Below are 69,023 nucleotides of genomic sequence, written 5' to 3' on the forward strand. Positions count from 1 at the left end.
GAAGTGGGTCGCCATGACCTTCTCCAGGGGATCTTCCCACTCCAGGGATCGCCGAGTCTTTACCTTCTGAGCCACTAGGGAAGCCCCTTGGAGCTGTGAGCTGCCACTTAAGAAGCTGGGTCATCCCCCTGGACAGAGAGGCTATCTTTCTGTCCACCTTGGATATCCCGTCCAGTCCGGCCTTCCGCTCCCTGATTACAGCTGCACAGAGGCCCCTACCCCGTGGCCGAGTGAGAATGGGCCAGCTGAACCCTGTCAAGCCACACAACGTTGAGAGATCAAAACACTGCTCTAAAGTTACTGCATTTGGGGGTAGCTTGTTTACAAAGCTCTCGGTGGTAGGAATACCCTAAAAGAGTCACCCAGTCTTATTTGCTGGCTACTTCGGGGCAAAAGAAAACCCCTCCTCAACACCCAGACTCCAAGCCCACGGTCCCTCCCTGACGATTCCACCCAATGGGCTCCCTTGGTAACCAGCCCTGGTAACGGGGCTGAGTTTCTGGGAGGCACTGCTCTTTCTAGGGTTGGTAGGAAACCTTTATATTAAAATCAACCAATATTTATAAAGCAGCTAGGAGGTTCGCGGCACTCTAAGGAGCTCAGAGAGACATACGATACTTCTTATTTGAAGAGCATTAAATAGTTTAGCGAGCAAGCTACCTTATTGAACCTCATTTCACCCGTGACGACCATGAAAGGAGTGGGGCCGGCATGATTTGTTTTGTTATTGAACAGGAAAGCACACACAAGGCCACACAAATAGGAGCGGCAGAGCCAGGGCTGGGAGCCAGGGCACCTGACCGCCCGTCCCCAGCCCTCCTTTGCACAGCACGTTATTGTCCTTGAACCATCCAGCTAGCAGTCTGGGGTGGGTCAGGCCCTTCCCAAGTCAAAAGAACAAAACACTGGAGAAGAGAAAGTGACCACAAGATCTGTGTTCATGTTATGATTACAGGCCCTGAAGTCACTTTCCTGGGTTCTGCCCTTGGACTTCCCAGGTGGTGCTGGTGGTAAAGAACCCACCTGCCAAATGCAGGAAGATCCCCTGGGGAAGGGAATGGCAACCCACTCCAGTATTCTTGCCTGGAGAATCCCATGGACAGAGGAGCCTGGAGGGTTACAGTCCATGGGGTCCTAAAGAGTGGGACATGAGTGAATCGACTTAGCATGCTCGAATGCCCTTGGTTGTAACAATGTGGCAGCTGATTATCTTACTCAGCCTGTCTCTCTGTTAAGGGGGGTGCTCTCTCCTCTGCAGATTGCTGCTGTGAATCCAGGGAGAGGGCGAGCTTTTGTGAATGGCAGAGCATGCGGAAGTGGCCCCCAGTAATGCTGGAAACTAAGTCACAAACCGCAAGCTCTCTGCCTCACTCTGCATAAATGGGCTGACCTCCCCTGGCGGCCACACTGTGAGGAAGCCCAAACCAGCCCACAGAGGGGGAACTGCCCAGACAAGCCCTTCCTGAACTCCTAACCCAGAAGAAACACAAGCAGTAAGGAGATGCTTGTTGCTTGAAGTCACTATATTTAGGGGTTGTTTGCTGCATAGCAACAGATAAGCAGAACCGGTGGGGTTGGGGCTGGGGGAGTTAGTGGGTTGAATGGCATCCATCTCTCCCCTTCTCCTCTACTGGAAAAAAAAAGATACGTTCACTTGGAACTTTTGGAATAAGGATCTTTGCAGATAAAATTAAGATAAACATCTTGAGGGAGTCCCCTAGAGGTCCAGTGGTTCCGACTTGGTGCTTTCACACTCCCGTGACCAGAGTCCAATCCCTGGTCGGGGAACCGAGACCTTGGGAGCCCTGCCAAATGGGCAGGGAAAAAAAAAAAAACCAAGATAAAGATCTTGGAATAAGATCATCCTGAACTGGGCTGGGCCCTACATCCAGTGACAAGTGTCTTCCTTCTAAGAGACAGAAAAGAAGACACAGAGACTCAGGTCAGGTGAAGCCAGAGTCGGAGACGAGAATGAGGCTGTCACCAGCCAAGGAACGCCTGGAGCCCCCGGAGCGATAAAAGGCACGGGAAGAAAGAAAAATAAAAATAAGAGGCAAGGAGGGATCCTCTCCCAGGAGCCGTCAGAGGGAGTCCCGTTGCCTGAGCCGCAAGGGGTTACTTGTTGCTTTCTGAACCCACCAAGGCCGCACAGCCTCCAGGTCTCCTCTCATGCTTGGGATTCCTTTCATTGTTCCCAGTCCAGCTCAGACCTCACCTCTCTTCTTACCCTCTCCTGGGTTCCCCCACCCTCTCCCCGGCATCCATGGAGTCCCCCGTCTTCATCCCCAAGGTCTTGGTTCACCTCTGTGACTATCGCTCCGCATCTCAGCGACTGTTGTCATTGATCTCATTGATTAGATTATACATGTCTGAAGGCAGAGACTGACTCAGCTTCCTCTACACCCTGCCTCTTGCACACACTTACCCAGTGTGTATCTGAAGACATGTGCCTGAGGAATCAGGAGGCTAGGGTAGAAAGGGTCCTGAAGGGATTTGCTGGAGAAGGCTAATCAAAGGCAGAGCTGCAACGGGAAATCCCTTCCCTGCGGGCATTTTTCTTGCACCTTGACCAGCAGTGGGCTTGGCTTCAGAGTTGGTGAGCCCAGGCTTGAGGGACTGAGCTGTTTTTTGGAGGGGTGCCGGGACTCTGCCAGGAGACAATTTTTAGAGACACGGTGGCTTCAGAAACAGAGGGAGGGAGACGTGGGCCACAGAGATGTGTGGGGAAGTCAGGAGAGAAAGTTCTGGAGTAGAAGCAGCCTCCGGGAAATGTTAGACACAAAGTCTGTGGCCAGAATCTAGAACCCACTGGAATCCATGAGGAAGTTCCAATGACAGGACCTGGGAAAATGGCCAAGATATCAAGGACTTTTAAAGTGACCTTGAGACTTCGCTGGTGATCCAGTGGTTAAAACTCTGGGCTTCCAATGCAGGAGATGTGAGTTTGATCCCTGCTCAGGGAACTAAGATCCCACATGCCATGCAGTGCAGCCAAAAAATAAAATAAAATAAAAAATAAAGTGCCCTAAAGCATTGTCCCTGTGTTGCCGTCACAATGAGAAGACTGTTGACTAGGCTGACCGTTCTAACCACGGCTCCCATCTTTGTTATTCCCATCAGCACCACTGTGATCTAAGACGACGCCTATTCCTATGTACAGGGTTTTACACATTACATGGCGTGTGCTGAGGGTTGAATTAAGCCCCCCCCACACACACCCCAAAAAGAGATATACTGAAGTCCTAATACCTGGTAGCTGTCAACGTGACCCTCTTTGGAAACAGAATTTTGCAGATGTTATCAAGTTAAGATGAAGTTATATTGGATTAGGTCGTCCTTCAATCCAATCTGGACTTCCCTGATGGCTCAGTAAAGAATCCTCCTGCAATGCAGGAGACCCAGGTTCAATCCCTGGGTCAGGAAGATCCCCTGGAGAAGGAAATGGCCACCCACTCAAGTATCTTGCCTGGGAAATCCCATGGACAGAGGAGCCTGGCAGGCTATAGTCCATGGGTCCCCAAGAGTCAGACATGACTGAAGTGACTAGACCACTACCACATGTCAATCCAATGTGTCCTTATAGGAAAACCATGTGGGGACTTTCCTGGTGGTCTAATGGGTAAGACTGCATGTTCTCAACGCAGGGGCATAGGTTTGATCCCTGGTGGGAAAACTAAGATCCAGCATGCCATGGAGCAGCCAAAAAAAAAAAAACCCTTCCAAGGATTGCCAGCAACCACCAGTTGCTGGAAGAGACAAGGAAGACTTTGTCCCAGGAGCCGTCAGAGAGCACACGGCTCACCTGACACCTTGACTTTGGACTTCTAGCCTCCAGGACTGTGTTTGAAGCCACTGTCTCTGTGGTTCAGCAGCCCCAGGAAACGCACTCAGCATGTTGACATCAGTCTCTTAATTTGATCCTCCCAACCACCCAGTTACTTCCTCTATGTTACTGTCTGTGATGGCCAGCCTCCAAGATGGCCCCAGTGGTCCTGTTGCAGCAAGAGAACTCCTTCCAGGGCCTGAGAGTGGGCTCTTGTCTACCACTTGGAAATGAATTGTCTAAGGAGACACACGAACTGACAAGCAAGAGACTTTATTGGGAAGGGGCCCCGGGGGGGCCCCGGGCAGAGAGCAGTAGGGTAAAGGAGCCCAGGAGAACTGCTCTGCCTCGGGGCTCACAGTCTTGGGTTTTATGGTGATGGGATTAGTTTCTGGGTTTTCTTTGGCCAATCATTCTGACTTAGAGTCCTTCCTGGTGGCGCACTCATTGCTCATCCAAGATGGATACCATCGAGAGGGATTCTGGGAGGTGGTAGGACATGTGGCAGATAGCTCAGATGTAAAGAATCTGCCTGCAATTCGGGAGACCTGGGTTCGATCCCTGAGTCGGGACGATCCCCTGGAGGAGAGGATGGCAACCCACTCCAGTATTCTTGCCTGGGAAATCCCATGGACAGAGGACCCTGGCGGGCTACAGTCCATGGGGTGGCAAAGAGTCGGACAGGACTGAGCAACTAACACACAGGACATGTGGTACCTCCTTTTGACCTTTCCTGAGCGCTTCTGGTTGTGGTGACTTATTAGTTCTGTGGTCCTTATCAGGATCTCCTGCAGTAAAATAACTCATGCAAATGGTTACTCTGGTGCCTGGCCAGGGTAAGCAGTTTCAGTCAATGTGTTTCCCCTAACAGTCCCACCCCCTGACATTCACCTCTGTATGTAGCTCCCTTCCACACCGAATAAGGCTGACCTGCACACCTGTAAGCAGACAGGGTAAAGGTCCCTGGAGAAAGAGAACCAGGCCCGGCTTTCTCGATGGACGTCTTTTTGTTTTTTGGCTGTGTCACCTGACATGGGATGTGGGATCTTAACCCCCTGACCAGGGATCCAACTGAACCTGTGTCCCCTGCAGCGGAAACGTGGAATCTTAACCACTGGACCACTACGGAAATCCCAGAAAGTCATTTTTGGCCTAAGCCATTTTGTGATCTACACCTGGCCACAGCCCTTGCCTTTGAACGGATCTCAGTAATCAATGGTCTTCAGGGAACAAAAGAAAGCACAAACAAAGGACTATTTTCAAGCAAGAGAATTAATATAATGAAGATAATGCATCGGTTGTAAAGACTCCCAGCTCTGTTTCAACGGTAAAGATTAGTCTGAAGTACTCACAGATCAAGGGCACCTAAGGGGTGACAGTGACTTTCTTCTGACCCTCGTGACTTCAATCGACTAAAGCTTGGACTCTGTCCTCTGCTGCCCAAGCCCCTTCATGAATATGCATGTACCCTTAGCTTAAGAAAAAAACAAAACAAAATCCTGTCACTAAGTAGTGTCTGACTCTTTGTGACCCCATGGACTGTAGCCCACCAGGCTCCTCTGTCCAAGGCAAGAATACTGGAGTGAGTTGCCATCTCCTTCTCCAGGGGCTCTTTCCTGGCCTAGTGATAGAACCCCTGTCTCCTGTGTCTCCTGCATTGCAAGCAGATTCTTTACCCACTGAGCCATCAGGGAAGCTCACTTAGCTTAAAACTTCTGCAAATTTGTTGTTCAGAGAGACACTGCTTTGGGAAAGATTCCAGGTATTCTCTTTACCTGCTGCAAGTAATAAATTCTTTCTTCTCCCCATCTTTGGCTTGGTTGTGTCTTTTGGCTCAAACACCCACCAAGAGGCGAACTCAGTTTTTGGATAACATAACCAACAAGATCTTGTAGCGATAACAGTGCACACCTTCTCTGGATCAGCCACTGCGTTCAGTTTCTCCTCACCCTCTCTTGGAACGCTTGCACTGGGAAAAACCCAGAGCCTGAGGCCACTCAGTCTGTGGCGAGTTTGTGTGATAAGGAACTGAGGCCTCCAGCCAACAACCCACCCCACATGAGGGCACCATCTTGGAAGCAGATCCCACAGCCCCAGCCCAGCTGTGACGAAACAGGAAGGAAGTGGGCAGGGCACAACCTTTGAAAGAATGACAGAGCCTGAGGATACAACACAATATACAGGCTGTATGTTGTCACCCTGCTTATTTAACTTATACGCAGAGTACATCATGCGAAACGCCAGGCTGCATGAAGCACAAGCTGGAATCAAGATCACCGGGAGAAATATCAATAACCTCAGATATGCAGATGGCACTACCCTTATGGCAGAAAGTGAAGAGGAACTAAAACGCCTCTTGATGAAAGTGACAGAGGAGGGTGAAAAAGCCGGCTTAAAACTCTACGTTCAAAAAGCTAAGATCATGGCATCTGGTCCCATCACTTCAGGGCAAATACATGGGGACACAATGGAAACAGTGACAGATTTTATTTTCTTGGGCTCCAAAATCACTGCAGATGGTGACTGCAGCCATGAAATTAAAAGACTTGCTCCTTGGAGGAAAAGCTGAAACTGTTTACCACAGACTGGGACTTGAACCCATGTGCTAGGACTCAAACCCAGCCAAAACCCAGCTTGGGACTCAAACCCAGACAAAATCCACAGTACCTGGTTTCATAACCTAATGAAGCTCAGGTTCTTGATGTCTCATCATAGAAAGAATTTAGTGAGAGACAAAGTGATAAGTAAGAAATGGATTTATTCAGATACGGAGAGAAACACACTCCACAGACGGAGTGTGGGCCATCACAGAGGGCGAATGTGGCCGTGAAATTTGGTGTGGTTAGTTTTTATACGCTGGGAAAGATTGAAAGCAGGAGGAGACGGGGACGACAGAGGATGAGATGGTTGGATGGCATCACTGACTCAATGGACATGAGTTTGAGTAAACTCCGGGAGTTGGCGATGGACAGGGAGGCCTGGTGTGCTGCAGTCCATGGGGTCACAAAGAGCCGGACACAACTGAGCGACCGAACTGAACTGAATTTCATATGCTAATGAGTGGGAGGATTATTCCAACTATTTTGGGGAAGGGGCGGAGATTTCCAGTATTTGGGCCACTGCCCACTCCTTGCCTTGGAGCTATCATGGCACTTCTGGGTGCATCATTTCACCTGCTGATTGAGGATCAAGATCTAGTCTTGTCTGCCATCTTGGTCCCATCTGATTCTACTCCTTTATGTTGTGTCCTTGGGTGATGTCATTCTTTCAAAAGTTGTGCCCTGCCCCTTTCCCTACTGTTACCAAGCTATGACCAACCTAGACAGCATATTAAAAAGCAGAGACATTACTTTGCTAACAAAGGTCCGTCAAGTCACAGCTATGGTTTTTCCAGTAGTCATGTACCGATGTGAGAGTTGGGCCATAAAGAAAGCTGAGCCCCGAAGAACTGATGCTTTTGAACTGTGGTATTGGAGAAGACTCTTGAGAGTCCCTCGGACTGCAAGGAGATCCAACAAGTCCATCCTAAAGGAAATCAGTCCTGGATGTTCATTGGAAGGACTGATGCTGAAGCTGAAGCTCCAATACTTTGGCCACCTGATGTGAAGAACTGACTCATTGGAAAAGACCCTGATGCTGGGAAAGATTGACGGTGAGAGGAGAAGGGGAGGAGAAGGTGGGATGGCATCACTGAGCTAATGGACATGAGTTTGAGTAAACTCCGGGAGTTGGTGATGGACAGGGAAGCTTGGCGTGCGGCAGTCCATGGGGTCGCAAAGAGTTGGACATGACTGAGCGGCTGAATTGAACTGAACTGAGGACACAACAGAAACTGATTAGAATCACTTGGGTCCAAGATGGCAGACAAGTCAACTTCAACTAGACCTCGATCCTCAATATACGCTCATCATAACACATCTGCAAGCCAAATGACACCCAGAGTCGCCCCGATAGTTCCAAGGCCAACCATCAAAGACCAAAAGGTGGGCAGTGGCGCCATTCCTAGAGGTCTCCAACCCCTCCCCAAAATAGTTGGAATAATCCTCCCACTCATTAGCTTATGAAATTACTCAGACCATAAAAGCTAACCACACCACATTTCGAGGCCACACTAACTCTTCGCAATGGCCTACACTCTGGTTGCATCTCACTAAATAAATCCACTTCTTGCCTATCACTCTGTCTCTTACTGAATTCTTTCTGTGATGAGACATCAAGAATCCGGGCTTCATTAGATACCGAAATGTGGTCTGTGATCTAAGTCAGAAGACTGTAGGTTTTGGGTGGGTTCAAGTCCCAGCCTCGTGGGTTTGAGTCCCAAACTAGGTTTTGGCTGAGATCAAGACCGGGCATATGGGTTTAAGCCTTAATCTGTGGTGAACGATTTCAACCAGATGAACTTGCCTCCCCAGCCAACATCTTGGCGGCAGTCTCATGAGAAACTCCAAACCAGATCTCCTAGGTAATCCGTTCCTTGATTCCTGACTCCTAGAAAGAGTCATAACAAATACTTACTGCTTTTATGCCACTAGATTTCACAGGACAGCAAATACATTTTTTTTTTTTCTATCTCAACTAAGGTAGTGTGCATAGTAGTTAAGAATATAAGTTCTGGAGTCAACTATCACTTACTAGTTACTGACTTTGAACAAGTCATTTTGGCCTCTTTGAGAGTCCTCATTTTATAAGCACGTAGAATAACTGTATCGACTTTAGAGACTGTAGAGAGGAACAAAGAAATTAATATGTAACTTATACCTGCCTGGCACAGAGTAAACATTGTTGTTTAGTCACTAAGTAGTGTCTGCCTCTTTTGCGATCCCAAGGACTGTAGCCCACCAGGCTCTTCTATCCATAGGATTTCCCAGGCGAGAATACTAGAGTGGATTGTCATTTGCTTCTCCAGGGGATCTTCTGGACCCAGGGATCCAACCTGCAGCTCCTTCATTTGCAGGCAGATTCTTCACCACGGAGCCACCAGAGTAAGCATTAGCTATTGTTATTATAGAGAGTCTTCAGGGCTGCATCACCAGCTACTCAGCAGTCAGGCTGGGTCCTGGACCCAGGTCTCCTGACTCCCTGCCTAGCGCTCATAGTTTAACTGAACGGCTGGGGAAGTCAGATGCTCTGTGAGTCTATAATTCCTATCACTCTCTTCCCCTGCAGCTGGTTGTTTTAGCTGCAAAGCACCATCAACAGCTGGCTGCACGCATTGTGCTAGGCGTGGGGAGACAGCCAGTGGGGGTTCAATTGTGGCTGTTGTCCTGGGCCCTGGGGAGAACCCCTCAGTCTTTGCAGGAGAAGCATTAGAAAGGCAGCAGCAGACTGGGCACCCTGTGAGGGGGCTGTTCTGGATCACATCTCATTGCCAGGGTGGGTCTAAGAACAGGAACCAGTCTTTGTTTTCAGCCCTGGTTAGGAATGGCCCGAGAGCAAGCAGAACAACTGTTTTGAAATGCAATACAGTATTAGGGCGAAAAGGTTGTTGGGAGTAAATCTCTGTGCCCGGCTGCTTTCGTTTAAGCAGATCAAAATGACCTTGGACAAGCAGAGGTCCAGGAGCCACAGACTCCCTCTAGGAGAAGAACCCACTCCCCTTCTTTCCCCTTAAGTTAGTGGCTCCTACCCCCACCTGATAGCAGCAAACAGCAAACGCAAACAGCAAATGAGGCAATGGGGCAATAGGGGAAAAAAAGAAATAAGAAAAAGCAGTGGCATTTGAATTTCCTTTTGAATGAGCAGTATCATCTATGAAAATTGGATGCAAAGAATCTCCAGGTGTGCCTGCTCGTGGCAAGTGGAGCCCTTTGGAAAACATCAAGGGAGGTTACTGGACGTGGCTTTCCCAAGACTTTTGCTAAAGAGTGGTAGAATATACCACCCCGAAACATGCCTCTTAGGCACAAGGACTATCTTGAGAAACAGCACATGCAGGAGAAACTCTGAAGGCAGAGCCACCATTACCCTTTGGTAAGGGAAATTCCTATTTATGAGAGAAATCTCCATTTGTACAGGTATATCCCTCTCCATGCCAGGAAAAGGATGGCAACTCTCAATCCTGACAATCTTATCGATGAAGGAGATGTCAACAGAAATCTGTGTAACCTTCCTCTTGTGGATCATGCCTTTCTTGGTTACATCCCCCTAAGCAGTCTTCCTCACACCTCTTGTCTCAAGCAGAAGACAGTAAGTCAGAATTCTGAGCTACCTCTTTGGGTTACTCACTTTCCCCTCTGGTTATCCCCACATGTATGAGCTTCCCCAGTGGCTCAGTAGGTAAAGAATCTGCCTCAAAGTAGGAGATTTAGGAGAAGACGCAGGAGACCCAGGTTCGATCCCTGGGTTGGGAAGATCCCTGGAGAAGGAAACAGAAACCCACTTCAGGATTCTTGCCTGGAGAAATCCTATAGACAGAGGAGCCTGGTGGGCAACAGTCCATGGGGGTCCCAAAGAGTGGGACACCACTGAGCATGCACACCCCCCCCATGTGTACACAAGGTATAAATGTTAATAAATGTGTCTTGTGTGTGTGTCTTTCGTTACAGAGTTTCCAGCAGAACTTAAGAGAGTGAAGAGAAACTTACTCTTTCCTCCTCTGTCACTTTGACCTAAGATGCCCCATGACAGCATCCAAGGCCTTCACTTGAGCTGACTTGTTTTTTCTCTGAAGCTCTACCAGGTCCAAAAAGAGGAGTCAAGGTGAGAATGTTACTGAATCCAAGCTCAGGGCAGGAGATGAGGTGTTGAGGCAAAAAATAGCGACTCCATTCGACTTTATTCGGAAAGCGAGGCATCCGAGATGTCCTAGAGTACCATCTTACCGGAGTCTTGATGCCAGTTTCTTTTATAAAACAGAGAGGGGGAGGAGATGAGGAGGTAAAAAGGCTGTAAGTCTTGCAGAATATCTGCTGGCTTGGTCAGCATCAGGGATAGGATGTGTTAATTTCTTCTTTTCTGCAGTCACTCACAGGTGGGCAGGGTTCCCCAGGCAGGCCATTATGTATGGTCACAGCTATAGACAGCATCCTATCTAACAAAAGCCATTGAGAGCAAAAGTAAAGTGACAGAAACAGATCCAACATCAAGTCAGATTCTATTCTCCCCTGTTTACAAGAAGGGGCAAGACCAGACGCCAACAGAAAACAACTCAGTGGTAACTGCCTCTGATCTCCAAGGAAAGGAAACCTACAAGGAGTCAGCTCCTGAGAAGCATTTCTTTGGGGGCTGGCTCGCATTTTCTTGCATTCTGCTCCCTCCCCACCTCTGGGATCCTCATCTTTCAACAGGCAAGAGCCTGGGGGCTTCAGGTTATGGGTCCGGCCAATGCCTGACACGGCAACATCATCCACCCAAGGGCTCCACACCCTAACGCACTCTCCTTACTTCGCTCCTCGTGAAAACTCAGCTCCCAGGAGAGTGTTCATTTAATCAGACAGCTCTGCAATCATTTACTCTCCAGTCAGCTGCCGCTCTGCTCCTGAGCTCCAGTTCTGCTCATCGCTTATGTTCCTGGGAAGTATTTGCTTGTCTCCAAGACAGATTTGTATTTCAGTGGCTCTCAAATTCTATTAGACACAACAATCACTTGGAGAACTTCCTAAAATACAGAGTCTGAAAGAAAAAAAAAAAACAGAAAAATAAAATACAGAGTCTGGATGGATTCATAAGACCTACCGTTTTTTGTTTTTTTTTTTAAATTTTTACTTTAGAATATAGTTGATTAATGTTGTGACAGTTTCAACTGCACAGCAAAGTGATCCTATACATATACAAGTATCCATTCTTTTTCAAATTACTTTCTCATTTGTTGTGATTCAGTTGTTAAGTCCCATCTGACACCCTATGAACCACAGCACGCCTGGCTCCTTTGCCCTCCACTATCTCCCTATCTCCCGGAGTTTGCTCAAATTCTCGTCCACTGAGTCAGTGATGCTATCTAACCCTTACAGGATGTTAAGCAGAGTTCCCCGTGTTATAGAAAATGTATAGTCTGGATAATACTCTTCAAGCTATGATCAACGCTAGGATAACTTTAGGTTATCTTAAACGCAGGAACCATGCCTCTAATTGGAATGATTTCAGACCTGGCTGGAAAATTTTCGGGACAGGAGCACGAGACAAAGTGAGAGAAATCTGACAGTGACTTCCTGATCCTTAGTCATGCCTTCAGCACAGGAGAGCCAAAGCGTGGATGAAAACTGCAAGACTCTCCTTTCCTGGGACGCATCCCTCGTGGATGCGCTCTGTGCTTCCCACTCTGGCTCCAACCTTCTGTTGCAGGAGGGGACCCCTTCCAGAGGTGGGCTCTTGTCCAACACTTGGAAACGACTTGCCCGAGGAGACCACATGCTGACAAAGCCAGAGACTTTATTGGAAAAGGGCGCCTGGGTGGAGAGCTGGCAGGTCAGGGAACCCAGAAGAGCTGCTCTGCCAGCTGGCTCGGAGTCTTGGGTTTTTATGGTGATAGGATTAGTTTGGGGGTTGTCTCTGGCCAATCACTCTGACACAGGGGCCTTCCTGGTGGCGTGTCCATCGCTCAGCCAAGACGGACTCCATCCAGAAGGGTTTGGGGAGGTTGGTAGGACATATGGACTGGTGTCTCTTCTCTTCTTTTGACCTTTCCTGAATTCTTCCGGTGGTAGCTTGTGAGTTCCGCATTGCTTACCAGGACTTCTTGTCTTAAGATAACTCATGCAAGTGATTCTATCTCGCCTGGCCAGTGTGGGTGGTCTTGGTCAGTGGTTCCTCTAACACTATGCTCATCTTCCAAAGACCCTCATGCTCTGAAAACAGGGAACCTGCCCCCTGGCTGTGACAATACAGAAGCCTCCATGGACCATCTGTGCTGTTTGCGTTTGGCCTCCATTCCACTTTCCTCTCCTCATAGCTGACTCGAACAATTCTTGCCTTAACCTTGGTTCTCAAAGGCAGTGTGCATCATTACTCATATTTGGGGGTGGGGAGCAGAGATTTTTAAAAACAGGCAGTTAGTCTTCTTCTTGGTTACAGACCAAAATTCCAGAGTTCAGAATGGGGCCCAGAAATCTGCTTTTTAAACAAACACCACAAACTCTGAAGCTGTGCACTTCAGTTTGGGAGAGCCTAAAGACCTTTGCCTCCATTTTAGTGAGCTGCTTTCTCCTTATACAGACGGGCAGCGGAGAGAGATGAGCCTATTCCGGCCAGGGGTGCTCAAATCTGTGGTTTCTTGTAATCTCTACAGCAATCAGCAGGGGAGTAAGGGCAGGAATTGTGACTCTGTTTTACATGTGAGCAAGTTCTTGCTCTTTGGACAACTCTGATGGTAAAAATCTACCTGCAATGTGGGAGACCCAGGTTTAATCTCTGGGTCGGGAAGATCTGGAGAAGGGAATGACAACCCACTCCAGTATTTTTGCCTGGAGAATCCCACGGGCAGAGGAACCTGGCGGGCTACAGTCCACAGGGTCACAAAGAGTCAGATACGACTGAGTGATGTGATTCACACACACACACACACATATACTGTTCCTTCCAGCTCTAAAACTCTATGATCTCGTGGCAGGAAGTCAGAGTTCCAAGCTTAAGCTTTATGTCCATCACTTGTGACCTTAGGTAGGCTCTCTTCCCAACCTGGCCTCCAGTTCCCACACGGAGGCTGGGCATTGTCTCAGGAGGCTTCTCCGAGGGCTCTCCCAAAACGGGTTAATCACGCGGGCTTAACTTTGTTGTAAATTGGTTTTGATTATGACTCTAATCTGTTGTCACCCAAACTCAGTCTTCACACTTGATTGTTTTACACTGCATAAGCAAGTCTTCCAGGGTCAATTTACGAAAGAAGGAAGGAAGGAAAGGAGGGAGGAGGAAGGGAGGGCAGCAGGGAAGGAAGGAAGGAGGCTTTCAGAGGAGATCCATCATTGGATTTAAATTTGAGTCACTGCATCAGAATGCAGTGATGGGTTAACGTCGCGGGGGGTGGTTACGTCTCGGACAAACTGTAAATGACCCGGAAAATGACCACGGGTCGTGCAGTGAGTGACAGCAAGAATGAAGGCCGTCATCTCGGAGGGCTGAAGTATAGATTGTTTACGCCAGGCCCCACTTTAGCAAAACCACAACTGCTATTAAGACCCTCAAATGCGCCATCAGTGGTTCTGAGCTTGGCATCCTGACCGAGCTCTGCCTTATCATCAGAGAGAAGGCGAAGAGCACACAGACCAAAGGGGCTGAAATTTCAGCCGCCGCCAGGCGTCCCGGAGCTCCATCACTGTCCCAGAATAGCGCAGCGCGGTTCCCAGAAGCCTCGGGCTGCACTGTGGCTGGGCTTCCGGCGAGGGGGCCAGAGTCAAGCCTCAAGCAGCGCCAGGAACAGCTGGGACCAAGCTCCACCCAGATGCCAGCTGGCAGGCCCTGCCCCGGCAGAGGCGCCAGCTCTGGTGAGTGCGGGCCCGCCTGGCTCTCCCGTGGCACTCTGCTTCCCCCCACCCCATCCCCTCGGGGTCCTGGCTGACTTAAAGAGTCAAAGGGCCCTCAAATCCTAGGCAAGGAGGTGTAGGCTGAGGCTGGGTCTTTGGAGTGCTGGTAGGTGATCCAGGCTGGTGGCTGGGGAGGCTGGTGAAGAAGGGCTCCTGAAGGCGGGGCAGGCTGCAGCACATGCAGAGAGGACATGCCCACAGCGGGCTGGCGGCCACGGGAGAGCAGGCCTGAAGAAGGGAGAAGGGGCGGAGAGGGAGACACAGCACCCTGCCACAGGCCGGGCACTTGCCTAGGGCAGCGCCGTGACGAGGCTGGCTTCTGAAGGTGACAGTCTTGTTGGGAGATGGGAGGAGGGCTAAGAAGGGAGGCTGCAGGCTAGAGAGCAGGTCAGCTCTGTTGCCAGAGTCCTTCTCTTGTGATGGCCCATGCAGGCGCTTCCTCTGTTTATTCCCTCGCAAATACTGATCGAGGCCCTACAAGGGGCAAGGCACCAAGGGACACAAGGATGCTTGGGCACACATCTTTCAGGAGAAGAGCTTACCTCCTGGTAGAGGAAGTAAGACACATACGTAAATGAACGTTCAGAGCTCAGAAAACGAGCTACAGAGAGATTCGACGAAAGTGCTTTAGGGCACAGAACAGTGAAGAGCCAGTTCAGCGGAGTTAAAGCCAGTGGATTCTAATCCGGAGCTAGTCACTTAACCTCTATGAACCTCAGTTTTAAACCTATAATATGGAGATAATGTCTACCTTTTGAACTCCTAGGGTTGTTAAGATCAAATATATACAAAAGATACTTGGGAAATTGTACAGTTGGAAGATTTCCTTGAGAAGGAAATAGCAACTCACTCCAGTATTGCCTGGGAAATCCCATGGACAGAGGAGCCTGGCAGGCTACAGTCCATGGGGTCGCAAAAGAGTTAGACATGACTTAGTGACTAAACAACAACAACAACAACATAGAAGTAAACTATTATGGGTGTTGGGTTACTAGACCATATAGTGTTTCTCTGAGTATCTCGGCCTGGGATTCTGGGAGTCAGAGGGAACCAGGGATCTGAGTGTGGGGCTCAGGACAGCAGCAAGTCCAAGCCTAGACCCGGAGTCTGCCCCTTCCCCCGAGAGAAGGCCCACAGCAACCCTCAGGTCTTGGCCAATCATTCCACCTAATTTACTGTATCTACAGAGCCTTATCCCAGGGCTACAGGGAGGCTAGGCATGAAATCTGTTCCCCTCTGAGCCTATCACAGAATGGGGGAAGCCAGGTATCTATATATAAAACAATTAACCGTGCAAAGCAGGGCAAGATCGTTCAATTCGTGCTCGAGGGGAAGCTTTGGGAGGGCAGAGGGGGATGGTCTATGCTATGGGGTGGGGTCACCAGCCAAAGCTTCTGGGAGAAGCAGGGGGCTTTAAAGGGGGATTGGTTCAGAGAAGCCACGCGTCGGTGTCCTGGATTGAGAGTGGGGGACAGTGTGAGTGAAGCCACAGGAAAGTCTGTCCCGTGGCCAGACTCAGAGCTGACCTCTCAGGCTGGGATGGCCATTTCCTGTGGGGAACAGGAGGGATGGGACGTTGCAGGGGCCTTGAATGCTCCTGAGCAAAGGAGTTTGGCCTTAGTTTAGGGGCAGTGGGAGCCAGCAACGTCTTTCCAGGTGGCCCCAGTGGTAAGGAACCCACCTGCCAGTGCAGGAGACATAAGAGACATAGGTTCCATCCCTGGGTCTCTCCTTGAGGAGGGCATGGCAACCCACTCCAGTATTCTTGCCTAGAGAATCCTATGGACAGAGGAGCCTAGCAGGCTACTGTCCATAGGGTCGCAAAGAGTCGGACACGACTGAAGCGACTTAGCACGCACGCACAGGAGTCAGGGAGGGTCTTAGGAGCCAAGAACGCCAGGGAGATGTCAGTGACTGTCCCAAAGCAGATGGAAGTTTGCAGGTGACTGGAGGTGTCAGGGAGTGGAAGGAAGGCTGCAAGGGGGGTGATCAGGTTGGGTGCGTGTAATCCCAATGGGAGGGCTGCTCCCACCCTGAAATATTCTCACAACAGTGATGGGATGGGGGTGTGGAATGGGGGACAATGGGAGACTCTTTCTGAAGGAGGGAAGGGGGACGAAGCACTGTGCCGTGTATGCATTTCTCTTCTGTTCTGGGGAGGAGTGGAGTGAATTTGAGGGCTCTGAATGCCTTGACCTTGGCCTTGACCCTGGTTCCTTGATTCACTCAGTCTCTCGATGGAGGCTCTTCAGACCCGGGCAGCTCAGAAAACCCAGCTCTCTCTTTCCACTGGGAGCTGGGCAGTGGCCACTGAGCCATGGGCAGAGAAGCGGGGAGAGCAGATTTTGTGGCCGCCGTGGATGGTCCCCGCACCAGGCGACGTTCCAGCAGGTTCTGCCCAAGGCCCACTTCCGGGTCATCCATGGGCAGCGGGCTGTGGCAAATCCATGTTTACCTGGCCTGCTCCCTGGCCCCCGGCTTCCTGCTTCTCAAAGGGCCATCTTGGTAAGTGGGTCCTCTCAAAATAAAATGCCAGGTGGTACCAGACTGTTCCAAGCAGGCAGTCTCAAGAGCTGAAGAGAAGAGGAAGCTTGGCCAGACACGGCAGCTTGGGCAGTAACCAGTCAACTTGAGTCTGAGAGCAAGGAGAGATCAAATACAATATCTGTTTACCAGCCAGCTGTGGGGCACCCAGTCACCAAGCACAAGATTCCAGGCACCCCCCTGTCAGGGAGCCTGGGGCCTCACACTCAGCTTAGTGGGGACTAGGGGATGTTGGAAAAGCAGCTTCTGCAGGAGTTTGAGTTAAATACTTGTGCTGTGCTGTGCTGCTCTTAGTTGCTCAGTCGTGTCCAGCTCTTTGCAATCCTGTGGACTGTAGGCCACCAGGCTCCTCTGTCCATGGGGATTCTCCAGGCAAGAACACTGGAGGGAATTGCCATGCCCTCCTCCAGGAGGTCTTCCCAGCCCAGGGATCGAACCCAGGTCTCCTCTTTGCAGGTGGATTCTTTACCATCCCAGCCACCAGGGAAGCCCTAAACACTGTATGTAAGGCTTGTGGGATCTTAATTCCCCAGCTGGGATTGAATCCAGACCTTCGGCCGTGGAAGCACAGAGTCCTAACCAATGGACTGCCGGGGAATTTCCACTGCTAGGCTTCTTTAACCAGCAGGGCTGAGATCAAAAGAGGATGGACTAGGAATGGAGAGGCCGACCACTGAGCACCTCTGAGCGCCCGGCTTGTGCGAGGAGCATTCTAGCCGTGGCTTTATCTGGATGTGACAGCAAGATGGGGGGGGGGTATTATTATATCCCCTTTACAGTAAATCGGGGCTCAAAGAGGGGAAATGACTTGTCCACGTCATATAATTGGCAGGTGGCAAAGCTGCACCCCACCCTGGGCCTTGTCAGTAGCTTAGACTCATATGGCTCAAAAAGGAAGTATTCCAGTGAATAAAGGTAGTTTCAGTTGGCCAGTGGCCAGCAGGAATTTGTGAACCATACTGAGAGGGAGGGATTACAGACACCATCCAGACAACCCATTCATCCAAGATCTCTTGGAACAGCCAGTGGGTAGTATCCTTATGGGCTGTTGTTTTTCAGTCGCCCAGTCGTGTCCGACTCTTTGCAACTCCATGGACTGCAGCAGCATACCTGGCCTCCCTGTCCCTCACCATCTCCCGGAGTTTGTCCAAGTTCATGTTCATTGCATTGGTGATGCCATCCAGCCATCTCGTCCTCTGATGCTCTCTGCTCCTTCTGCCCTCAATCTTTCCCAGCATCAGGGACTTTTCCAATGAGTTATCTGTCCGCATCACGTGACCAAAATACTAGATATATGGGACCACTTCTCAGAGTATTATCTCTTGGTGAAGGTGGGTGTCCATAAAGGCTTACACATCTGAAAGTGAAAGCGTTAGTTGCTCAGTTGTTTTGGACTCTTTTTTTTTTTTTATTTTCTGTCAGACTGTTTGCAACTCCATGGACTGCCAGGCTCCTCTGACCATGGAATCCTCCAGACAAGAATACTGGAATGCGTAGCCATTTTCTTCTCCAGGGGCTCTTCCCAACCCAGGGATCAAACCTGGGTCTCCTGCCTTGCAGGCAGATTCTTTACCATCTGAGCCACCAGGGAAGCCGCTATAGGCTGTTAAATTGGGTCAAGGGTATTTGGGGGCGCCGATGGGCCTGTGCTTGGGGTCTCTGAGTCCGTGGCACCTCCCGCGAAGGAACTGATCTTCTGCTCACTGGCTGTGTCCAGCAGCACCCATGTGGTCTGGCTTCCAGGGCTGGGGTGGAGCTCTCAGGATTTCCACTCCTGAGTTCTGCCCGGGACAGGCCCTCAGGCCCTGGGGAACTAATGCCAAGGGCATCAAGGACCCAGCAGCCTCAGAAGCCCCAGGACATCTGCCTCCAGGGCCTTGCTTTGTTCTGAAGGCAGATCCTGTTCCAGACAAGATGGGGTGGGAAGGACCAGAACAAAGTGTTCTCAGAAAACCGCCCGGCATCTCCACCACTATGGCCCGGCAGGGCCGGCTGAGGCCAGGGTTTAGCCGCTGGAGTGTCCGGCTGGTTTCCAGACCACCGTCAGTGGGTAGCCAGGCACCGCATACCCCAACCTGACCCCTCCCTGTGCCCAGAGAGATCGAGGTAGGCTTGCTTCATGGGAGAGGTCTCTGGAGAGTGAAGGGGTTCCCCAAATTCGGAAGCAACTGAGACGAATCTAGAATTCACCTGTGTCTCCCTGAAGTCACTTGTCTCCCAGCCTCCCTACTACTCCCGCCCTGCCCCACCCCTTTCCCAGACTCCCTAGACTGGCTTTTAAAAAAATTTTATTTTTTGGCCACCCCTCGAGGCATGCATAATCTTATTCCCCCAATCAGGATCAACCTGCTCTGCCTGCAACAGAAACACATGGATTCTTAATCACTGGACCATTAGAGAAGCCCCAATAGTATATATATTATTTATATAAGACCGTGATGCTGGGAAAGATTGAAGGCAGGAGAAGAAGGGGATAACGGAGGATGAGAGGGTTGGGTGGCATCACTGACTCGATGGACATGAGTTTGAGCAAGCTCCAGGAGTTGGTGATGGACAGGGAGGCCTGGCGTGCTGCAGTCCATGGGGTCGCAAAGAGTCGGACACGACTGAGTGACTGAACTGAACTATTTGTATATATATATGTATATATATATATATAAATAGTATGGTATATATTGGTGTTAATATAATGGTATATGGTATATAATATATATATACATATTTGACTGCACCATGTGACATGTGGTATCTTTGTTCCTCCACCAGGGTTGAAATCTGTGCCCCCTGCATATTAAGAGCCAAATCTTAACCACTCAACTGCCAGCGAAGTCTTGAACTGGCTTTGTTGTTCAATCATTAAGTCGTGTTGAACTCTTTGTGACCCCATGGACTGTAGCCAGACTCCTTGGTGCATGGGATTTTCTAGGCAAGAATACTGGAGTGGGTTGCCATTTCCTTCTCTGAACTGGCTTTAAACATATGCTAATGAGGGACCCCTCTCAGCAAACTGGTTTCAGCATTGGTTGCCTAGTTAATGAAAACTAGCCAGAGCAAAAGGAGGAGGGGACCATGGAGGATGAGATGGTTAGATAGCATCACCGACTCAATGGACATGAATCTGAGCAAAGTCCAGGAGATGGTGAAGGACAGACAAGCCTGGTGGGCTACAGCCCACGGGGTCACAGAGTCCAACCGAGCAACAACAAAGTCAGAGGCCAGATGACTGATCGGTTGCAGGTAGCTCTGACTTTCAGCAGCCCCTTTCAGGGTGGTCCCCACCGTCTGGCCCTTACAAGCGACTGCACACCCTCGCTGTTGGGGGTCCCTGAAAGGTGGGGTGGGAGAGCGAGTTGGGGGAAGGAGACTGAAGTCACAACTCTGCAGCCCAAACCCCTCTTCCTCTTTATACTGGAAAGAACGGAAACAATTCAGTGTTCACCCCATCCCCCCGGCCGGCTAGCGAAGGCCAGGCGCTGAAAGAGACAGAGTTCTAGAAAACCAGGGCCCCAACGCCAGCCCAGGAGGCAGGGTGTTTCAGGGAGTTTGACTTCTGGTTGTCAAAGATTGAGGCAGGCAAACAAACAGCCCGGGAGCTACCTCTCTTCTCCCTGCGCCCTCCGCTATCTTGCTACCCCCTGGCCCGAGACCAGCCGCCTCCTCTTCCCTCCCCGCACCCCTTCCCGGGCGCCCCGGGCAGAACCCTCACGCCCAGCCGCCCGCCCTGCCACCGGCTGGCTCCGACCGCGCGCTGCTGGCGATCCCCCAGGCAACTCGGCGTCAGGAGAACTAGCACCCGGGAGACCCGGCTCCCAGCCCTGCCTCCGCGTCCCCTGGGCCCCGGCCAGGCCCAACAACCACTCCCTTCTCGGTGCGCCGTGGACCCTCTGGGCCTCCCGCGCTTGCCAACTGGGCCCCGCTGCGGCAGCCCACCTCCCACGCCGCCCGCAGCCCCAGCGGGAAGGCGGCCGGAAAATCTCCTGTTTACTGGGCCGTGGCGATCCCAGGTTGGATTTGCTTCCCCATTTCTACAGTTCCCTTTCTGCCGATCCCTGACGCCGGAGGGGAAAGGGTGGCCGCCAGCTGATCGGTGGATTGGGAGTCGGGTGGGGTAAGGGGCGGGGAGGTGCTCGAACTCGCGGAAAAGTCCCCGGGCGGCGGGAGAGGCAGGACTCGGCGGTCAGGCTGGCGTGCCCCGGAGCGCAGAGGCCTCGGGGGCCGGGTGAAACACTGTACCTCGGGGAACTGAGCCGTGAAGGCTAATGGGGACAGGTCGGGACAGGGAACCAGGACGCGGGGAGGGGGGCGCGCGCTAAGGTGGACTGTGTCCGGGACGATCCCAGGAGACCCAGGCGTGGGGCGGTCGGACCCAGGGCTACTTCTGCCTACGGTCCCAAGTGGTTCTGGGCCTGGCCCACCGCGCTTAGGGGCGCGCGGGGTGGAGCTCCCACGTACAGTAGGTGACCCAGGTGAAGGATCGCGCGTGCAAGACACTCGGTGTGTGTCGTGTCCACGTGTGCAAACTCGGATAGGGCAGGGGGCGCAGAAGGCGTGACAAAGACATCGACTTTGCGTCTGAGTGTGTCCCTCGCTCTAGTCCGGAGCGGCGAACTGTGCCCCGCGCGCGTCTCCGGGGAGAGCCAGGACGAAGGTGACAAAGGCTAGGTGTCCGCCCCAGAGAGACGCACCAAGGTGGCTCCCGCGCGTTGCTCCTGTGTGCGCGCTGGGACTCGCGGAGACCGAGAGCCCTCCGGCGAACTGTGTGGGGCCGCTCCCCAAGCCGCTTTCCGGAGCGAAAGCCAAGTCCTCCAAGTGTGTGCGCGTGAGTGTGCGCGCGCCCGCGTGCGGGGGCGTGGCAGTAAACAGCAACAACCCACGGCCAGCCGGGCCAGAAACTCCGATCTCCCTCCGCAGCCGGGAAGGGCGTCTAGTCGGAGCCCGGAGGTGAGTCGGGGATGGGCTGGGGGGAGGGCCGGCCGGGCTTTGTTACTCTGTGAGCTGACTGCCCGCACCTGGAGCCCCGCGGGCGCCCGATAAGCGCCTGAATGGAGGTGATGTCACGGCGATGCAGGCGTCGGCCCACCCTCGCCAAGAGAAAGGAGTCGAGCGCCCGAAGAGGCCAGCGCGACAGCGAGCGCAGGAGCGCAGCCAGCTCCGGGTCCCGCGGAGAGGCAGGCCCTGCGCCCCGATCCCCCGCCGGGGCCCCGCCACCTCAGGCCAGGGTTGGGCCTGGCCCCGCGCCGTGCGCCGAGTCCCTCCCAGCCGCGCTCGCGCCCTGCCTGGAGTTGGCCCCAAACGCCGCGCCGGAGCTGGGCCGGCGGCGCGTCCCAGGTAAGGGCTGCTGCCCGCTCGCTCCGCCCTCCCGCCGGCAGCTGGGAAGAGTAGGGTAGGGTCAGGCTGGTGGGGAGAGGGCGAGGGTAGAGGCCCGGGGTTGGGAGAACCGGGGGACGGAGGGCGCCGCTCCGACTCCGCTGGATCTCAGAAACTTTCCAAACCGGGCCGGCTGAGGACTGGGGGGGGGTGCGGGAAGCCTGGCGCCGCGGCTCCGAGTTGGCGGCGAGGGCGAACTCCAGCATCGGGGTCTCCTAGGACCGCCCCCTCCGCCCTGGCAGCCTCGCTGCGCGGGTCCGCGGCCAACAGTGACCTGCGGGCCGGCGTCCTCTCCGCTGCCCGAGACCGTGGATCGGGAGGGCAGGTTTCTGGGGCCGGAGGGAACGGGAGAGAGGCTGCAGCCTGCTTTTTCTGTTCCGCCAGCCCGGGGAGCGTGGGTGTAGACCCCGGGGCCCGGGAGGACAGGTAGGGGAGCGCTCGGAATCTTCTGCGCGAAGTTCGGGATTTCGGTCCGTCGTTAAACTCTCGGTTTTTGGCATCGTGGCTTCTAGAACCTTTCCTTTCGCCCGCCCCTCCCCCACCCCAGGAGCTTTCCTGCGCCCTTCCCCGCCGTGGAGGTGGAGTTGCGGCGCTCCTGCCCGGATCCACAGTTTTAAACCCCGCCAAACGCGATCATTTGAAAACTCCACGCTCTCGATCCTAAAACTCAGGGACCGGACTGTGTTGAAATTGGGTTTTGTGCTCCTGGAAGGTGCCTCCCGGAGCCTTTTTGTGTGGCTGGGGGGAGGGCGTGCCGCTGGGGGTGGGGCGCATTCCGGAGTGGCCTTCCAGAGAGGACCCTTGGGTTGAGGACTCACGTGTTTCCGAACGCTCAGGCAACTGGGGGCCAGATGCTCACCCTCGGGTGTGAGGGTGTAGGCTGGGGTTCCCGGAAGCCCTCTAATTCCCCCTCTTCACCCCCCCGCAGCAACTTGGGCGCAGAGGTAGCTGCTTACAGGCCTCTCTGACTCCTCCTCCTATTGGTTGGTTTAAACGCCAGAGCCCCCTGAGCAGAGGAGGAAGATAGCAGGACCTAACCTGGGGCGGGGAGGCGGTGGGAGGCTGTCAACGGGTCCATCCGTCTCTCTTCGTGGGCTGCTGGGTGGTGGCAGAGCGGGAGGAAGGAGGCTGCTCTGTGGCTCTCTGCGCGGGGCCTCTACCTGGCCATGGTACCCTTGAAGGTAACCACTGGCCGGGGGTCTGTATCTTCCTCTGCCCCCTTGAGCGGAGGAGACAGACCGGGCCGGCAAGGTAGTGAGAGGCCCCGGTGCCTCTTTTCAGGGTGTTTCTCAGGCTTGCCTGTGGCCAGCGGAGAAGTGAGGAGGCCTGGCTGCCCCATCCTTGCTGCCCAGTGACGCCCACTCGGGGCTGGCCGGGCATCGGAGCCCACCACTCTGCGGAGGGAAAGAGGGAGGAGGGGGTTCTGGAACCGGATTGGGCCGACTCAGACCCGAGATGGGGGCAGAGTGACTGAGCCAAAGGAAAGGCCGATTTCAGAGGTGATTAAAAATATTTGTATAACTGATTCCAGAGAGGTGAAGCAAAAGGGCTCCTTTGTCCCGATAATAATCTGCAGCCTGACTGGGCTGCAGCCATGGTCTGGGGGGAACTCACAGGGTAGAAGGAGGTCCCCCTCTTTGGCCCTACTGAGAACCTTAGAGCAGAAGCAGTCACCCTAAAAGGAAGAGCCGGGGCTGGGATCGGGGAGAAACGAGTGCCCGGTGTGTTCACTGAACGATTTTCAAATGCCGCCTGTGTTCAGTGCAAGACCAGATGTTGCAGGGGATGCTGAGATAAACACATCTTGCTCACTCTGGTAGACCTTAAAGCCAGGTAAAGGAGACACACACACACATGATTCTAACCATCGAGGCTCAGAAGACAGCCTGGAAATGCAGGCTCTAGGGACCCACAGGGTGGAGAGTCTGGAGACAGAGCTGGTTCCTTTCATTCAAATCCTTTCCCCCTCGCCACCATCTTCAAAAACGGCATCCCTTCACTGGCTGAATCTGCATTCCTGGATATTGAAGGACCCTGGGCCGAGCTCTTGAAGTCTCCCACTGGCCTCCAGGGGTCGCTGTCCTAGGCAGTGGACAAGAACCAGGCCCAGCTGGCCCAGTTTTCCCACTTGAGCTGGAGTGTGCCTCTCTCCCCACTCACCCACATCGAGGTTCCCATGTTGGTGGGTCCAACAGGCTTAAAGCATAAGATCAAGGACCAACAACAAATAAGGAAGTTGGGGTGAGGGCTGTGAAGCTGCTCTGGCCCTGGCCCAAGTTCCTTTGAGGTGCTGGATTCTGGTGGGGTACCAGCAGCTATGGCTCTAAGAGCAAGACGGACCGAGAAGAAGGGTTGACATAGGAGTCCCGGGACTAAATGGGAGCTGGCTTGGTTTTTGGTAATGAAATGACCGGTAGGAGGTTTGCACTTGTAGCTTGGGCTTAGTATCCTTTCCCCAAAATCCAACCAGGCTTTAGATTTTTTTTTTTTTATCTTTATTTATTTACGTGGCTGCATTGGGTCTTAGTTGCATGAGGGCTTTGCCATTGCGGGGCACAACTGAGCACCAGAGTGCAGGCTGAGTTGCTCCGTAGCATGCGGGATCTCAGTTCCCTGACCAGGGATCGAACCTGTACCCCTGCATTGCAAGGCGGAGTCTGAACCTCTGGCCCACCAGCGAAGTCCCCAGGCCTTAGATTTTATTTGGGTAAGAACCTCCATTAGGCCTTACTTTTGGCTTCCGTCTTTAACCAGAGATGAATGTGCCCTCAGCCAACGGACTGCCGATGCTTTTTTGCCAGACTCAGATCTTAAAGCACAACCCTGGTAATGCCCTCACTGTGCAAAAAAACAACCTTCCGTGGCCCCCACTGCCTTTAGAGTCATGCCCCGAACTCCTTCCCTGGAGCATCTCTAATCTGTCGCCAGCCAGCTGCACCCTCCCTTTACAAACTCGGTTCATACATACACATTGGTGAATTTGATTAGGAACTGAATGAAGTGCTGTTGAGAGGTCTTCTCCACTCTGGATCCTCCTCTGTGTTCCTGTATCACTTTTCTCTCTGCAGAGGTCGATTCTTTTGTGTGGTTCTTTACCTGATTCTTCCTTGGGTGGTTTTCTTATGGACCTATCTTTTCTCTCTTTTCATTTTGAAATAACAGTACGGCAGGGATTGTGTTCATCTTTGTATTGTTCACTGTGTGTCTCAGAGAACTACTGGGCTTGGTCCCTGCGGGATGCACAGTGAATTGCTGATTTGGAATAATTGTTGTAAACTGGAACCTGGAGGAAGGAGGTGGGATGAGCAGTTCTCCAAGATGCATAGATTGCTGGAGGCTAAGTCTGAGTGACCTTTCTCAGGGTTCAGTACCACAGCTTCCCCCCAAGTTCTAGCTGCTTGGCTGTGAGGCAGAAACACCCAAGATGGGCTTGAGTGCTTAGAATCCCTTAGCATGTTATCCATAAATTATCTCCTGGAATGGTTCAATACACCTTATCCATTAGCCCGCTCCGATTCCTTTTTTCTCTTCCTCGTCATTGTAAGTAAAGTACAGTGTGTGCCTTATTGATTTACGATTACGCAAAGTCCCCTACAAAAGCTTATTTAAGTTGTGATGTAGGGAAAACATGCTTTTGCGTTGAAGTAGAACGAAACTAGCTGCGTTATGGTACCATTTATTTAGGAAAGCAATGTAGCAAATTCACATATGATTGTTAATTTATTAAAAGTTAATGATCAGGGTTGTTTGTAGTCTCAATTTGTCAGTTTTATTTTCCCTGACTTAATAGCAGTGTCCTTCCCCTTATCAATTATGGAGAGTCAGTTTTCTTTGCCTGTTAGACATTAATTAGCCAGGAATAGTGGAAACATTAAAGGGGTTTGTTGTTTCATCAATAAGTCATGTCCAACTCCTTTGCGACCCTGTGGACTGTAGCCTGCTAGGCTCCTCTGTCCATGGGATTTCCCAGGCAAGAACACTGGAGCGGGTTGCCATTTCCTTTTCCAAAGAGTTGTGGGGTGTTAGTTGCTCAGTCGTGTCCAATTCTTTGCAACCTCATGGACTGTAGCCTGCCAGGCTCCTCTGTCCATGGAATTCTCCAGGCAAGAATACTGGAGTGGGTTGCCATTCCCTTCTCCAGGGGATCTTCCCGACCCAGGATTCGAACCCAGGTCTCCTGCATTGCAGGCAGATTCTTTACCATCTGAGCCACCAGGAAAACTCCAAAGAGTTAGTGGTGTACAAATCTACCCTCCACCTTCAAAGCAGAGGAAAGATGGGGAGTAGGATCATTCCTGGTGAAGGAAATGGCAACCCACTCCAGTATTCTTGCCTAGAAAATCCCGTGGACAGAGGAGCCTGGTGGGCTGCTGTCCATAGGGTCGCACAGAGTTGGACATGACTGAAGCGACTTAGCATGCGTGCATGCATTGGAGAAGGAAATGGCAACCCACTCCAGTATTCTTGCCTGGAGAATCCCAGGGACAGAGGAACCTGGTGGGCTGCTGTCTGTGGGGTCGCACTGAGTTGGACACGATTGAAGCGACTTAGCAACAGCATCAGCAGGATCATGCCATTCCCCTCCCAGCCACTAGTAGTCACTGTAGCCCAGGAAAGCTTGGTTGCTGTCCTGGAAAGTTCCTGGGTTCAAGAGGTAAGAGAGGAAGAGGCAGGTTTACCAACCATTTACTTGACCACAGTGCAAATAAAACACCGCCTTCTTGCCTTCTAGGTACAGGGTCTTGATGTCTTCTGTTACAGATTAATTCCTTTGGGTTTTGCTTTGCCCTTGCCTTGTTCTTCCTTTTAAAATGTTAATGCCTCATAGGAGGATTTTTGCATTAAGTCACTAACTCTCTAGCTGGGAAATTCGTTAATTTTATCCTTGAGACTCTTTAACAACTGGAGCTTCCAAGGAACTTGGATTCCGAAGAGAAGTGTTGAAGAGAAGCATTGGGACTAAAAGTTGGAAAATGAAGGGCAAAAAGTGTCAGTGGTAGGAAGACATCGGGGAAGAGTGTTGATACGTACAACTTCTTGGTCATCTCTTCACTTTCTGGGAGCAGTCTGTACCTGTTCCTGGTGCTTGCTAAATACTCAGTGAATGAATGAATGCATGGCTGATTCTCTGTGGACTTGGGCATCACAGGGACTGGCCATCTGCACTCTGGAAGTCCCGGGGCAGAGAGGAACTGAATGCTTAGTGAACTTGTTCATAGACCTCACCCCCATCCTAGCTGCAAGAGCTCAGGGAATATTTGGGCCCAGGTTACAACTGGTGGAGGGAGGTGAAAATTTAGTACAGTTTCCTCCTCTTCCATGCCTGGGAAGAAGAATGACCACTGGGCTCGTTTGTCTCTCTGGTTAGTTGACATGAGTTGCAGGAGCTGTGTGTTAAGAAGGATTCTGGGAACTTCTTGGCAGTCCAGTGGCTAAGATTCTGTGCTCCCAATGCAGGGAGCCCGGGTTTGATCCCTGGTCCAGGAACTAGATCCCACACGCTGCAATTAAGAGCTCACATGCTACAAGGAAGATCGAAGACCCCCGTGTGCCACAACCGGAGCAGTCAAATAAATACATACATAAATAAGAATAAAATAAAGAAGGATTCTGGGAACTTGCCTGGTGGTCCAGTGATTAAGACTCCACACTTCCACACAGGGGCCATGAGTTTGATCCTTAGCCAGGGAGCTAAGATTTTACATGGCGCTCGGCATGGTCATAAAGAGAGGAAAAAAGGATTCGGCAGTTCAGAGGGCCGGACCCAAGATCAGTGCGCCCTGGTCCAGGATTGGGGGGAGCAGCACCCTGTGTGTCGGGGTCTGGCCCGAGGGACTGATGTTGCCTTTTCTCCCCTCCGCCTCTAGGGACCCAGCCGGAGCCCAGCCTGGCATCCAGGATGGCCGTCCACAGAGCGGTGCTGACGTGTCTGGGACTGCCTCTCTTCCTGCTCCCAGGGGCCCGGGCCCAGGAGCAGGCCCCGCCCGGCTGCAGCCCCGACCTCAACCCCCTCTATTACAACCTGTGTGACCGCTCTGAGGCTTGGGGCATCATCTTGGAAGCCGTGGCGGGGGCAGGCGTCGTCACCACCTTTGTCCTCACCATCATCCTCGTGGCCAGCCTCCCCTTCGTGCAGGACACCAAGAAGCGGAGCCTGCTGGGGACCCAGGTGTTCTTCCTGCTGGGGACCCTGGGCCTCTTCTGCCTCGTCTTCGCCTGCGTGGTGAAGCCCGACTTCTCCACCTGTGCCTCCCGGCGCTTCCTCTTTGGGGTCCTGTTCGCCATCTGCTTCTCCTGCCTGGTGGCCCACGTCTTGGCCCTCCACTTCCTGGTCCGGAAGAACCACGGGCCCCGGGGCTGGGTGATCTTCCTCGTGGCCCTGCTGCTGAGCCTGGTGGAGGTGATCATCAACACGGAGTGGCTGATCATCACGCTGGTGCGGGGAGCCGGCACCGAGGGTGACGCTCCGGGCAACAGCAGTGCGGGCTGGGTGGCCGTCTCCCCCTGCGCCATCGCCAACGCGGACTTTGTCATGGCGCTCATCTACGTGATGCTGCTGCTGCTCTGCGCCTTCACGGGGGCCTGGTCCGCCCTGTGCGGCCGCTTCAAGCGCTGGCGGAAGCACGGGGTCTTCGTGTTGCTCACCACGACCACCTCCATCGCCGTCTGGGTGGTGTGGATCGTCATGTACACCTACGGCAACCGTCAGCACAACAGCCCCACATGGGACGACCCCACGCTGGCCATCGCCCTCGCCGCCAACGCCTGGGCCTTTGTCCTCTTCTACGTCATCCCCGAGGTCTCCCAGGTGACCAGGGCCAGCCCGGAGCAGAGCTACCAGGGGGATCTGTACCCCACCCGAGGCGTGGGCTATGAGACCATTCTGAAGGAGCAGAAGGGCCAGAGCATGTTTGTGGAAAACAAAGCGTTCTCCATGGACGAGCCAGCCTCAGGTGGGTCACGGGACACCCTCCTCGGGTCCCCCCTTGGTGGTGGCTTAGTTGCTTAGTCGTATTCAACTCTTGTGACCTTGTAGACTATAGCCCGCCAGGCTCCTCTGTCCGTGGGATTTTCCAGGCAAGAATACGGGCTGCCATTTCCTTCTCCAGGGAGGTCCCTTTTATTTAAAAAAAATTTTTTTTGAAACTTTTTATTTTATATTAGGGGATAGTCGATTAACAGTATTGTGATATTAATGGTTTCAAGTGAACAGCAAAGGGACTCAGCCATACCTATACATGAATCTAATTTTTAAAGATTGTTTTAATTATTAATATTTGGCCATGCCATGGCTTGTGGGATCTTAGTTCCCCAGCCAGGGATTGAACCCCGGGCCATGGTAGTGAAAGCGCCAAGTCCTAACCACTGGACTGCCAGGGAATCCCCACCAGGTCCCCTTTTATTCCAGGTGACTTATTGCAGGACAGTGGACTGGTCTGCTGAGCAAAATGGGAGGTGCCTGAGAATATCCAGAATTCTCTGCCATCAAGTTCCTAAATTCCATTTTTTAAAAGATTTTTTTTTCTATACTTACGCAATTCATGAGTGTATTTTCATTGTAAAATTTTGACACATTAATCAGGGATAAAATTACCCTCCCCTCTCTCCCTAATTCTACCCTGTTCCTTCCTCTTCTGTCCACAGAATTGATCCCTGTTGACTGGTATTTTCCCACTAGGTGCCTCAGTTTCCTCATCTGTAAAATGGGGATAATAGTGCTTCCTGTTTCATAGGATTCTTTTGAGGATTCGATTAATGCGTCTTTTATTTATTTAATTTTAGAGCCATGCTTCGTGGCATGGGAGATCTTAGTTCCCAACCAGACATCGAACCCTTGCCCCGTGCAGTGAAAACACAAAGTTCTAACCACTGGGACTCCAGGGAATTCCCCGATTACTGCATCTTCCTGGCTCTTAGAAAATATTCCAGAAGTATTAGCTATCAGCTCTCTATTAGCTCTATTAACTCTGTGTATTAATATTATTTTTCTGTCATTATTATCCCTGCAGAGCTTGTTCTTTTATTACATACATATCCATAGCCTTAGCTTCCTTTCAAAGCTTTTTCAGTTAAAAATTTTCCCTTTTTCATGAAAGTGTGCGTGCCACATGCTGACCTAAGCAGCATCCACTATTCAATCACCGGCTTATCCCCAAGCTCCTGCCCCGGCTCTTTGTTAATGGGATGGGGTTCTCCTCCAGAACTGGCACTCAGGGTGCCAGGCAGACACAGAGCCTTGGGTTTTGGAGTTAAGGGCGCCCCGGAGGAGGAAGTGGGGGAGAGAAGCCCCTGCAGCCCGCGGCCAGGCCCCCCTCGGGAGCAGCCTGGGAGGCAGGAGCGGGTGGCCGTTCTCCAAGAGACGTGTCCGGACACACTCCCCGCTCCCCAAGGAAGGAGCCTTCTGTGGTTCATCAGTCAGGACCACTAGCATTTACTGAGCGCGAACCGAGCGCCAGGGGCTGAGCCCTTCCGGACATGCTCTACAGCCTGCATCTCGTGTGCTTTCTTAGCCGGCTGGCTGCAGCCCCTTCATCCATGGTGACCCGGAAAGCCTGGACTCTGACCCCGGCCTGTGCTGATCGAGGCGTTTGGGGGCTTCAGACTTGACCTGCCTGATTGTGGAGCACTGACCGCCTCTGGGGCTTCTGCCAGGGGTCAGAGGCCAGGGAGGTTGCAGAGTCAGAGCTCGCGGCCTTTTCTCTGCAAGCTGAGGTCCCCGTGATCCCAGCTTTGGGGAAAGGCTCGATCCTCACCCTGTCAAGCGCTGATCTTTGACCTGCCCCCCAGGGTGGCCCTGGCACACGCACAGCCTGGGCCACATCAGGGAGCGGGCAGGGGGCAGTGGGTGAGGCTCATGGACGAGTGTTGGGAGGAGCCTCAGCCACCCCCACCTCGGCTCCCACCCGCTGTCTGTTTGTCAGGCCCAGGCGTTCTCAGCCTTTGTCCTCAAGGCAAACACTTCTGGGGCTGTGAGAGGTTTTTTTCCTTTTATTTTAATTTTTTTCTTAATGGAAAAATCAATTGAGTGAGCCCAGCACTTAGGAGGCCCTATAGAATTGTGGTCCCTCCGAGCCGCGGGGCCATCAGCCGGCCAGAGACCGGCATCCGCTGGCCTGGTCCCCAGGGCTCAGCCTGCTCCCTGGACCCCAGGAATGGTCAGCAGTTTTCCGCGGCCGCAGCGCCCAGCAGGACAGGACAGGTCGGGAAATTGACAGCCCTGAAGGCACAGGGGAGTGTTCCTGAAGCTGAAAATAGTTCTGGAAACTTACCAAGGGGCCACAGGGTTGGATGTGCCTTCAGTCCCCTGGGGGTTTGAGGGGGCAGGCGGCTCTGGGTCCTGGGCAGTCAGCACCCAGCTCTGCCCCATGGAGACTCTCGGACGGTGGGGTCCCTGCTGTATTTACCCCAGCGCCTGGCAGCTGGCCCGCAGCAGGAGAGGCCAGAGCTGGAAGCTGGCCATCTTGGAAGGTGGCCGAAGGTCCATGTGCCCGTCTTGGCCTCTGGCCCCGGAGGGCGGATGGGATGTGAAGGTTGCTGACGGAGCATTTTTCGGTAGGAAGGGGTCTCGCGCTGCAGGAAAACCCGAGGGGAAGGCAAACATCACGCTCTCTGTGCATCCAAACAAAGGGATGCTGGGCTCCAGTGGGGGGGCCCCCCACACCTATGGCCTCACCCCCAGGGCTGGCCCAGCCCCCTTGTCCCTCACCCTGCTTCCTGGGGAGCCTCCCTTGAGAGCAGGAAAGGGAGCTGAGGGCCCAGCCCTGGAACAGCACCTATGTCTCCTTGCAGCTAAGAGACCGGTGTCGCCATACAGCGGGTACAACGGGCAGCTGCTGACCAGTATGTATCAGCCCACTGAGATGACCCTGATGCACAAAGCCCCGGTGAGTGGGGTCCCCGGGTCCCCGTGACCCTGCTGGAGCTGGGGGGCCAGTACAGGCAGGGTGGGTGGAGGCAGTAGGGAGAAGGCTGGCTCTGCGTCCCATGGGTCAGCCTTGGGGAACCCCAAGCCCCCAATGCCATTTTCCTGGGAGTGACAGTCCCACTGCCTTCAGTGACATTGCGGTGGGGCCTGCCTGCCCCGTGTCATCAGGGTATCACACAACCTCCTGAGGCCGGATGCTCAGAACGGTCTCTCTCTACGCTGGTGGGAGTCACCAGCTGTCCCCCACGCAGGGACAAGGGGGCCTCAGCCAGGTATGTGCGTTCCTGGTGGTCAGAGGAGCACAGGGCGGGTCTGGGTAGATCCTGACTCCTCAACCACAGCTGTCCCAGGAGGGCCTCCAGCTCCCCTTCCCCCGCCAGCAGGCAGCCACTCTCAGCTTCACACCTCCCCTGGGTTCTGGAAACCAGAAGCTCTGTTAGCCAAGGGAGGGGGGTGGGAACAGGAAGCCGGTGGGTTAGAGTCTTACTCCATTCGTGTTCCTCCTCCCGGCTGGCTGGCAGTCACTGTGCAGAGAGGTCAGTGACCCCCGCTTGGCAGGAGGCTGGGAACAGGAAGCAGGGAGGTCAGTGGGGTGGCGTTCTCATCCTCTCCCTGCCTGGAGCCCCGGGGGCTGGGTGAAGCCAGTGCGCCCCACACTTGCAGTCCCGGGCTCTCCCAGGGCCTGAACCTGTGGCCTGCGAGAGCAGGCCGTGGCCAGGAGCTGGGAGGGCAGAGGACTCTCAGAAGGGCAGGAGCAGGGTCTGCCAGCCCTCAGCCACCCAGAGTCCCCCGCCTGAGCACTGCTCCTTCAGGAAGGCTCTGGACGAACAGATATCTTATCTAACAGTGGCTCCCAAACCACAGTCCCTCGACCCCCACCACTCCCATCACCTGTGTGTGTGCTCAGCTGGGTCCCACTCTTTGCCACCCAGTGAACTGTAACCCACCAGACTCCTCTGTACTTTCACCTGGAACTTGCTAAAAATACAAGGGCCGGTGGTGTGATGGAGCCAATGGTTAGCATCGCTTTGGTGACGTCACCTTGATTACGTGGAGCTATCCAAGCCACAGTGGGAGTGACTGACCGTGGACATCTGCTGATGGCACAGATCAGGGTCACTGAACAGTCACCAGCTCGCCTCGGGGTGGGGCCCCCTAGATGTGGCTGTGGCTCAACAGTCCAGGTGATGGTGACCACAGCCAGGCTTGAGAACCGAAGGTCTCAGTGTTCCAGGAGCTACTAGGGGCCGGGGAGGGCAGGTAGTAAATGAGTGGGAGGACCCACCCCCCACCCCAGGTTCGAGTACATGGAAGAGCTCCGGGCCCCCAAACTACAGGGCTTTGGTGGCGGTTCTCTGCCTGGGGATGAGGCTGGTGGGGCTCACGTTCCCCGCAGGGTGCGCCCTGGGACCAATGCCTCAGCCTCACCCACCCAGGAACAGAACCACCGCAGCTCTGACCAGGATCCAGGCCATGAGTTTGGATTTTTAAGTCTCCAAAACTTAAAACTCTCCAGCCCCAAACCATCCAGGTTTTTAAGTCTCTAAATTAGAGTGCTAAACATGTGACACCTGGGACAGGACAGAAGAGTGTCCTGGGCCCTGCACACCAGCTGAGATGCTGTGGGGGATGTGGCCTCATTGGTGGGGCTTGGGAAAGACCCCCAGAGGAAGGGAGCTGGGAGCAGAGCCAGACGGGTCGTAGGAGCTCAGCTTGGCCCACCCTCCTTTGGGCCCCACGGTCTAGGGAGTGGGATGGGGCTTGAGAGGAGGAACCTCCCCCTGAGCGAAGCCCCTGGACTGACTGGAGGAGGGGACCTGGAGCCTCATTTCCAAGCCCGGAGGCATGGCGTGGCCCTCTGCAGGGTGAGATAAGGGGCTGGAGGTCAGAGGGCAGCCCCTCCGGCTCCAGACTTGGAGTCACCATCCCAGGCCCGGCTGTGGGTGGGGGTGGGCGGTGATGGGGAGGGGAGGGGGAGCTGGCAGGCACAGCACCGCAGGAAGCGGACTGTTTGCGCCTCCGCCCCGGTGGAACCCGGCTGTGAGACCGCCTGTTCTTCCTTCCAGTCGGATGGAGCCTACGACGTCATCCTCCCAAGGGCCACCGCCAACAGCCAGGTGATGGGCAGTGCCAACTCCACCCTGCGGGCCGAGGACATCTACGCGGCCCAGAGCCACCAGGAGGCCACACTGCCCAAGGAAGGCAAGAACTCTCAGGTGTTTAGGAACCCCTACGTGTGGGACTGAGTCGGCCCCCGGAAGAGGCGGGCAGATTGGAGGACCTGGCCCCTGGAGAGGGTCTCCCTGCCCGGGAGCTGGCGCTCTCCCCGCCCCCTCCCTCCTCTCTGGCCCAGGGCAGGGCGTGGGTCTCAGCCAGGAGACCCTCCCCTACTGCCAGTGTTCGGATGGGTGTCCCGGTGCCCTCACCCGCTCCTCAGTGTTTGCGGAGTCCAGGAGCCAGCTCCAGCTTCCTGCCAGGGTCACCTCCGGTGGCCACGCTCCAGCCAAATAGTGTTGTTCTTCTTGGTGTGGCGGCCGGCCAGCACCTACATTCTCTGGAGTCTTCAGAGAGATTCCTGCAACCTCGAGAGACGTCGCAGGCGCTTCTGTCCTGGGCCTTGTTCCTCTGTGAGGAGCACGGATGCCTAATAAACACGTTTCTGCTTTATTAACCCTTCCTCTGGGAATGTCGTGTCTGATCTGGGCTCCTGGTCTTGGATGATCTGCTCCTCTGCCCTGGCCTCTGGGTGTCTCCTCTTTCTCCTCCTCCCTCTGAGTCCAGGTCCCAGGAAAGCCACTGCCGAAATTTCCTTATGTGCGGTGAAGGAGCTGACGCCTCCCTCCAGGGAACGGGTCTTCGGCTGAGCCTGGGTCTGCGTCCTGTGTGATCAGGATGGCTCTCAGGGCCTGGCTCCGGTCTCGGGTCTCATCTGGCATCTAGGCTTGTCTGAAACCAGGCCGCTTTCCTCCGGGACCCCATCTACTGGGATGGAGGGCAGGGAAGGCCGGCCCAGCAGCAGGCGCTTCTGTGCAGTGTATGTGTAGGGGAAGACGGGCGGCTTCAGCCCCTCTTCGTGGAAACAGTGGTGAAGGTCTCTCAGGGGACACGGTGGAGGACCACTGCTGCACCTCAGATCACTCTGTGTGTGTGTGTGCTGGGGAGTGACTCAGAGAGGACCAGCACTTGTTTACGAAGGTGGAGGGGGCGGGCCAGGTTCTGGCTGGTTTCACTCCTGGGCGGGAATTTAAATACCCCGCTTGGTCAGTCCTTTACAGTAAAGCCCGTCCACAGCAGCGCATTTTAATCCTTGGAACTGACCGTAAGAGATGGGTAGGACCGTACTTTCCCTTTTCAAGAGTCAAATCCCAGAACCAGACCATTTTAGGGTTAGACGGGGTCTTGGGCCTGAGTGATCAACGGAGCTCTCCCCCCCCTCCCCCTGACAGGTAAGCGGACTGGCCCCAGAGAGACCACTGGGCCTCTAGAAGTGGCCATGCTTTCAGCTCTCAGGACTTTGAGCGGGTCCCAGTGGCCTGGGTTCAGACAAGCAGCGGCGCTCTGACTCTTGGACACCAGCTCAAGGCTTTGCAAGGGGTCTGCTAAGTGAGCCCCTCCCGGGCATGGGAATATTTCTCCCCAACTCTTCAGAAGCTATTTTCTGATACTGACTGCAGGGAAAACAATGTTTCTGTTGGAAGGGGGAGAAAGGTTTCCAGAAGAAAAAATAATTCAGACTTCTCCCTCGATGTCAGATTACACCATCCCCCCTGGGGACGTGCTTTTTTTGTTGTTCTTCCTTTAGTTGTTCAAACACGTGTTCTTTCTCGTCACTTTGGGCTCAGTCCCCACAAAATAACACGAGATGGTAGACGCCCTCTTCCCTGGACCGCACGGTGTACAGATGTCCTCTTTCCTGTGTGTCCAGGCTGGGCAGAGCCTTTCTCATTGGAGCTGGGAGGGCCCTGAGGTCACCCATCTGGAGCGGTGGAGTCGGGAGCCACGTGAAACTCTGAAGATGTGGCTGGGGCTCAGGGTACACCCCCCCCCACCCCGATTCCTGCGCAGCCGAGCCTCTGCTGGTCCCTGAGGGACTTGAGACCAGGAACGGTCTGCAGACGCCCAGCCTGCCTCTGGACGCCTCCCCCCCCGCAGCTCCTGTGTCCCCCTGCTAGGGCTCTCGGTGACCCTCTTGCAGGGCCATCCTTCAGTGGCCGTCCCACTCTGCTCCAAGGTGAAGCCAAACCATGGCGAAGCTGGCCCTAGCCCTTCTCACCAGGACCTCCTGCCACCACCTGGACCGTGGAAGGCCACTGAGCTGGGCACAGCTCCCTCAAGGCCTGGACAGACTGTGCCTCTCTAAGTGGCCTCTGAGCCCCTCAGCATCACCACCCCACACCTTCCGTGAACTGGGTCCCGTCGCGACAGAAGGTGGGGGTGGGGCTGCATTCTCAGGGATGAATTGAGAGTCCCGGGCCAGGCGGACTGGGGTCCAGGCCTCTCCCAGGTCTGAGACTTGTGGGACTTGGGACAGTCCCTTAGATAAGTGACATCCACGACCGAAGATTGTGCCACTTCCTGATGAGCAGACGGCGGGGTGTCTACCTCACCTTGGGCACCCGGAAGGGCTGGTGCTGCTGTCCTCATCCACGACTTGCTCCCTCAGGGCCCGCCGGCCACCAAGGGGAGCGGGGGCATCCTTGGGACCTGAAAGAGGCTGGCACCCACAACAAGGATGTGCACCCAGCTTCAGACTCGGGGGAAGGAGCTCTCTGTTGTGTCGCCTCCGTGGTTGCCTCTTGCCCCTGGGTGCCGCTGCTGGCTCATCCAAGGAGCCCCCGCCAGGTGTTCCCGTGGAGCTCACCTCTGTGCAGAGATGGACGGTGAACACGAGGCAGGCGCTGACTCCGAGGGCGGTCCCGCAGCCCCCTGGTGCCACCCTCCTACCCCCAGCATCTGCTTTTGTCACTGGGGTATTTCTCTAGGGCTTACTTGGGTGAACAGACCCTGCAGAGAGTAGGTCTGTACCCCAAGTGTGACAACCCCCTCGCCATCCACTGATCCTCGCACTGGGCTGCCCGGTTCCAAGAAGGGAGTATAACTTACTCTGATGAAAAGGAAGAGGGGAGCTCTGTGCACCTGACTCCTCGCGATCTAGGTTAGTGGCCCCAAAACCCCTCGCTGTGAATAAAAGCTCTGTCTCGCATTTCGACCTGATAGACTCGTGTGTGAGTCCTGGAAGCACCAAGCGGCCATGGGGTGCCGCCGGCAGTGAATGTGGGTTTGTTCAGAGTCTGAGTCCCCTGGGGGCTTGCGGTGGGTGAGGCTTGAGCAGGGATGGGCTCCCAACTGACCGATGCAGACTTGCCCGGATGCGAGAATACCCTGTGGCCTTGCTGCTTCCAGTCTTTGGCCAGGTGATCCAGCCGCATCACACACAAACCTCAAATGGAAAAAACCAGCATAGACCAGAACCGGGTGCAGGGGACACCTATGTAAACTGCACACCCATCTCTGTCAAACCATATGGAGCAGTTATGGCTTCATCACTGTTCAGAATTAAATGAACTTATTCCCCATTTGGGGATCGAGCCCAGGTCTCCCGCATTGCAGGTGGATTCTTTACCAGCTGAGCTACTAGGGAAGCCCAATACTACGGAATCCCTGTGTGTTCATTAATAATTTTCCTGGGACTTTCCTGGCAGTCCAGTGGTTAGGACTCTGTGCTCCCATTGCAGGGGGCATGGGTTCAAACCCTGGTCAGGGAACTAGGATCCCACGTGCCTCGAAGCGGGCCAAAAAAATATAATTTTTCTGGGATTTGTTAATATTTTGAATTCGACTCCTTGCCTTCTAGACTAACAAAGGCTGTTTGATTCTAACTGAATTTTTTTCTTGGTTGGGCATTTATTCTAAGAGGAGACCAGGCCTCCCAAACCAGCCAGGCCCAAGATCACTGTCTCTCCGCTCTCCCATTTGCCCCCTAAACACAAGCAAGGCCTAGTGATGCAAGGATGGGGCAAGAGAGGGGACCCACTTTTGTCTTAATTCCTATTGCTGCCTGGTGAGCTGTGGCGAGGGGGCATCACTGGGTGAAATTCTGGGCTTGTGGAAAAATGAGCTAGAGCCAGGAGCAATCAAGACCTCCCCTGAGTCAGGAAGACCTCCCAAGCACGACCGTTCACGTTCAGTTTACACACGTGGTCCCCGAACTCGTTCAGGGCACCTCGCAGTTTCTGTACGAGCAAAGCACAGGTTAAGTGACCCTGACCCGTGGTCACGCTGCCAATAAGGGTCCATCTGCCCTCCGATCCGTTCTCACCCAGCCTAGTACTTCCAGCCCCAGGGAGACCTGGATGCTCAGCCACAGATGAGAGTGACTAGACTTTGTTTCCTGTCTGCTGTCTGCACTCTGGGCCCTCCCGGAAGCTGCAGCCCCCGCTCACAGCAGTGCATGAATTATTTAGCACCTGCATCTGCCCAGTAATGCTCTGACCTCATCCTCCCCAGGCTCAGGGTGGGGCTCTGACCTCGGTCTCCTTGAGGGAAGGCGGCTGATGGGCAGAGGCTGGGGTGGTGGGTCTCTCTGGGATGTGGGTGACAGACAGGGGCATCAGTACCCTCCGGGAAGGGGTGGGGGCCAGGGGCCTGTTGCTCACTTGTAGCAGGAGACGACTGCAGAGGAGAGAAGCGTCCCAGGAATCAGATGGCCATGGGTTCAGATCCAGGATCTTGCTCACTAACTGTGTGACGCTGGGCAGCTCTCCTGACCCTCCCTCAGTTTCCTTAACTGTAAAATGGAAGTGTAACACTCTGCATTCATATTTAGCATTGAGCTCCTCAAGGTCACTCCGTGGAAGTCATGGCCATAATACGCTGGTCTAGTGTTCCCTGCCCAGACAGGACACTCTCTAGGGCGGATTTTGCCATCTTTTACCCTCAGGAGGTAGCACGTATTTCCTCTGCTGTCCCTCACGGGTGCCCAGTCCCCCTCATGGGACAGCAGGTTGCTGAGAGTGGAGAGGGCCAGACCTGGGCAGGGCCCTGACTGGCAGGAGTTGGCAACCACGGTGTTAAGAGGGTCCCCGGGGCACAGGAAGCCAGGTTGAAGAACTAGGACTGAACAGCTTTCAGTCCGTAAGCAAATGCTTATTAAGCTCCTGGGGACCTCGAAAGATCTGGTCCCTGCCTGCTGGGGGCTCACAGCTTCACTCCTCTGTCCCCAGGTCAGACCCAGGGGCTGGAGTGGGCGCAGAGACGGCGGTTCCATCCTGGCTCCGTGCTGGCATTAGGAGGAGAGACTACACTTCCACCAAGCAGCCCCCTCCTGCAGGCCCCCTAGTCGGCACCTCTGCGGTCAACAAGGCTCCTCCTGGGGTGGGACCGGTTCTTACTAGCTCCCCGACCCCGGGCAGCTCCCCTGACCCTGCTTGGTTCCCCTCATTTGTAAAACAGACCCTGAGCCTCCAGCTCTGCCTGAGCCCTGGCTGAGGGGACCCCAGCTGTTGAATAAGAGGACCCCGAAACCACAAGGCTGCGCTGAAGGTGAGCCCTGGGGCCTCGACTCAACGTCTGGAAACTGACACTGAAGTCGCTCAGTCGTATCCGAGTCTGCGACCCCACGGACTGCGGCCCCCTGGCTCCTCTGCCCACGGGGATTCTCAGGCAAGAGTACTGGACCGGGTTGCCATGCCCTCCTCCAGGGGATCGTCCCGACGCAGGGATCGAACCCGGGTCTCCCGCATTGCAGGCAGCCGCTTTACCGTCTGAGCCAGCAGGGAAGCCCTCAAGGCCTGGAGGACTGGTCAGATTCAGGGCCACCATTGCCTGGCCGTGCCTGGAGCGGAGGCCCTGGGTGCGGGGGGCGGGGGCGCTGTTGGAGGGTGCCCCTGGAATTCCAGCCGGCTCTCTGCCCCCTTGCCCCGCCTCTCCGGCCCTGCCCCCCTGGGCAGACGCCCTGCTGTCTCCCACGCACCTGCGCTGGCGGGCGGAGGGGGTGGGGACGAGCCTCGGGCGTGCAGACGTCACTCTCCGTGCGGGCCCGCCCCCCGCCCCAGCCAACCCGGGGCGCCTCCTGTTCCCAACCCCAGCCCCGCCCCGACACCCCGGCAACGCGATCTCCGCCTCAGGGGCAGCAGGCCAGGACCCGCGGTCTCCACCGGTGTCGTCTGCTGGGCGGAAGGCCCGCCCGTCTGGGGCCGGCGGGTCCTGCGCCTTCTCCGCCTTCAGGGCCGGGCCCGGCCGAGATCCGGGCGTTCCACTCAGCCTCCCCTCTGGGGACCTTTTCTGCGTCCCCTCCCTGGCTTCGAGCCCATCACCCAGCCGGGCATCTGTGAGCTACAGCGTTCATGCCTGTGTCTTTGGGCCCAGCGCCACGCGGGGCTTGTTCCCTAGAGAAGTCGCCTTCCTGGGCTCAGGAAGCTCGGACGGGTGGGTGTGATGAGGCCCGGGGATTCTCGCCTCGCGCCCGCCTTGCCTCTGGGGCAGGATTTCTCAGACTGCCACCGCTGCCGTTTGGGCCAGATCATTCTCCGCGTTGGGGGCCGTGCTATCCAGGAAGGACTCCGGGCAGCTTCCCTGGCCTCCACCGTCTAGATGCCGGTCCCTCCCCCCTCCCCCAACCCTCCCCCACCCCATTCCTCCACCTCCACCCCACCCCTCACCCCACCCCCCACCCCCCACATCCCAACTCTGATAATGTTTCCAGACATTGCCCAGTGTCCCCTGGAGGCAGACTCCTAGGTTGAGAACCACTCCTCTGGGGTGCTGCAGTGGGCATCCAGCCGGGCTCCCGGGCACTGGCTTTGGAGCTGAGGGTCTTCTTCTCCTCTACCCCCACCCGCCCCCCAAGTCCAGGATTCTGTGACTTTGCTGGGCTTCCCCTCCCCCCGCTGGTTTACAGGTGCTTCAGGCCAGCCTGGGGACCGTGACCCTCAGCTGACAGCATTCAGGCAGCATGTGACCAGCCATCTCCTCTCACTGTGCGAGCCCTTCTCCGCTCCTCCCCAGAGCAGGCGCTGAGCAGAGGGCCCTGGGACCCGGGGTGCGGGAGACCCAGATGTTCTCCGGTCACTAGCAGTCAGTGTAGTCGGGGCACCAGGAGACTTTCAGAGACGTCCATTGGGCAGCTTCCGGCTCGCAGAGAGGAGCTGGGGGAGGGGGCTTGGGGGGCTGAGGCCACCAACTGAGCCAGGGCTGTCAGGAGGGGCGTCCCCGTCGGCAGGGGCTTTGCTGTGGACCCCAGTCTTCGGGGTCCACAGACGTGGTCGAGCTCAGCCTCTAGTCCCCTTCCACGTGTGTGCGTGTGTGTACTCAGTCGCTCAGTCGTGTCTGACTCTTGGCGACTGCATGGACTGTAGCCCTCCAGGCTCCTCTGTCCATGGAATTTTCCAGGCAAGAAGATTGAAACTTCCTCCTCCAGGGATCAAACCCACGTCTCACGCATCTCCTGAGTTGGCAGGTGGGTTCTTTACCACTGAGCCACCTGGGGAGCCCCCTCTCTCCACAGGCGAAAAATTGGGCAACCTCTTATGCACGTCTGTGCACACACACGCACGCATGTGGAAGGAGAGGGTAGGGGAATGGGGTTTTCAGGGGACAAAAAGTGATTCAGTCCCGGCTGGAGGAGACTCTATTCGGCCCTTTAACCAGGCTCGTTTGGGGCTAGTCAGCACAGAGGAAGGACAGAGAAGGGCAGGGATGGCGCTCCCCCACCCCCTACCCACATGCAAAGTAGAATTTTCAAAAGGATCCAACCCCAGCCTGGAGAGGGGAGTTTTACTGGTCCCTGGGCTTCCCTGGTGGCTCAGCTGGTAAAGAATCCGCCTGCAATGCGGGAGGACCTCTCTCTAGTATAGGCTACCCTCTCCCAGATTCTGGCCTGGCGAATTCCGTGGACTTTTCCGTAGGGTTGCAAAGAGTCAGACACGACTGAGCGACTTTCACTTTTTTCCTTTCCCTGTATCCATATTTTCCTGTATTTGCATAAAGAGACAAAAGACATCATAGCAGATTAAAGAGGAGGAGTTGGGTCCCCAGGACCAGGCAGATGAAGAGCAGAAACTCTTCTCACTGTTTCCCTCTCTCTCCTCCCTGCCCCTCCTTTCTTCCTTCCTCTCATTCTTTCCTTCCCCATGAAAATAAATTACATACTTTTTAAAAATATTAAAATATTTATTATTTTATCTATCTGACTTCGTTGCAGCATGTGGGAATCTCAACCCCCGACCAGGGGTCCGACCCGGGCCCCCTGCATTGGGAGCGCGGAGTCCTGTCCCTGGACCAACAGGGAAGTCCCTCCCTCACTCTTCAGTTCTTCACCAGTATCTGTGAAAGGCTGGCCCCGGCCATCATGCTCATTACCATCGGTTTCTGAACTGAACTCTGTCGTGTACACGATCCTCCTAACACTTCAGATCTGTGAACTCCATCGCCAGGTCTCACTTCAGCTCCGAATCAGATGTCTCTGGGAGTTAGGCTACCTCCCACCAGCCGTGTGATTTCTACGGCCGCCTTACCCTTTCCATCAGGTGTTACCAGACTCTTGGGCTGCAAGGACAGTTACCCATGAGTATGCAGGTGTCCGAGTACCTGTGTTGGAGGTGAGGGCTTCCCTGGGGGAGGTTGTCAGACCGGAAAGTGGAGCCCAGGGTGCTAGCCTGGGTGGGGTGAGGGGGTCTCTTCCTTGGTCAGAATCACCAAGACCAACAGGGGAATTTGTAAGTCATCAGAAGATCCATTTTCCACGGGGACCAGTGAGTAGGGAATCTGATATATTTGCTGCTTTGCCATCTGCTAAAGTACCATAGACTGGGCAGCTTAACGGAAATGTATCATGGTTCTGGAGCCTGGAAGTCCAAAATCACGGTGACCAGGGACTTTCCTGGTGGTCCAGTGGTTAAGGTTTCGAGACTCCACTGCAGGGGGTGTGAGTTCCATCCCTGGTCGAGGGATTAAAATCCCACATGCTGTGCCTGCGTGCATGTATGCTAAGTTGCTTCAGTCGTGTTCAACTCTTTGTGACCCCATGGACTGTAGCCCACCAGGCTCCTCTGCTCAGGGGATTGTCCCGGCAAGAACACTGGAGTGGGTTGCCATTCCCTTCTCCAGGGGACCTTCCTGACCCAGGGATGGAACCTGCGTCTCCTGTGGCTCCTGCATTGCAGGCAGATTCTTTACCCCTGAGCCACCAGCAAAGGCTACGCTGTGCAGGGCAACCAAAGGAAAAAGAAGCTCGTCAGGAGGGCTGGTCCCACCTGAAGCTGAGGGAAGGGCCTGTTCCAGGCTCCCCTTGGTGGGCAGACGGCCGTCTCCTCTCTGTCTCGTCATGTTGTTCCCTCTGTGCGTGTCTGTGAGTCCGAATGTCCCCTCTTCAAGGGGGCACCAGTCATATTGGGCTGGGGGTCACCCTCACGACTTCACGTCAACTTGTTCTCTCCTGTAAGGTCTCTCCAAATCATGTCTCCTTCGGAGGCACTAGGACTTCCTTCACCATATGGATCCGGGGGTTGGGAGATGCAATCCTTCCCATACCCTCCTGGACCAGTCTCCGGTGAGGTTGAGGAAGTGGGCAGTACGCTGGGGCGGCTTGACGAGAAAGACTCCAGAAAGGGACTGGGTGCATAATGAAGCCTTTTTTGGTTTGGGATTCTAGTGTGTTTTGTCTGTAATCAATCACATGCAAATCAGTTATCCATAAAATAATGACTAACAGCTATTCTCTAATTCACAAATATAGCATTAAACCAAAATTCTTCCCAAGAAGATCTCTTCATGAACCAAGGTATTACCACTATTTAGCTTAGGCTTTAACTCAAAGGTTGACCATGAAAATCAGAGAATGCGTCTTCTATCAGGCAGTGCGGTCCTGCAGACAGGGCTATTGTTCTGTTTCAAGCACCCCGTGTGTACTTTGCTTGGTTCTCTCTGGGATGGGTACCCCTGCCTGGAGGTTGAGACTCCCTGGCACCACCCCACTGAGATTTTTTTCCCTCCTCCAGGAAAGCAGATGGCATTAATAAATAAAGGAAGACAATTATCTCTCTTGGCCGTAAGCCAAGAATGTTGAGATCCATGTGCCTCTTCCCAGATATGGGCTACAGATCTGGGTCAAGGGAGGGCAGGCACTGAGCGCACATCACATGAAAAGTCTCTGTTTAGGAAGCTGCATCCTTGCCCTTCATGTGTCAATGAAAGAATAGGGAAGGGGCCACCTAGCCCCCTGCCACCAGCATCCCAAGTGAGGTAAGAGAGCTGTGATTGGATACACCAGTGACCCACCGTTGCCTACAAGGAAAGCCGTAAAAGCCACGGGCATCTCCCCATCCGGAGCCCAGAGAACTGCCATCAAGTGTCGGCCACCCCAGGAGGGCGCATCATCCACCAGCTCTCAGCCCGAGACCACCTAGGTGGGTAGTTAAAGACCCCGCCCTCCAAGGAGGTGAAACCTGTACACAGGGTCGTATTCCAACCGGAGGCCATAAGGGACCGTGGTCCTCTTGACCATTGAGATTAGGAAGGAAGTTCAACCTCATCTGGCAGGAGGGAGAGCCCCCACCCTGGCATTTCCAGGGTGCAAGGCATGGAGGAGGGGTCTTTTCGGACAAGATTGGGCATGCTCAGGGTGGTATGGCTGTAGACAGAGGAGGGATCTTTTCAGATGACCATCCTGCCCCCATGTCCTAGCGGTGACCAGGGAAAGGTTTTCTGGCCACCCTTGGACAGCTCAGCAGGGAAGGGGGCTCCGGGGACCGAGTCAGGACCTCCTAGAGGCATCTTGTTTAGTTTGCTGCTGACCTTGGAAGTTCCAGGTTTTACCTTCCTAAGGGTCCTGAGTTTCTTTACGGGCTCCCTCCTCTTCCAAGTTTCAAATCCTGAAATCCTTTCCGCTGCCATAAGCTCCCTCCCTTCCCCTTTCCCTCCCACTCCTCTTGGGACTTACTTTCCTCTCCCTGGGGTCTCCCATCAACAGCCCCCTCCTCCTCCCAATCCACCAGGACCCAGTTCTCCAAGTGCCCCTGGGCAAGCCCATCCCAGGCTGTGTTTTTATCTTCATGTATTTTTTTTTTTTGCATTTTTGATAAACAGATTATATGAGTTTTTTTGCCCTTAAGTGATTTATATTTGATTTTGAGATCTCTGGTTACTTTGATTAAAGGAATAAGTATTGTCCAATTGTCTTTATCAATTTATCAGATATTTAACCATGACTTATAAGTCTTTTGTCATTTATAGATAATTTTGTACGGTGGTGCTATTACAAAAAAGGACTTTACAAGTTTCTGACTTTCAGAAGATAATACTGAACTGAGTAAAAAAAATTGGAGAATTCTATTGAGAAACTGGAGAAGGAAATGGCAACTCATTCCAGCATTCTTGCCTGGAGAATTTCATGAACAGAGGAGCCTGACGGGCTACAGTCCATGGGGTCACAAAGAGTCACACAGGACTGAGTGACTAACCTTACTCACCCCCGTCCTTGGACCCAGTGCGTGGCACAATGCAGATCTCCAAACAGACCGATAAATAGTACCTGGGCGTAGAGTGCCCCCTGGTGGAGATGTGTAGTATGGCAGGATCTTGGGTGTCACCTGAAATAGTTAACCTGGAGGGACATGTCCTGGTGCTCAGGTTCAGGGCAGCCTGTCCAAGTGTGAGGTCATGTGGCTAGGGAAGGGGTAGGGGTCCCTGGACAAAGTCTGAGGGGAAGGGATGGGCTGGGGCTTTGAAAGGCATGGCTCTCCTAGGATAGGCAGGGCTAGCCAGGTAGTGAGACCCAGAGTCTAAGCTCTTAAGCACTTTCAGTATCCATCCATCCATCCATCCTTTCATCTGTCCATTCATTTGCAGCACCACCACTGTGGGTCTGACCCTGCGGAAGGATTGCAGTGGGACACCAAACCCCCTGGTCACAGGTTTTATTGTCATGCTGAGTGCCCCTGTTTGAGTCCTCTCCTTCTCAGGAGAGTTGGTGGGTGGTGGTCCAGGGGTTAGACAGTGGCTCCTTGAACTGAGTCCCTGGCGGACTTCTGTGCTGCCCCCATTGGCTTCTGGATGCATCCAGGGTCTTCCTGGAACCTCTTCCTTCCCTTGGCAGCATGCTCCCCACTCCCGCTTCCTTGGGGGCATGAATGCCCCGCAAGGACTCCACGCAGATCAACTGAGTCAGAATCTTGGGGCCCAGCTGGGTAGGGAAAAAGGGGAGGGAGATGAAGGAGGTGGCTTAGGCATGGGTGATTTCTTGAAAGCTCCCTGGGAGAGTCTAATATGCATCCAGGGTGGAGACCCCTGCTAGCTTCTGTGCAAATGAACTGGTGAGAGGGACGGAGGAGCCCACTCAGGTTTATGCTCCTTCCTGCTTCTCCCCTCGCCCCAGGCCCCACGGTGCTCTGCTGTTTCTTCTACCCTCTCCCCCCTCCCTACCTGAGCCATGCATACATGCCCCAACTGCCCATGACAAGATCCGGGCCTCCTGCTCTCTAGAGCTAGAAACCTCAGCGGTGTTTAAACTCAGGTCCCTGTGGCCAAAACACATACTCAGAAAGGGGTTGCTGTCAGCAGGGAGCCCTGGGTGTTGCAGCCTTTAATGCAGATCCTGGTGGTGGAAGGAATTACCAGGAGGGCAGAACATGTGTGTGTGTGGGGGGAGATGAGACCTGATTCCCTGTCTCTGCTTCCCAACCTACTACCCTCTACCACCTGCAGCCTCAGCCCCGCCCCTCTTCTAGAACAGTCCATAGGTAGCCAGAAGTGGAGCACCAGCCTGCCCACCTTAATGGGGCAGCTGGACGTCCCTGGCTGGCCTCAGAGGTGAGGGTCTAGTCGGGCACCCGAGTCGCTCCTGGTCTTGCTGGCTGCGAACCAGGAGCCTGAGAGCTCCCCGCGTCTGCCCTCCCTCCTGGTCTGAGAGCCAGGCACTGTTCTCTTTCCATCCCCATCCCTTCTGCTTTCATCTCCTCCTCCTCCTCCACCTCTCTGAAGCCCCCACATCCTCTTTTCAAGGGCCTGGAGCCTTCCCCTTGTTCCTGGGCTCCTGGCTGGGGGATCTGGAAGGATCAGTGCCACACCCCTGCACACATGGACAGAAGCCTCGGCACTTCCTGACTTGCAGAGATGGAAACAAACTTCAGTTCAGTTCAGTCATTCAGTTGTGTCTGACTCTGCGACCGCATGGGCTGAAGCATGCCAGGCTTCCCTGTCCTGGAGCTTGCTCAAACTCATGTCCATCGCATCGGTGATGCCATCCAACCATCTCATCCTCTGTCGTCCCCTTCTCCTCCTGCCTTCAATCTTTCCCACCATCAGGGTCTTTTCCAGTGAGTCAATTCTTTGCATCAGGTAGCCAAAATATTGGAGTTTCAGCTTCAGCATCGGTCCTTCCAATGAATATTCAGGACTGAATATTCGTTAGAATTGACTGGGTTTGATCTCCTTGCAGTCCGAGAGACTCTCAAGATCTCCAGCACCACAGAGCAAATGCATCAAGAAACAATTACCTGCCCCAGAAAGCCGGCAGTTCTGGCGACCACCGCCAGATGGCAACAGGGACTGCTCACGGCTGGCCCGTTGCATCCTTGCAGGGATGCTAAGGAACCCTCTTTACTTGTCCCTGTGTGGGCCAGGCGAGCTCAGTCACTCTTTGCGACCCTCGGGACTGTAGCCCGCCAGGCTCCTATGTCTCTAGTTCCTGCCACACCACTTCTCGGCTGCCTGACTAGAATTCTCTGGCTCTGGCCACCTTGGAAATTAGGCCCAGGCCTGTGGGACCTCCCAGCACTGTTCCACAGACTACCTGGTCCAAGGCTAGGCTTGGCCATCTGGTCCACCCCAGCTCACCTGCCCAGCCCCTGCTCGTTCCTTTTCCTGTCACCCCGAATCCCTGGGGCTCTCATGTGTCCCCTTGGGGCCGATCAGAGGCGGGCAGACGAGCAAGGATGGAGCCTAGGTAGAACCAGGAATCTGGAGCCAGGTGGGCAGACGGGAGCTGAAGCACAGAAGGCGCTGGAATTCAGAGCGTGGTGGAGCAGACAGGCATGCTTTGGGCACACGGAGTGGAAGCCAGGCCAGGGCAGTGAGCTGTCTTGCCTTCAGCTCTGCTGACAAGCGGCACCCACACCACAGCCCTTAATTCCCCGCTCCCCAGGGAAAGACAGGGAGACACCCATCCCCTCTGCTGAAAGTTTCTGATGACTTTGTCACGGCGTGTTGCCAGCCTCCCCTGTTTTCCTCTCACTTTGCGGGAAGGAGGCAATCAGCCCTCTGGTGTAGTGACATTTGGTCAGGAAGGGTCTGGTGGTGAGGGGCAGATGAGGGGACAAAACCCAAGGAGAAAGACCTGCAGGGCCCAGGACGTTGGATGGGGTGGGGTGGGGTGGGGCAGAGGGAGGGTCTTTTGGTTCATCTTCACAACGGGCTTCAACTTCGCTTTTTCTTTTTTTTCTCTTCCAGCGATCCATCTGTCCAGAGCATGAAGCAGGCAAGTGTGCATACTCAGTCGCTCAGTTGTGTCTGACTCTTTGCGACCCCCTGGACTGTAACCCACCAGGCTCCTCTGTCCATAGGATTTCCCAGGCGAGAATATTGGAGTGGGTTACCATTTCCTTCTGCAGGGAATCTTCCCGACCCAGGAGATCGAACCCCCATTTCCTGTTTGGCAGGTGGATTCTTTACCACTGAAGCCCCAGAAGTATCAGTATAATTCAATAATTTCTAGTCCATTTACAGAGTAGTACAACCATCATCAGAACATTTCCTCAAACTTAGTAGTGACGTTATTTTCAGTGAGTTTCTCCATAAAGGCTCAGAAATCATGGGACTTTCCAGAAGAGAGAGGGTGAGGGAGCCTTTCCCATAACTCTATACCTGGAGCCCATGACCAGCCTGCACCATGAATTAATATTTTTATAGATCTTGCAGAAGTCTAAAGAATAGTCCAATTTTTTGCCCTGTGTGTTTTGCAAAAACTCTGATTTGTTAAATTACCTAATTTTCACCAGTCCTTTTTTGTGTTTCTTCATTTTGTAACGTGCTAAGAGGCTCAGAAAACAGAAGTGGGCTAGACTTCTCTGGGTATCAGGGTGGCGCAGGAAACCGGAAAGAGATAAAGGGAAGACAAAGGACACAGGGCCAGGTAAGTCAGCACGGCTGGCTCTTGCCTAACCGGCAGGACGTGTAATACTCAACACAGTGCCTCGAAACATGAATGGAGACGCATCCTTGTCTATAGTTGCTTCTTCTTGCTAAGTCGCTTCAGTCGTGTCCGACTCTCTGGGACCCCATGGACTGTAGCCCGCCAGGCTCCTCTGTCCATGGGATTCTCCAGGCAAGAGTACTGGAGTGGGTTGCCATGCCCTCCTCCAGGGGATCTTCCAGAACCAGGGACTGAACCTGCGTCTCTTAGGTCTCTTACACTGGTAGGCAGGTGCTTTACCACTTGTGCCACCTGGGAAGCTCTTGTCTATAGTTCAGTTCAGTCGCTCAGTCGTGTCCGACTCTGCGACCCCATGGACTACAGCTCGCCAGGCCTCCCTGTCCATCACCAACTCCCGTAGTTTACTCAAACTCAAGTCCATTGAGTCAGTGATGCCATCTATGTCTATAGTTAGTGCCCTCCTATTACAAAGCCCTGTAGTCTGCACTGGCCCTTTGAAACATACACATTCTATCAGCTTCTGAAAAACGTCTGCAGGAAGATTGCTGTGGTGTGAGACAGATGCGCAGTGGGGTCAGGATGTATTTTTTTAAAATAAGTATTTGCTTATTTTTAATTAATTACTTTGGCTGTGCTGGGCCTGAGTTGCGTCATACAGAATCTTTAGCTGTGGCTTGTGGGATCTAGCTCCCTGACCAGAAATCGAACCTGGGCCCCCAGCACTGGGAGCACGGAGTCTTAGCCACTGGACCACCAGGGAAGGCCCAGGATCAGGATGCTTAGAGGAGTGCTGGGGCTGGGGAGAAAGCTTCTGACCTTCCCGAGGTCAGCCTTGGGAGCTAGGGTCACCCTCAGCATGAAACTCACACGTTCAAGCTCAAGGCGAAGTGTGCCTCTCCAAGTCAAAGAATAGAAGTTTGTAAGTGGACCACTTCCTGGTTCGCCCCCCACCTCCTCTTCCCCTGGTCTGGTGTCCCTGGTCTGGCACCCAGGACTTCCCCTGCAGGCGCAGGTGTGCCTTTGCCTGGGGCAGCCCGAGAAAGAGAAGGAGACAGAGGGAGGTGGTGATGATGGGGGGCAGGGGCGGGGGGCAGGGACCCCCTGGCAAAGCCGTCAGTTTGGTTCCCGAGGCCGCAACACCCTCTTCCCCACCCTGTTCCTGGAGTCAGCCATGTGGGCGCCCTCCATGCCTTCCGGAAGCACCCTCTCCCTGCCTGGCCCTGGGTGGGCAGAAGTCTCAGGTTTACCACAAACAGATGTGGGTTCTTACAAGTGCATTGTCTCATCTTCCTGCCCGGAATAGAAATGAACACAGGTACACGGCGGATGTTGAGGAAGATGGATTCACATCTCTGACCTCATTTTATGCCTCCCGCCAAGGGGTCAGGGTGAGGAGTAAGGTTCCCCTTTCGCAGAAGGAGAAGCCGACCGAACAAAAAGCCGGCGTGCCACTCAGGTCCCCGACACAAAGGCTGGACCCTCCCCATTGGGCTGCCCCCATGGTCACAATCCAGGGTCCTGGGGAGGCCAGCTCCCCTCTCCCACCCCTCACCCTCAGCCCGGCTCCCTGCAGAGATCTCAGGTGACTCAGCAGAGATGCTGGAGGCCAGAGCCGGGAGAAGGCTGCCCGCTTAGACTCCGGCCGCTCGGTGGGTCCTGGGTGCTTGGGAGGGGCTGGTGGACCAGAGTCTGCTGCTCCTCCATTCTGGGCATCAGGCCGCTGGCCTCTGCTTGTTTGCGATGTAACTTGGGTGACACTCACACGCCTTACGTGCTCTGTTGGACAGATTCAACAGGCTCGCACCATTTAAAGTTCTGTCCCTTTCTTCTCCCTGGCAGTGCAGCTTGGCAAGAAGACAAGGGAGACCTTGGTGGCCCGGCCTTCTCTGGACACATCTCTAATCTGGTTTTCCTTCCCTGGGAAGTGTGGGGGGCGAGGGTGTGTGTAAGCCTGGAGCTGCTGGTGGTCCCTGCTCTTGTGAGATCTGAAACAGAGGGCATACAGTGACACCTGGGCGGAGGTGATCACATACGGAAAGAGGCACTGCGGGGCTCAGAGAGGCTGGGAGAAGGAGGGGGTCTTCTGAGAAGGTGGCTGAGCCTGGCTGGGGGAGAGTGAGTGACGGCATGGTGGGGAGGGGGCTCTGAGGATGAAGGGACTACAGTGAAGAGCCAGCCACAGCCCTCCCGCTCGAGGAGCCCCATCCCTGCGTCTGACCCTGGGGAACGCTTGACCACCTTCGCAGAGGGGCAGGAGCGGCCCCAGGTGGACGGCCCACGGCTCCAACCGTGGGTGTCGGGGGAGCTCCACAGGCCCCTGCTGGACCAGGTCTCAGTCCCAGCTCCCTCCCCGGGGTGGAGAGAGTGTCCCTGGGGCCAGGCCCCTTGAGCAGTGGCTCTACACGTGACAGGGAGCCTGGAGGACACCTTGGGGGCCCATGAGGGCTCTCAGGCCTTGGCTGGCACGGTCATCCATCCGTCTGCCCGCCCACAGCTTCCTCTTTCTCTCGGTCTGGACCACAGCGCATCCAGACCCAGGCAGGAGAGCGTGTTGACGGCCCTCACGTTGGTCGTGGATGTTGGCCCTGGAATACAGGCTGGTCAAGCCACCTCAGCCCCCAGAGGGTCAGGTCATGCGGGGGTAGTTTCCTTAGAGAAGGGCAGAAAGGCGAGGTGTGGCGGCCCCGGGGTACGCTGTCCGGGCCAGATGGAAGCCTTGGAGTCAGCAGACACTGGTCTCACCCAGGCTCTGGCCAAAGGGAAACCAGATGCTCCCGGTCCTCTGTCTGTCCCTTCTAGTCCTTTGTCCACCTTCCTGGTCCTCCGTCTGTCCTCCCGGACTCCAGTCTGTCCTCCCGGTCCCCCGTCTGTCCCTCCCACTCCCCCGTCTGTCCTCCCGGTCCCCCGTCTGTCCTCCCTGTCTTCCGTCTGTCCCCCTGGTCACCCATCTGTCCCTCCCGGTCCTCTGTCTCTCCCTCCCGGTCCCCCGTCTGTCCCTCCCAGTCCTCTGTCTGTCCCTCCTGGTCCTCTGTCTCTCCCTCCGAGTCCTCCGTCTGTCCTCCCGGTCCTCCATCTATCCCTCCCACTCCCCCGTCTGTCCCTCCCAGTCCCCGGTCTGTCCCTCCCGGTCCTCCGTCTGTCCTCCCGGTCCCCCGTCTGTCCCTCCCAGTCCCCCGTCTGTCCCTCCCGGTCCTCTGTCTCTCCCTCCCGGTCCTCCGTCTGTCCTCCGGGTCCTCCGTCTGTCCCTCCCGGTCCCCCGTCTGTCCCTCCCGGTCCTCTGTCTGTCCTCCCGGTCTTCCGTCTGTCCTCCTGGTCCCCCGTCTATCCCTCCCGGTCCCCCGTCTGTCCCTCCTGGTCCCCGGTCTGTCCTCCCGGTCCTCTGTCTGTCCTCCCAGTCTTCCATCTGTCCCTCCCGGTCCTCTGTCTGTCCCTCCCAGTCCTCCAGACAGAAGCTGTGGAGTCAGCAGACGCTGATCTCACCCAGGCTCTGGCCGAAGGGAAACCAGATGCTCCCAGTCTTCCGTCTGTCCTCCTGGTCCTCCGTCTGTCCCTCCCTGCCACCCCTCCCCTGGCTGTTCCTCATTCGGAGTCCCTCCCCTTGCCCTGTGGATCCTGCGGTGATGAACCGCCTGGTGGCACATCCCACCACTGCACACACCTCTGGAGCATAGTAGGTGCTCAGTGGCTGTCAGAGGCATCGCCCCCAGCCCCGTCCCCCACTGCCAGCTCACCCAAATGTCAAGCTCTCCTTCTCACCTCCCACCACAGACACCAGCTGCTTCCTGTTTCTTAGCTAACCCAACCCACCGTGGGTGGGACATGCCCTCCCTGAGGCCCCCTTGGCTTTCCTTCCTGGGGGGGAAGAGGAAGAAGCAGGGCTGAGGGAGCCTCACTTCCCTGGGGCGAGGGTGGCGGCTCTGAGATTGCGATGCCCCAGGGAGGGAAGTTCTGCAGGGCCCCACCCCCAAATCTGGGTTCTCAGAGCTCAACAGGAGGCTGCAGGTCTGCCCAGGAACCCCTTACCCATCACCACCAGGTCATCCCTGCCCACCGGCCTCCGAGCACAGGCGTCCGCACTGGGAAGAAGCTCCAAGAGCCTGGGGAGAGACCACCACAGCCTATGATGAGGGGCTCTCTGGTTGCAAGACACCCCCCCCCACTCCAAGGAAGGGGGTTCAGGCCTGCAGCTGACGGGTTTCATTTTCCCCTACATCTCATGCACTAATAGTCTCTGAAGGCCAGTGAGGAAAGTACCTCTTTCTTAATTTTCTGACATCATGGGGTAATTTTGCATCAATCTGTCTCTTGCTTAGAGTTTGCGGGCAGGTTAGGGTGAACAGGATGGGTGTGACCTTTCCTCTCGCCCTGGCTTTTCCTCTTTGCTGGCAGGAGGAGAAGGGGACAACAGAGGATGGGATGGTTGGATGGCATCGCCGACTCAGTGGACATGAGTTTGGGCAAGCTCCGGGAGTTGGTGATGCACAGAGAAGCCTGGTGTGCTGCAGTCCGTGGGGTCGCAAAGCGTCGGACACGACTCAGCGACTGGACTTCCTCTTTGTGGTAGTTGAAGTGTGTCTCTGGGTTTCTAAAGACAGGCGCATCCGGCAGACTATCTGTAAAGCGAATGTCTTCCTATCAAACCCTGTTTTCTGGGACGTCCCTGGTTCTCCAGCGGTGAAGACGCCATGCTTCCACTACAGGGGACATAGGTTTGATCCTTAGTCGGGGAATGAAGATCCGACATGTGCATGGCAGGGCCAAAAAATAAATTAAAGAAAATCCTATTTTCCTATTGCCTTTCATTAGAGGAAAGATGTATTTCCTTGGGGAAAAAACTGGCTTGAGGACACTATTATCTCATCTTCAAGTGTTTGTATAATTATGATACTATTCTATTCCCTTCGATTAGCTATTGTTATTGACATTTTACAGGAGCTTTGGGTTTTGGTCAAGGTCACTCTAGTCCTATGATGGGTGGTTGTGGATGAGCCACAACCCCGCCTCCTGCTTCTTCTCCAGCAGGTGCCTCCCTGCTTTTGACCTTGACATTCAAGGCCTTGACTTTTGGTGGTTGAAAAATATACATTTCTGGAAATGCTATAGGCAGAGCAGGAAGGGAAGGGCATTCAGGGGACTCCGGATGGTGACATTCGGAGTTAACTATCTGTAAGCTCTCAGGTGGCACATTAGGACTAGTTTCCAATGCTCGTGAGGCTGTTCTGTGCAACCTCGGGGCATGTGTCACAGGGAACATGTGTGTGTATATTTGGAGCCTGAGCTCCACGTGGATCAGGGTAGGAGGGGTCCACACAGGCTTGCTGAGCCCCGCTCTGCACTCAGCCCTGAGCTGGGTCCGGTGGGGGCCGCATGGGAAGGGAGGTCCACAGCCTGAGGACGTTCAGGCCAAGTAGAGGACAGGTTTCCAAGATGAGAAATCACTCAGGGACTCTGGGGTCATGGTGCCACCTTGAGGGTGCGGGCCTTGAGCCAGAGGGCTCGTGGAAGGGCTGCTCCCCGGGGCGATCACACTGTGGGACACACCCAGGGCCCTTGCTCCTCCCCGGGGACGCTCACCCCAACCACAGGGAAACCGAGGAGCTACTGGCTGGGCTAGACGGGAACTTCAGCCTGTGGTTGGGGGTGGGAGGGAAGGGGAGGTGAGCTGGGGGCTTGGGAGGGTCTCCTCGCCAGAAGTACCTACAAAACGTGGCCAGGCGGTCTCAGGCACCGCCAGTAGGCTTGCTCCTCCGGCGACCCCCGTCTTCTCAGCAGCTCCAGGAACAGAACCGAAAAGAAGCCGAACAAGGAAGCAGCGAGGCTTGAAGAAAAGCGGAAGTGGGAGCCTGCAGGCCTGACTCTCCTCCTGGAGGGGGACTGAGGCCTCAGGACCGGCTGGGGCCGGCGCTGTTGCCGGCAATGGCCCAGCTGCACCGGGCTACGTGGCTGCCCCCGGCCCTGCTGCTTCTCTGGGTCCCAGGTGGGGGCTGCCAAGGGAGAGGGATGGGATGGGGGGGTGACTCAGACTGGGGCACGGTCCGTCCACCGTTTAAGATGGACCCCGTCCTCAGAGGGCAGGGGTAAGCGTCCATCTCCCCTTCTGCATCCATCTGGCTTTGCAGGAGCCACAGTAGGACACGCAGGAGGGGCTTTGAAGGAGGTTTGGGGATTAATTATCAGAGGAAGGAGGGCAAAAGGCAGGACGTAGCGGAGTGGGTGGCGGGGTAACCGCCAGGGACGTGCTTGCTGACATGAGGTGCCCTCTGGATCACAGGTCCAGGGGGCGGAGGAAGCGTGGGGACCAGGCAGGGGCCGGCCCTGGTCTCAGGGTCACGGAGGTGAATGAATAGCCAGGGTGGCTCGAGGGGCCCAAGGACCAGGGGACGGGTGGTCTCCAAGGAAGGGAGACGGGGATTCCCATCCCATCGGGGGAGGGGAGGGGGAGGGGACGGGGGGAGGGCAGAACAGCTTCAAGGAAGGGAGGAGGGGCTTGCTCCCTGGAGGAGAGGGCTTCCTTGTGACCATTTCTTTCCTGGGCCTCCAGGAGCGTTCACGGCTCTCAGACAGCTCCTGCAGTCTTGCTAGTTTCGTCCCTGTGTGGTCAGTTACTCCGTCGTGCCTGACTCTTTGGACCCCAAGGACTGTAGGCCGCCAGGCTCCTCTGTCCATGGGAGTTCTCCAGACAGGAATCCTGGAGTGGGTTGCCACTTCCTCCTCCGGGGATCTTCCTGACCCAGGGATCGAACCCGTGTCTCCTGTGTCCTGCTTTGCAGGCAGGTTCGTTACCACTGAGAAACTGGTCTCCTTCTCATTACTCATTTTTCTACCATCCCTCTCGGGGATTCTTGTGTGTTCGCAGGATCTGCCTGGGTGGAGGGTTTGCTGTTTCTCTGGTTTCCTCTCTCACTGGTCACGGGCTCGTCCCACGATGTCCAGGACCGAGGTGGCAGTGGTCGTGCCTGCCTGGTCCCTGACTGGGCAGGGGTGCAGTGTTTCCGTTTAGTGTAAAGGGGGCATCGCCTGTGTTTTTAAAAACAGCAGCATCTGGTCAGGTGCTTTTTCATGATCTGTTGAGATGATTCTTTACCGTCTGAGCCTCCGGGGAAAGAATGCGCCTGCAATGTGGGAGACCTGGGTTTGATCTCTGAGAGAAGGGAATGGCTACCCACTCCAGTATTCTTGTCTGGAAAATCCCGTTGACAGAGGAGCCTGGTGGGCTACAGTCCACGGGGTCACAAAGAATCGGATACAGCTGAGTGACTAAGCATGTATGATAAGAATTAGAAAGTTTTTCCTGTTTCCTTATTCTTGGCAGATGTTTAAATAAAATTGGGATTGTTTGGTCTTTGAAAGTTTTGAGAGAATTAACTTGTGAAACTGAGTTTTGCTCCTCAATTTTTGGAGCAGAAAGAAAAAGGAACTTCTTAGGAACTTCTTTCTTCTCTTTTCTCTCCAGTTTTACTGAGGCATAATTAACAAGTAAAAATTGTGTATGTATATGGTGTACAATTACAGTGATGTTTTGATACATGTATACAACATGAAATAATTATCATATCACTTCACATCGTTATCTTTGGGAAAGGAGTCCTTGCTAACACTTATAGGTCTACATTTTTAAAAAATCTATTCTGGATTAATATCGGTAATGTATACTTTCTTAGAAAATCACCAGTTTGGGAGACTTCCGTGGTAGTCTGGTGGCTAAGACTCCGTGCTCCCAATGCAGGAGGTCAAGATTCGATTCCTGGTCAGGGAGCTGGATCCCACAGGCCGCAGCTAAAGATCCCAAGTGTGGCAACTAAGACCCAGCTCAACTAAACAAATAAATGAAAATGTTTTTAAAAAATGAAGAGAAAATCTCCCGTGTTGTCCAGGTGAACAGACATTTTTGTAGAGACTTGCAGTTTACCCTATTTTTCTTTTCCGTGGGTTATGTGTGTCTGCTTTTATTTTTTCTTGATCTGGTTGCTCACAGGAATGTCTATGTTGTTGCTTGTTTCTCCCAGTTGAAAAACCAGCTTTTCAGCACAGACACCAGTTGCGATGCTCTTCTGTGTCCTGATCCACTAACTTCTGCTGCGGCTCTGCTCTCTCCCGGGTGCGGTGTGAATGCACCGGTTCCTCCCGACTCCCTGCGCTGGGTGGTTCACTCGTTTATCTGGGATTTAGTGGCATGAGATTTTGTGATTCTGAAGTAAAACATTAGGAAAACAGAGGAACATCCTATTAGAAGAGACAGAGACAGATAAAGAGGCAGACAGAGAGAGAGAGAGGGACAGACAGACAGAGATAATGAGACATACAGAGAGACAGAGAGACAGAGAGTGAGAGAGACAGATGGAGAGAGAGAGGGACAGACAGACAGAGGGAGAGAGAAAGACAGACAGACAGAGAGAGAGGGATAAGCAGAGACAAAGAGACAGTGACACAGAGAGACGCAGGGAGAGAGACGGAAGGGGAGACAGAGGGATGGAGGGATGGAGGTCTGCAAGCGGAAGGCAGACCCCACGCACAGAGGGCTGGGTCCCGTGGGTGGAGGCGAAGGGGGCACCCAGACCAGGCAGGGGAGCCGAGAGCCAGGCCGAGAAAGATGACAGTTCACAGTCAAGGGGGCGCAGGGCGTGGTCTGGGCGTGGGGAGCAGAAGCAACATCTTAAACGAAGGAAGGGCTGGGACATTTATCTGTTAAGCACTCAGTATGGGTCGATTTTACCGATTTTTTTTTTCTAGAAAATCACACATTCATCCAGATTTACACACCTATCTGTAGAGAATGTCTTTTTTTTCTTTTTTTGGCTACACTTCACGGCTTGTGGGATCTTAGTTCTCCGACTAAGGATTGAACCTGGACCCTCAACAGTGAAAAGGCAGAGTCCTTACCACTGGACCACCAGGGAATTCTCTGTACAGAATTTCTGCAAAGGGCTATTTTTGATTCTTTTCATTTCTCTCTGTCTATGATTACTTTATTTTCATGTCTTAATTCAGGTGGACTGGGGGGTTATCTATTTTTATTACACTGAATTTTCTGAAATGTCGGTTTTCTTGGTCAGAAACAGGAATACCAGCAACTTCATCTGGTTCAACCTGATACTGTTCTCCAGGCATTTGACATTCATTATCTCATTCAATACTGCCAAATGTCCTGTGAGGCTTACCAATCATCACCACGTTACCAGTGAGGCCTCTGAAGCTCAGAGAGGTTAAGTAACTTGTCCCAGAACACACAGCAGACATGTCATAGAACTGAGACTAAAGCTCAGATTCTTCTGATGCTTTTTCCACGTCACCGTGGCACTGGCTACGGACCATCTCAGGAAACATCACGCCCGCGATAGGACTGGAGAAGGCTTCTCTGCAGGGTGTCTGCCACCTAGGCCAGAATAGGACCCCCTGAGGGGCTCCCAGGAGTGGGAGGATGGGAGCTTGTGGTCAGCTTTGGGCAGCTGCGGACGGAGAGCTGTGTGGGCTGGGGGAGGTGCTCACACTCAAATGTTTGCTGAGGGCCTACTCTGTGCCAGGCACGTGTAGACCTTTAAGATATAAGAAGAAGGCCCCAGGGGCTTACATTTGAGTGTCTTTAAGTGATTTAAGAGCCTGAAAAGCAAAGTCAAATTAAAGACGTCTAACTCTAGCAAAAGACAGCAAGCCACACCTCCCACCACTGTGGGGGCCCCGTCACAGAATTACAGGGCTGGAGAGGAGCGGTATCCACAGGGGCCAGGGCAGGGGGGTGTGTCCTCGGCTTGGTGGCCAGCATTAATGCCACATACGTCACCTTAGTCCCCCAGCTCTGTAGCGGGGGACTGTCTGGGAAAATAGCAGACGCCAATCTCAGAAATAAAACATGAGCTTCCTTGAAATTTAAGTCAATAGGGGCTGGGAAAGCTGAAGTAAGACCCAGGGTGAGATGAAGGCTGTCAGCAAACTGTGTGTGCAAATGAGTTTTCATCCACAAAATTTGCCAAGCGTGTCCAGCGCTTTTGTGAACCATCTGGCAGCCCTCTCTCTGTCTCGGTGCACAGCCCCTTGGTGGGAACACATTGGCTGCGAGCGGTTCCTCAGGTGACTGAGCTGCTCAGGGCTCGGGGTATCCTGACAAGCTGGGAAGTGGGAGGTCTCTGGTGGGTGAGAGGTGGGAAGGGCAGAGGAAAGAAAGTTGGGGTCTGGAGGAAAGGGCAGCTGTGGTCTTAGGGGTGACAGTGGAAGGGGCAGACTCTCAAGGTGTATTCTGGCTGACGCGGGGCAGCTGGCATGAGATGGGGGAACATTTGGGGGTGACCCCCAGGGGTCTTCTGACCCAGGCCCACCTGGTGGAGTTGGATCCGGTTTTGTTTTCCAGGCTGTTTGACTCTGAGAGGCCCCCGCAGAGTGACGGGCTTCATGGGGAGATCCCTGAATGTGGAGTGTCGGTACCAGAAGGAATTCATCAACAATACCAAATACTGGTGCAAACCCCTATGTTTGTGGAAGATTGTGGAGACCAGCGAGTCAGAGAGAGAAGTGAGGAGGGGCCGCGTGTCCATCAGAGACTCTCCTGCAAACCTCACCTTCACAGTGACCTTGGAGAGCCTCAGAGAGGAGGATGCGGGGACGTACTGGTGTGGGATCGATGTGTCAGTTTCAATTGACCCCACTTTCCAGGTGGAGGTGTCTGTGGTCCCAGGTGAGGCGTGCCCACTCCCTCCCCCTGTACCAGCAACAAGGTCACCTGAACAGTCTCAGGTTGGAATAGCCAAGGCAGAAATCACATCAGAAAGCAAACTCTGTGTGTGTGTGTGTGTCTGTATATTGTGTGTGTGCGAGTGTGTGTGAGACAGAGAGACAGTCAGGGCGCTGGCAGCCCTCCTCAGTCTTGGGCGATGAGAAGGTGCTTGTCGGGGAAGGGGGGGCAGGGAGGCGGAGTGTGCAGCTGAGAGAGGCGGGCGCCGTGGGCCTCCCGCAGAAACCCACGAAGCTGTGCGGGGGAAGGTGGGAAGCGGAGTGGAGAGGGAGGCAGAGATGCTGAACACAGTGGGAGCGCTAACAAGATCTGCAGGCGGTCTCTGGCAAGCCGCATGTGGCTGTGACTTGGTGGCGGGGGGACAAGACTGGGGGTGAGGGTGACTCTGGGGCCTCTGGAGAACCCTGACCTCATCACGGGGATGGGATCAGGACTGTTGGGGGCGGTAGTTGTGTCCCATTTGGAAATGCTCACTTGGCCCCGGGTGGGTCCTGGCCGCAGGGTCCTCCATTCTGCCCCCTTCCTGAGTGATCATTTTGTGTGAAATCAACCAGGAAAGGTATTGGTGGGTGGTGGGAGAGTCAGAGGGGCGCCCTGAGTCTGATTTGTGTTTCAGCACCATCACCATCACCAACACCAAGGTCAACCCGGCCTACTGTCACAGCTAAGACCTCGACAATCACAACCAAAGTTTCAACTGTGTCGTTCACCACCCTGGCCACAGAGAGTGCCACCCCCAGCGCCAGCAGCCAGGAGGAATACGAGCCCATGCAGAAATGGAGGTAAGGTGCCCTAGGCCCGTGCCCTGGAAGCGGGCCTCCTCTGCCTTGGGGTCTATTTGGTCAGGAGCCCTGTCCCCATTGACTGGGGCCTCTGGCTCCCTTTGCACTCGGGCTGGAAGCCAGTCTGTGTCTCCTAGCTTGGGTTGTAGGGGCCACACTGGACCTGCCCCAGGCTCCAAGAGAGGGCTCAGGCCGGGCAGAAGCTGGGGGTGGATGGAGGGAAAGTGACATTTAATGAGAGCTGATGAGATGAATCCTACCAGGCACGCGCTCAGTGCCTCACCTGGATGCTGTCATCTGCTCCTTACAATCCTTTACCACTATCACCCTCAGTTTATGGATGAGCAAACGGAGGCTCCGAGAGGTTAAGAGACTGAGTGGGTAATGTAGTCACAGAGGCAGGCTGGATCCCAGGCCAAGTTTATATGATTCCGAAGTTTAAGCTTCTTTCTTCCAAATTTGTGATTCTCGACCTTTTTTTTGGCAGGGGGAGGTTTAAAAAAACACCCAGGAGAATCTGACGACATTTACAGTTTCTCTCCCTGGGAATATGCATACTGTCTGAAATCATCTCTGGGATTCACAGACAATCCCTTTTTTAAAAAGTAATCAATTAATTTTTATTTTTGGCTGCATTGGGGCTTTCTCTAGTTGCAGCAAGTGGAGGCTACTCTCCAGTTCCGGCGCAAGGGCTTCTCGTGGTGGTGGCTTTTCTTGTTGCTGAGCATGGGCTCTAGACCGAGAGCTCAGTAGTTATCATGTGTGTTAGTTGCTCAGTCGTGTCCAACTCTTTTCAATCCCATGGACTGTGGCTCACCAGGCTCCTCTGTCCATGGGATTCTCCAGGCTAGAATACTGGAGTGAGTTGCCATGCCCTTCTCCAGGGAATTTTCCTGACCCAGGGATTGAACCCACGTCCCTTGTGTCTTCTGCGTTGGCAGGCAGGTTCTTTACCACTAGCGCCACCCGAGTTGTAGTTGCCCCGAGGCATGTGAGATCTTCCTGGACCAGGGATCGAACCTGTGTCCCCTGCATTGTCAGGCAGATTCTTAACCACCGGACCACCAGGGAAGCCCAAGACTCCCTATTCGGACACCACCTGGTGCCCTGCAAGTCAATTCCAGAACTGACCACCTGGGGGTCACCACAGACTCCAGCATCCTATGAGACTCGTGAGGCTCAGTCTTGTAAGGCGGCCTGACTTCAGATGCCAGAGCTCTTTGGGGATGCTCAGATCATCACATTTCTGATCAGCTGGATACATGACCCCCTTGGGTTTGATAACTGCCTAGGTAATTCACAGAATGTAGAGAAGTGCTATACATATAGTTTTAGCATAAAGTATAAAGGTCAGGGCGCTTCCCAGGAGGCGCTAGTGGTAAAGAACCAACCTGCCAATGCAGGAGACATCAGAGACCTGGATTTGTTCCCTGGGTTGGGAAGATCCCCTGGAGGAGGGCATGGCAACCCACTCCAGTATTCTTGCCTGGAGAATCCCCATGGACAGAGGAGCCTATCCATAAAGGCTACAGTCCATGGGGTCCAGCCTACAGCTGCAGGCTACAGTCCGTGGGGTTGCAAACAGTGAGACATGACTGAAATGACTCAGCACGCACGCGTAAAGGTCAGGACCAGTCAATGAAGAGACGTGTAGGGCAAGTTCTGGGAGGGTCCTGACTGCAGAGTTTCTGTGCCTTTTCCCAGTGGAGTTGAGGGGCATCACCCTCCTGGGACTTTGATGTGTTCACCAACCAGGAAGTTCCTTCAAGTCTTGGTGCCCATAGTTTTCACTTGGGTTTCATTGCACAGACATGACTAATTGAATCATTGCCCACATGACTGACCTCAACCCCCAACACCCCTTTCCACTTCCCTGAAGGTCAGGCTAGCTCAGAGCCTCAAATCTCTTATCATATGGCCGGTCCTTCTGGTGACCAGCTCCCAGCCTGAGTCGCAAAATCCCAGGCAGATCCAAGGGACTTGTGAATGACAAAGGTGATCCTGTTACTAGGAAAACCCCAAGGACTTAGAGCCTCCCTACTGGGAGCCAGAGGCAAAGGCCAGTCAGATTCTTTATTATACGACACCCCAAGACCCCTCCACTGGCTTCCTGACAATCCAGGTGACAATCTTGATATCAGGCAAGGTGAGATTCAGGCCCCAAACATGCCACCTCCAGAAACGATCTGCAGATGCACACCTGGGGAATGGAGCTGGGCTTTTTAAACACTAATTTTGTTTGTCTATTTATTTACTTTTTACTGTGCAGGGTCTTTGTTGCTGCACAGGCTTTTCTCTAGTTGCAGAGAGTGGAGCTTATTCTCTAGTTTCTGTGCTTGGGCTTCTCACTGCAGTGGCTTCTCCAGTCATGGAGCACAGGCTCTGGAGCACAGGCTCAGTAGCCGTGGAGCACGGGCTTACTCCCTCGCAGCATGTGGGATCTTCCTGGACCAGGGACCGAACTCTGCACTGGCAGGTGGATTCTTTACCACTGAGCCACCAGGGGAGCCCCAGAGCTGAGTTTTGTATAGCTGAAGCCTGTGCAATTTGCAGGGGACGGGGGGCGGTGCATCTTTAAGAAAAAAGGCTAGAACATTACGGATGGAAGTTAGATATACAAGCAGGGGCCTAAGCAGGGCTGGGGCAGACACCCGAGTTGTGTCAGTTCCCCAGGAAAGCAGCTGCTGCTGTGCAAGTGTGAAGTGGTAGAGTTTCAAGGTGATGTTTTTGCAGCCATGTTTGTAACTGCAAAATGCTGGGAGAAATGCCCATGGAGAGGGAAGAGTTAAATAATGTGTGGTTTGTCCAAGCAATGGAGCACTATGCAACTATAAGAAGAAAAACCCACAGGGAACTTCTCTATGTAGTGACATGGAAAGATCTTCAAGATGCATGGTGGAGTAAAAAACTAGTGTTTATTACCAACTCAATGGACATGAGTTTGAGCAAGCTCCAGGAGATGGTGAAAGACAGGGAAGCCTGGTGTGCTGCAGTCCGTGGGGTTGCAAAGAGTTAGACACGGCTGAGCAGCTGAACAACAGTGTTTATAAGAGCGGTCCCAACCTTTTTGGCACCAGGGGCCAGTTTTGTGGAAGACAGCTTTTCCACAGACAGGGGTAGGGGTGGATGGTTCAGGCAGTAATAAGAGGGATGTGGGGTGCGGGTGAATGGGGAGGTGCTCACCTCCGGTTGTGTGGCCAGGCTCCTAACAGTCCTCTGATGGGTACTGGTCCATGGCCCGGGGGTTGGGGACCCACGGTTTATACTATGCCTCTTTTATGTGAAAAAAGGACATATACAAAAATAATGTATATTCGTATTTTCTTGTATTGAATAAAGAGGCTCTGGAAGGTTCTTAGGTGTACCGTGTGTGTCTGTCTGGGGATTTAGGTAGACGGGGGTTGAAAAGGAGGCTTTACACCGCCTGCCTTTTTTTCAGTGGGAGCTTATCTACTGAACGAGCGAGGGAAGGCAGGATCCCCCCCCCAACACAGCCCACCCTGCCTCCCCTCAGGCTCCACGCGCTGCTGATCTCGTTAGCGCTTCTGCTGCTCCTTTTGGGGGGCATGTCACTGCTGGCCTGGAGGATGGTTCGGAGACGGGTCAAAGGTGAGTGAGATCCCCACACCCGCCCACACCCCACCCCGAGGGCAGGCCAGCCTCGCCCACACCCTCCGGTTCTAGAGGAAACATATTCCAGTTTCCAGAAGGGTCATCAGCTGTATCTCCCCTGGGACCTCATAGCCCGGGTGACCCTAGAGGGCAGACCCGGGAGGGAGTGTCCCTGGTGTGGCTGAGAGGAGGTGACTTTAAGGCAAGAGGCCTTTCCCACGGCAGGGCCAGGGTAGGTGCTCATGAGGCAACGTCCCTCTTCCGTCTAAACCCTTCCGCGACCCCTACAGCCTCCAAAGTCCAGGCCTGCCCAGCACGGTCAAGGCCCTTGGCAATCTGCCCATCCTTAACACTCTGGAAGGCAGCTGTTTCTCAACTTCCTCCGCGTTTGCTCTTGGCACCTGGGGGGCCTGCCCTGCCCTCCGCTGGCTCGCTCCTGCTTCCCTAAGTGCTTCTCTCAGCTTCCTTTCCTCTAGGACCTCTTTCTGGCCCCCAAAGAGCAGGTCAGGGGCCCCTTCCGGGTGAACCTCCTAGCCTGCCTGCCCTCCAGCCCATGCAGCTGGGCTCTGATCCTGAAGATCAGAGACCCTTACCCAAGAAGGCACAGGAGCAGTATGTGTTGAGTGAATGTATTATTTAATATTATTTAATATCATCACAGTGGCGCCCAGGGAGCTCTAGGCAGCCTGTGGTCCAGCCGCTCTCCTCTGAGCTCAGATTAAAAGAGAGAAAATATGACGCCCCCAGCATCCTGTCTGGCACTCAGTAAGTAGGGGTTCAGTAAACAGTTGAGCAAATTAAATAGAAGAACAGAGGAACCAGTGATGCTGTGACCTGCTTGCTGGCTGGTGGCCCAACTGTTACCTGTGTCAACTTAAAAAAAAAACAATGCACAGCATGAGAATTGCGAGCTAGGTTTTATCTGGGGCAAAATGAGGACTGCAGCCTGGGAGGCAGCACCTTAGATAGCCCTGAGAGACTGTTCCAGAGATTCAGCGGGGGAAAGGTCAGCGTATCTGTGATTTTGGTGAAAGGGGAGGAACACATGCAATCAAGCACATATTTTTCCAGAAGGTTTCTATTAGTCTCGAGAAGCTTCCGCTAGTCACAGGGAACAGTCATCACCATGAAGGATGTTCGTGCTTTTCCAGATACGGGGAGATGCAAAGATTGGGCTCATAAAAATCAGCTCCTGAGACTATCTGACTATCTGAAGACCTGTCCTGCCCGTTTACCTGGCGCGCAGATGCCTCATTCCTGCTCTCCACCCTGAACTCCTTTCAGGGGGTGTTGAAGGTCAGCAGCTGCATCAGCACCCGATTTGATCCTTGCAGAGGCAGACGGCAGGCGCCCACGGCAAGTGCCGGTTTGTGCTGGACACCTGTCGGAGAGCAGCTTCCTGCTGAGATGGGTGTGAGCCCTAAGGGTCCTTCCTGGACTAAGAGTTCTTAACTCCATGCGCCCAGAGTACCCGGGCAGAGGGGATGTTTGTTCAGAATCACCGACGCTGAGCCTTTCAGAGCTGCAGTGAAACTGGTGGCTCTGCCCCACACCTGCAGTGCTAAACTGGGAGCTGGTTCTTACTGGGAGCAAACGGGGGGACCCCGCCTTACTCTGTTGCCTCCAGCATCCCCATGGGGTCCAGCCCCTCCCTCCAGCACGTCTCAGGCCTTTAGCAGCAAAATCAGCCTCAACATACAGATGCTTGACGGATGGAAAGAAAACCGCTTCCTCTTCCCCATCTGCTGTTCCCGTATCACTTCTGGGAACCATTTCCTGAAACTTTAGCCCATACTGCTTACACATGGAGGTTTTCCCAGCCTGAGTTGCCTCAGATCTGTGGGTCCCAGTGATCTCCAGGGTGCCCCTTCACCTAAAAAGCATCCCTCCCCTTAAAAACGGGGTGTGTGATTGCTGTAGAAAATTGTAAAAAGAAGTAAAACACAGAGAAGGAAAGAAATTCACCCTAATAAATAAAAAGAAGAACTTGCACCACCCTGAGAAAACCAACCACAGATGGTTGAGTCACATCCTTATGGTCTCTTGCAAATCTGACTTCTTAAAATGTTTGTTCCATATGTAACTCCACTTTCATTTTTTTAATTACAAAATTTTTTTGTTGCTGACTTGTTTTTGGTTGTGCTGGGTCTTCGTGGCTGCGTGCGGGCTTTCTCTAGCGGCGGTGCGCGGACTTCTTGCTGTGGTGGCTTCTCTTGTTGGAGAACATGGGCTCAGTAGATAGCTGTGGCACATCACCTCAGTTGCCCGGAGACGTGGGATCTTCCAGGACCAGGGATCGCACCCGTCTGTGTCCCCTGCGTTGGCAGGTGGATTCCTAACCACTGGCCACCAGGGAAGTCCTGTAATTCCACTTTTCAACCTTCACATATTGTATAATTTTCCCCGCTAATAATCTTCTCCAAATCCCTGAGTGCAGAGTTGACTTGTGTGCGTGGGTTACATCTCGTCCAGGGATCTTTGTTTAACGGGAGAAAGGCTTTGTGTTCACGTAGCCTCTGTCTCTCCGCTGCCTGGCCTCTCAGCGCCTGTCTCCCGGCTGCCTCTGGGGTTAAGGTTAGGGTTAGTGACCCCTGGTGTCCCTGCTGGCCCCAGCCTGACGCCTGCCCTGTGCTCACTCATGGTTCCTCCCCCGAGCCCACTCTTGTCATTCACTTATTCACTCACATGATCACACAGAAAAGCTGTCCTGAGCACCTACTGTGTGCCAGGCCCTGTGCTGGGCTCTTGAGGACCCTGTCATGACCAGGGTAGACTGGGTCCGCCTTCAGCGTGCTCCCTGTTCAGCTGTCTGCCACCCAACTCTCTCCATATCACCTTCCTTCCCAGGGTGGACTCCCATCTCTTCCTCACCAGCCTTTTCCCTCCTTCCCATCAAATCTGTCTGAGTTGAGGAGACAGAGGGTGGTAGGGAGCCAGCCCACAGCATCTGAAACAAAATATGTTCATACCTCAAGTGGCGCTAGGGGTAAAGAACCTGCCTGCCAATGCAGGAGACGAAAGAGACATGAGTTCGATCCCTGGGGCGGGAAGATCACCTGGAGAAGGGAATGGCCACCCACTCCAGTATTCTTGCCTGGAAAATTCCATGGACAGAGGAGCTTGGCAGGCTACAGTCTACAGGGTCACACGGAGTCGGACACAACTGACGTGACTTGGCACACACCCACTTGTTCATATTTCAGAGCCCCTGGTTGCACGCTCTGTCTACAGTCCACAGGGTCACGGAGTCGGACACGACTGAAGTGACTTAGCATGCACAGCACGTGTTGATACCTCAGAGCCCCTGTTTGCACGCTGTTGAGCCAACCAGTGAGGTTCAGCAGACACCTCTGTCTGTGACCTTGTGTCTCCTGACTCTGGGAGTCTCACCGCTGACTTTGGGGCTCCCTCCCTGAGGCTGGACAGCATCTCTCCCTGCAGCATCTAGTGGGCTCTGGAGCTGCCTGGTGGAGATCCTAGATCAAGGGCTCTCCGGCTGCACGGACATCACCTGACCTCCCTCAGCTCCCGGGGCCCGGGGTTGAAAGCGCCAGGGAAGCGCAGAGCCACGCTCAGAGGCAGGACACTGGACACCGCGTTGCAGGCGCCAGAAATAAGAGGCTGTGCGAGCTGAGCTGGGGTCCCTCAGAGCAGACAGGGCTTCCTGTCTGGGAGGGGCTGATCCCCAGGCCACCAGGGTCACAGCAGATAAACCTGGTGACTTTGTATGATTTGATGCTCTAGGTCTCTGCAAGATCACTTCCTTTGTATTATTTTATTTTAAAAAATTTTAGGGTTTGTTAAAACACAGCTGGACTTCATCCCCAATGTTGATAATTCACTATGGCTGCAGTGGGGCCTGCAAAACTGCATTTTGTTAATTGGTGAAAAAAAAAATATGTATCAAATTTGTCATCTTAACCACTTCTGAGTTTATAGTTCGGAGGTGTCATGTGTGTTTATATTGTTGCAAAAGAGATCTCCAGATCTTGTTCATCATGCAGACATTTCCTTTTAAGTGAATGTCCTTCCTTTCTCATCTCTCTCACCTGGAAGCATGGAGTCTTAACCACTGGATCACCAGGGAAGTCCCTGAGGAACATTTTTATGACTGGCTGTTTTGGGAACCACCTTTGTTTGATCCCTTCTCCCCCAGCTGGAGCCTTCCTGCTTCTTCATTCATTCATTTTGTCATTCACTAATTCACCCACTCAGCAAACCCTTGAGTTCCCACCGTGCTGCTGGCCTGAAGCAATAGGTCCCCGGGCTGAAGTCTCTAGGGAAAGGCTTTCCTCCAGGGGGACCACAGGGATCCGCATCCTGCCGCATTCTAGGATTCAGCCTCCTTCCTCTTCTCTTGTCTCTTTAGCTGGGGAGAAGCCACAGCTGCCCCAGAGCCACAGTCAGGTAAGGAGGGTTCCCGCAGGAGGCGCATCCGGGTGGCCAGGAGGCCTGCAGGGGATGCTGGGGACCCGATCTGTCCCGTTAGCCGGTGCGGGTCCAAGTGGATCCCACATGGATAGAGCAAGTGCTCACCTAGAGCCGGAAGAACAACGCCTGGGAGGTCTGATCGCTGGGTCACCATGAGCTCTGGCCAGTCTGTTCCCTCCCCAGGGGAGGAGGAGGGAGGGAGGGTCCCCCAGCCCA

At 54.2% G+C, this 69,023-nt stretch overlaps 2 protein-coding genes and 1 long non-coding RNA gene across 18 annotated transcripts in view; 2 read left to right on the forward strand and 1 right to left on the reverse strand.

Annotated features, from left to right (window-relative positions):
- Nucleotides 1-13,656: 13,656 nt before the first annotated feature.
- Nucleotides 13,657-34,784, forward strand: GPRC5C (G protein-coupled receptor class C group 5 member C). Of its 7 annotated transcripts, XM_081574837.1 has the most exons (5): nt 20,586-20,825; nt 21,416-21,762; nt 28,056-29,141; nt 31,978-32,072; nt 34,180-34,784. In XM_081574837.1, the coding sequence occupies exons 3-5, from the start codon at nt 28,088-28,090 to the stop codon at nt 34,357-34,359; spliced, it is 1,329 nt and encodes a 442-aa protein (XP_081430963.1). In that variant the 5' UTR covers nt 20,586-20,825; nt 21,416-21,762; nt 28,056-28,087; the 3' UTR covers nt 34,360-34,784. The 7 variants fall into 7 exon arrangements, with proteins under 7 accessions (XP_081430959.1, XP_081430960.1, XP_081430961.1 ...); XM_081574833.1 differs by lacking the exons at nt 20,586-20,825; nt 21,416-21,762 and adding an exon at nt 13,657-14,238; XM_081574834.1 differs by having other exon boundaries at nt 20,504-21,762.
- On the reverse strand, nt 31,162-34,302 carry LOC145540341 (uncharacterized). Of its 2 annotated transcripts, XR_014078324.1 has the most exons (5): nt 33,082-34,302; nt 32,601-32,675; nt 31,895-31,915; nt 31,593-31,758; nt 31,162-31,405 (listed from the first exon to the last, which is right to left on the reverse strand). It is a non-coding gene; the product is annotated as an uncharacterized LOC145540341 (long non-coding RNA). The 2 variants fall into 2 exon arrangements; XR_014078325.1 differs by lacking the exon at nt 31,895-31,915 and having other exon boundaries at nt 32,582-32,675.
- Nucleotides 34,785-54,840: 20,056 nt separating the features above from the next.
- CD300A (CD300a molecule) overlaps nt 54,841-69,023 on the forward strand; it is an 18,348-nt gene continuing 4,165 nt past the window's right edge. For 2 of the 9 annotated variants that reach the window (XR_014078327.1, XM_081574844.1), the window contains exons 1-6: nt 54,841-55,236; nt 56,986-57,133; nt 59,602-59,925; nt 60,599-60,764; nt 64,279-64,373; nt 68,746-68,783. Coding sequence is in view for 7 of the 9 variants with exons in the window: in XM_081574844.1 (XP_081430970.1) it covers nt 59,643-59,925; nt 60,599-60,764; nt 64,279-64,373; nt 68,746-68,783 (582 nt within the window). In the remaining 2 variants the exon portion in view is untranslated. Of the gene's footprint in view, nt 55,237-55,748; nt 56,034-56,920; nt 57,134-59,601; nt 59,926-60,598; nt 60,765-64,203; nt 64,374-68,745; nt 68,784-69,023 lie in introns of those variants that run through there. The other 7 variants (XR_014078326.1, XM_081574841.1, XM_081574846.1 and 4 more) reach the window with 6 other exon arrangements.

The sequence above is a fragment of the Giraffa tippelskirchi genome, chromosome 3, assembly GCF_054371585.1.
Source record: "Giraffa tippelskirchi isolate mGirTip1 chromosome 3, T2T-mGirTip1v1.2.pri, whole genome shotgun sequence".
NCBI classification, from domain to species: Eukaryota; Metazoa; Chordata; class Mammalia; order Artiodactyla; family Giraffidae; genus Giraffa; species Giraffa tippelskirchi.

What these genes read in the sequence shown, in the direction of transcription:
- GPRC5C (XM_081574833.1), top strand. Translation starts at nt 14,196, where the DNA reads ATGCCAGCTGGCAGGCCCTGCCCCGGCAGAGGCGCCAGCTCTG. An exon ending in CGGCAGAGGCGCCAGCTCTG is followed by an intron (nt 14,239 to 28,055) that starts GTGAGTGCGGGC and finishes CTCCGCCTCTAG; the next exon opens with GGACCCAGCCGGAGCCCAGC. An exon ending in CCCTGATGCACAAAGCCCCG is followed by an intron (nt 32,073 to 34,179) that starts GTGAGTGGGGTC and finishes TCTTCCTTCCAG; the next exon opens with TCGGATGGAGCCTACGACGT.